The sequence below is a fragment of the Nicotiana sylvestris genome, chromosome 2 (assembly GCF_000393655.2).
Source record: "Nicotiana sylvestris chromosome 2, ASM39365v2, whole genome shotgun sequence".
NCBI lineage: Eukaryota > Viridiplantae > Streptophyta > Magnoliopsida > Solanales > Solanaceae > Nicotiana > Nicotiana sylvestris.
Window position 1 is genome coordinate 43447821 of NC_091058.1, and position 72089 is coordinate 43519909.

The 72089-nt window shown below is 38.7% G+C and overlaps 4 protein-coding genes across 7 annotated transcripts; 1 reads left to right on the forward strand and 3 right to left on the reverse strand.

Annotated features, from left to right (window-relative positions):
* Positions 1-3437: 3437 nt before the first annotated feature.
* On the reverse strand, positions 3438-3956 carry LOC138884648 (probable LRR receptor-like serine/threonine-protein kinase At3g47570). The gene has a single exon (XM_070165660.1). The coding sequence runs from the start codon at positions 3954-3956 to the stop codon at positions 3438-3440; it is 519 nt and encodes a 172-aa protein (XP_070021761.1).
* Positions 3957-7824: 3868 nt separating this feature from the next.
* LOC104218225 (probable LRR receptor-like serine/threonine-protein kinase At3g47570) lies at positions 7825-9174 on the reverse strand. Its single transcript, XM_070165666.1, has 3 exons — positions 8448-9174; positions 8106-8396; positions 7825-8018 (listed from the first exon to the last, which is right to left on the reverse strand). The coding sequence occupies exons 1-3, from the start codon at positions 9172-9174 to the stop codon at positions 7825-7827; spliced, it is 1212 nt and encodes a 403-aa protein (XP_070021767.1).
* A 5724-nt stretch (positions 9175-14898) lies between these two features.
* LOC104218223 (uncharacterized) lies at positions 14899-22125 on the forward strand. 4 transcript variants are annotated; one of them, XM_070167864.1, is made up of 4 exons: positions 14899-15515; positions 17880-18031; positions 18314-18774; positions 21990-22125. In XM_070167864.1, exons 1-3 carry the CDS (start codon positions 15454-15456, stop codon positions 18748-18750), a joined length of 651 nt encoding a protein of 216 aa, XP_070023965.1. In that variant the 5' UTR covers positions 14899-15453; the 3' UTR covers positions 18751-18774; positions 21990-22125. The 4 variants fall into 4 exon arrangements, 3 of the variants coding, with proteins under 3 accessions (XP_070023965.1, XP_009766967.2, XP_070023966.1); XM_009768665.2 differs by lacking the exon at positions 21990-22125 and adding an exon at positions 20172-20976; XM_070167865.1 differs by lacking the exon at positions 21990-22125 and adding an exon at positions 20172-20976 and having other exon boundaries at positions 18314-18520.
* LOC104218224 (probable LRR receptor-like serine/threonine-protein kinase At3g47570) lies at positions 21525-37120 on the reverse strand. The gene is made up of 5 exons (XM_070165668.1): positions 36214-37120; positions 25485-25628; positions 23405-25378; positions 21924-22288; positions 21525-21626 (listed from the first exon to the last, which is right to left on the reverse strand). Exons 1-4 carry the CDS (start codon positions 37118-37120, stop codon positions 21945-21947), a joined length of 3369 nt encoding a protein of 1122 aa, XP_070021769.1. The 3' UTR covers positions 21525-21626; positions 21924-21944.
* Positions 37121-72089: the final 34969 nt, after the last annotated feature.

The following is a 72089-nucleotide window of genomic DNA, read 5'->3' on the forward strand; positions in this document are numbered from 1 at the left end:
AGCTAGTTCAGAAGTCAAACCACGCTTTTGCTGCTCCAGGAGATTTCTACTTTCTTGCAATTCCTCTATGGTCCCCTGAGCATTCTCAAACTGTTCTTTCCAATTAGCTGTTTCAAGCTGGGCTCCCCTGGCTATTTCCTCGGCATCATGGATGGATTTTTCAGACTCACGGGTTTTTCTTTCCAAAAGGGAAATTCTTCCCATCAATTCGGTACCAATGAGGTTAGCCTACAGAGACAACTCATAGAAATGAGGATTTGTAGATTAAAAACAAAAAAACTTGTTGGTAAAGGAAAAATACCTTCAAAGTAGAATGAACTATGTCATTCATCAGAGTCAGGCAGTTGTGGCTCTCCATCTTCTTCTTCTCAATATCACCGATTAGAGGCTCGAGCCAAACATCAGCTCTACCAGTCTTTCTCAAAAGGCTATGGTTGGCAGGAATCTCAAGTGTAACACTTCTCATAGCCATGGTTCTACTGCTAGAACCCGCCTCTGTATGTTGAACGAAGGGAGGAGGAGCCATGGAAGGAGGAGTAGTAGAAAAGGTAAACACAGCAGCGGGAGCCATAGGAGTCAAAGAAGGGATGGAAGGAGAAGATAAAGAAGCCAACACAGGAACGGAAACAGGTGCAGTTGAAACCGGCAAAGGAATGGAGGAAATAGGAACGAATGAGGAGAGAGGAGCTTCATCAAAAATAGGGCCGAGCTCGCCACTCTAAAAACCACTATCAAAAAGACGCTGAGTTAATTCATTAGTATCTTTTGGCACGGTGTCCTCGTCAGAATGAATCAAAACAGGCTCGGTGGATGAAGTTTGAGCAGGGGTATCTTCAATTTCATCATTATTAATGACTCGTCTCCTAACTCTTGGTCTGGTAATTAAAGAGGTATCTTCCTCTTCCTCATTCTCAGAACTTTCTCCTATAGCTTTCCTTTTGGGAAGCGAAGCTCGAGCTTTGTTCAAATCAAGTGCAGCATTAGCAGACATGCAAATGGCCATAGCTGCTTCAGCTGTCATTCCTCTAACACCAAATCCTGATCAAAAGAAGGATACATAATCAACATTGAAAAAAAGGTGCTTGGCATGTAAAAAAAACGTGTAAAAAGGGACATACCATGTGTTTTCACCTTCCAGCCATGTAAAGAAGAAATTGATTTCCAAGTTCTTTGATCCTTAGGAGCAATCTTCAAAATTGAATCTACCCAACCACGGAAGTTAGGAATAAGTTCCACATCTCCCATAGTTGCTACAAAAAACCAAAAAGAGACGAAGTGAGAAAAAGAATCAGAATTCTCAAAAATAGGTACGGTAAATAAAAGGAAACTTACGTGCAAAATTCCACTTCTCAGGGAAGGGAATATTTGTTTCACCAAGCAAGTCCACCATACGTACAACAACGTAACGGGTGTACCATCCACGATTCCTGTCATCTTCAGGGTTTACCAAAACCTTTTTGCTTCTTGCAGTTAAGGTAAAAAACCCATGGCGCATTAAATTGGGATGGTATAAATGAATAAGGTGAGAAAGGGTAAAGTCGACATTGGCTTTGGCAGATAAGTATCTCAGACAAGCCACTGCTCTCCACACTAGGGGACCGACTTGGGCCAAACAGATTTTAAAGAAATGGCAAAAATTAATAATGACTGGGTCAACCGGAGGATTAAAACCCAAAGTAAATGGGTAAGTATAAATAAAAGAGTAACCATTTCTAAAGGAAGAAATTCTCTGATTTGGGGAAGGAATTGAAATTCGTAGACTATTGCTCCAATTATAATCCCTTGTGATGGTAGGGATTGTAAGCTCGGTTACTAATGAAGGATAAGTGTCAGCTTTTTCTAAATTTGCAATTTGCCTTTGAAGAGACGTTCTATCACTCCCAAAAGACAAATCACTAGGAACAATTTCATCGACTAAAGGTTCTTGAGAAGAATCAAGGATTTCTTTGCCTTTAGAAGAAGGGGTCTTCGGAATAGAACTCCCGATATTAAGAGAAGAAGAAGCAGGACCAGATAAATCATCACGAGTGGACCCTAGGCCCAAGCTTCGAAGCCTACCTCCTCTGCCTCTCCTATGTCTTGTAGGGGCATTGGGGAAGTGATCAAGAATTGAAAATTTTCTAGGGTTAGGGTTTGGAGATGACATTGTTGAAGAAAGATGTACTAAAAGGGAGAGAAAATACAAGTAAGTAAGAAATTGCTTGTTGAAGATCTATGAAGAAGAAGGTAAACGAAAGAGGGTTAAAAATGCTTATAATGACAACCGTCAAACTTAGAAGTGCAATGAAGGAAAGCCTATAATAAAGGCAACTATCATTTCGTGAATAGTGTGAATGAAGAAGTCTCGAAAAAGGGGGTAGAATTGCAGAATCAATCAGAAGGTGACACGTATGTAAAGCATTAAATGGAAGGGACAATTGAAGCTTCAGTATTTGTCGTAATATTAATTACGACAAAAATTCCTTTTTTATGAAAATCCACTTCCCAATTATTTACTTGATAAATAAATGGAAAGTGGGGGGACTATCTGTATTAGGAAAAGACTGAATTTACATTGTAGGTGATGTGGCATGACACGTAGACTGGTCAAACGGTCAAAATCCAATAAATAGCCAAGAGGCACGGGTGACAACAGATAAGGGAAAAAGAAAGCAACATTGGTGCGGACCGTTACTAAAATAGGTACGAGTTTCGTACCTATCCAAGTCATCTAAAGACCGAAGATCGGAAGAAGTTGAAGATACGAATCTGATGACGTAAAAGAGTTTAAATATAGCAATAAATATTAAATACGTTAGAATATTTGTATTAAAAAGAAATGATTGTGTAACATTTCTTTTAATGTCATTTATTGCTCATAATTGCCTCATTAAGACAAAGGCATTACCTCTTCTCCTAGGATTATCTATAAAAGGAGAAGAACTCACCATCTGTAAGGATACGAAATATTATTGGGATCTTACTGAAATACAAAACTATTTACTGCTTTACCATCATTCTCAAAAGTATTTTGTTTTCGTCTCCTGATTATCAGTAACCCGAATTTCTTTTTAGGTTTGACCAAAGACTCAAATTTTTGGTTAAACACTAACCAAATGATCTCGGGATTGGACCTTTAAGTCAGTTATCAGCTAACCAACCATAACGTAAGTTGGTTTCTTGAAAGATCTAATTTATTTTTTGATGACCCTCTAACTTCCAACTCTAATGTACCAGCACGAGCATTTGAAGACATGGAGTACAATTCTAAAAGAAGTTTTCAACTTATCACTTTAATCAGCAACCGTCTTTTCATCTAACAAGACATTGCTAGGCTTCATATCATAATGAACTACAGGTTCAGAGCAACCATGGTGTAGATATTCCAATGCACATGCCACATCTATCATTATGCTTAGTCTTTGCATGAGGTCTAAGAGGTGGTTATGTGAATACAATCACTTATCAAGGGTCCCATTAGGCATGTACTCGAGCACCAATGCCTTGAAGTCAAGGTTGGAGCAACTACTAATCACTTTGGTGAGATTCCTATGGCGAAGGTTAGGGAGAACTTCACATTTTGTTTCGAAACTCTTGAATGCACCTTCTAGTTGTAGGTTGAACACTTTAACTGCAATTATAGTGCCATTTCTGAGAATACCTTTATAAATAGAACCAAAACTCCCAGAACCAATAAAATTACTCTCACTAAACTCATCAGTGGCTTGTACTAGTTCATAGTATAAAATTCTTCCCCTTGTAGCCAACAAATCAGCTTGGACTGGAATTGGAACCTTTCCTTCTCTTCTGTACCTCATACGTAGAAATACCAATGTTACAAAAACAATTATCATAGCAGCTCGCAGAAGAGGAAAAACTATCAGAAGTAACTTCTTCCTCTTCGATCCATTGTTTGACGAAATGGGGCATCGGGGGACACGAAATCTTGGAGCACCATACAATGCTTCATTGAACATGAATAACTGGCTAGAAAGATTTTTGAAAGGACCACCAGAGGGAATTTCATCATGCAAGTTGTTAAAAAAATATTGAAATAGTTGAGATATTGAAGTTTCTCCAAGGACATGGGTATTGATCCAGATAGATTGTTATGGGATGGGTCTAGATATTCCAAGCTCAGCATGCTACCAATTGAGTCAGGTATAGATCCTTGCAGCTTGTTTTGTGCCAAAGAAAGGTGCATCAGATTTTGCATGTATTTCTCTAGGAATAACATTTGAAAATTGATTCTGAGAAAGATCTATACGTATCACACCCCTTAGATTTCCAGTTTCTGCAGGTAAAAAGCCGCTCATGTTGTTATACGATAAACCGAGCTCCAGAAGATCTTTGAGGTTACCTAAGCTTGATGGTATAGTGGAACTCAGTCTGTTGGAATTGAGTTTTATCTCGCTAAGGGAAGTAACATTCCCTAAACATTTAGGAACAAGCCCTGAAAGTTGATTTTCACCCAAATATATGCTACCCAAGTTCTGCAATTTACATAGGCTATCTCCAATCAGTGGCAGAGCCACATTGAACCAAGGGGTGTCAAGCGACACCCCTTCGTCGGAAAATTACACTATATTGCTAGATAGTTTTTTTTATTTTATGTATATTTACTATACGTTGACTCCCTAATTATTTATATTTTGACACCCCTTGATGAAATTCTGGCTCCGCCACTGTCTCCAATGGATCATGTTAGATTATTGCTGGCCAGAGACAGTTGTTGTAGCCTGATTAAGTTGCCAAGTGTTATGGGTATTGATCCGGTCAAGCTGTTCCCATAGAGAAACAAAAATATTAGGCAAAATACATAAATAGCTCCTTCAAGTTGTCCACAACGATCATTTGAACATTTAAACTAACCTATAGCCATTTAGATACTTTTATTTGATAGAAGTGTGTGCCTTTTAAACACCTTGTGCTGACATGGCAAATTAATTGTGCCTCACTAAGCATTGAGCGCGTGAGGACTCTAAATAATGTTGTTTTCTTTTATTTTCAGCTCAAGTTATTTTTATGTGTGGCCCACACCACATTTTCCTTTTTTTCCTCCAAAAAATGTTCACCGTCTCCCCCAAAAATTCATCTCCACCAACCAATCTTCCTCCAACATAACACCAACAGCTCATACTCATTTTAGGGCTACCGTCTGCCATAAATCCACCACAGGATTAAGGAAACAAGCCAACAATCTCATGTGAGCTCCGCCTTAACAAAAAAGCAAAGAAAGAAAAATTAGGCAAAAGTATTGTTTTTCTATAATTACACAATCTATAAATAATAGCAAACCCATAATACCAAATCCAAAGTGTACAGAAAATTTTACCTTAAAAAGTAGAAATTCACGAAGAAGCATGCACTGCAATCATCTAAGTTAAAGAATGAGAAAAGAATCAAATTGAATTCGCGGCAAAAGTAAATGACAAAAAAAAATCTGGAAGAAGAAGAGGAAATAGAACAAAAACGGCAAAAAAATTTTCTTTTTCCGGTGACGTTTGATTTTTCCAGAAAATACCTTGTTATGGCTTATCATAATTCCATTCCATGAAGTTGACTTTTCCGAAAAACAAGCATTACTTTAACTTAGGCTAAATTGATTTGAGTAGAAAAGATTAAATTTGGTATGGAGATTAAAAAAAGGGTGTTTGTGATGAAGGAGAGAGGAGGCCGTGAAGAAGAAGATGAGGGGGAGGGGAAATTCTGTGTTTGGAAGAATTGAAAAATTATGTTTTAGTCTTTTTTAGTATTTCTTAATTACATGTGAAATTATTTTTATTTAAAATTACATGTGTTCTTATTTAATTTGCGCATTTGCCATGTCAGCAACAAGTGTATGTCACGCATGAGGTCTGCTTGACTTAAGTGTCCAATAAATACACTTTTGTCAAATAAAAGTGTCTAAATAGTCATTAGGTTAGTTTAAATGTTCAAATGATCATTGAGGACAACTTGAAGGGGCTATTTATGTATTTCGCCAAAATATTAAGCTGCTTAATTTTCCAATTTCATTTGGAATTCTACCTTTTTCTAATATTATTATTTCTTCTGTTGAGCCGAAGGTCTCCCGGAAATAGCCCCTCTACCCTTCCGGGGTAGGGGTAAGGTCTGCGTACATCTTATTCTCCACAGACCCCACTAGTGAGATTTTACTAGGTATGTTGTTGTTGTTATTGTTGTTGTAGAAGTTGAAAGGTTCCCAACTGAGGCTGGAAGCATACCATTTAGAGGGTTAAAGGAAAGACTAAGAGGGTGCTTGACTAAGTTTATAAGCTGACCAAACTAGCTTATAAGCACTTTTCTGCTTATCTACGCGTTTGGTAAAGTTAAAAGTGCTTGTAAACCACGTGCTTATATGTCAAAAATAAGCCAAAAGCCATAATCTAGTCACTCTCAGCTTATGAATTTTCAGCTTATAAGCACTTTAAATTTGACCAAGATTTTTACTATTTTATCCTTAAAATATTCTTTTTTAGAAAAAAAAACTCTTACATCAATACTCAATGCCTCAAGTATTGTTTCAACCTAAACCCTCGCCTCTTCAAGTCTTGAATTCTCATTGACTATTTAAGATGAGTAAATTCTCTATTCCTTTGTTTATTTGTATCTATGTGGTTGTGTATTAATCTTTGAACTGTATATAATAAATGAGGACATATCAGAATTTTTGTTGTATTACTTTCTAAGTGTTGTTGTGATAAAGACAGTGTTTGTTTCTCTTCAAATATCTTGTCCTATTTAGGTTTATTTTTGACTGAAATTTTTTTGTCAATTCATTAATTATTATAACTTATAATTATATGCTTATCATAAAATAAATTATATTTATCATAATTTTTTTTATCTAAGCACAATTATATCTAAAATAAAATAACAAATAGAATATTTTGTATTTGAATTGATCTGGAATCTAAAATATTCAAAAAATTACGCCCTTATAAGTGTAAACAGTTATAAGGTTATGTAAGTCATTTTAACAGAAAAAAGCTCATCAGCACTTTTTTATCAAATACTGCAACAACTTATTATCAATTTCAGTACTTGTATCCAAACACGTAACTGCTTATTTATTAAATCAGTTTTAGCACTTAAAAGTGTTTTTTCATCGCCTAATGCTTATCAGCTACTTCAAATCAGCTAATCAAAACAGGCTCTAAGTTCTTTTAGATTTCTACAATTCATTAAGGAAGTTAACAAACTGAGTTCCTGAGAAGACTGGTCACTGCTCAAATTGTTCTCCATCAAGTTTAGAGTCTCTAGGAGTGTCAAATCTCCAAGCTATGTTGCTCGGACTCTCTAAAAGTGATCCCATACCCTTGTCGGATCCTCCAAAAATGCACTAAATTTGAAGGATCTGACACGAACCCAACAACATTTTTGAAGAGTCCGAGTAACATAATCTCCAAGAGAGTTGGGAATCGAGCCGTACAGTTTGTTCAGAGAAAAATCTAGAATAGTAAGTTTTGAGCAATTTGAGAGTGAATGAGGTATAGTACCAACTAAGTTAGTTAGGCCACCTAGATAAAGAAGTTCAATGTTGGAAAGCATAGAACCTATATTCAATGGGATGGTTCCCAATATATTATTATCTGTAAGATTAATCAATCTCAGTCCTGAGATGTTGAAAATCCCCACTGGAAATGAACCACTCAATCTGTTCTCCCCAAATCAAAGTCCTCTAACTCGATGAGATTGCTTACTTCTTTTGGTATTTCACCTGCCAAATTTATATAGAACTAATGATCTTCAGGAAGGTAGTTCAACATAACAAACATTTTAACTTCTGTGGTTGTATACCTGTTAGCATGTTTCTACCAAGATATAGACGTTGAAGCATAGTTAATTTCCAATTTCCCTTGGTAATGATCCAGTTAGATTGTTGTCCTGCAGTGACAGAAGTTGTAGTGAGGAAATATTGAATATGGACATGGGTATAGGGCCTGTAAGCTGGTTTTTCTCCATAGATATCATTATCAAATTAACAAGATCCCCAATTTCCTGTGGTATTTCCCCTGCAATCATGTGACAACATCCTGTATAAGTAGCTAAAAAAAAGGAAAAAGAAAATGAAAGACCTCATAACTTATTAGAATTAAAAAAAGAAATACCTTGTGTCATACCCGTGAAACGGTTAAATCCAAGATATAATGTCTGCAAGTTACTTAACGTCCCAATTTCACTATGTATTGGTCCATCAAATTCATTATTTGATAGAGAAAATAACTGAAGTTTATAACATCTTGACAAGCTTGGTGGCATATGACCTCGTAGCTTATTAAAGGAAAGATAAAGCCCTTTGAGTATCGGAAGACGATCACATAAATCATTAGGGAGACTACCAGATAAACTATTTTTGGAAACTCCAACAGTCTCAAGTGTGGAAATGTTGAAAATTGAGAATGATATAGAACCTGAAAGCTAATTAGTTTCTATAGTCAACCAGTTGAGGTTATGAAAATCACCAATCCCATTTAGGATGTTTCCATGAAGGAAATTCTTAGAAAGAATCAAAGTTTCTAGCTTTGAGGCATTTGAGAAGGATGGAGGAATAGAACCTGTAAGAATGTTGCTTTCAAAGCTTAAACCCCTCAAATTTTTAAGGTTTCCAATGTCTTTTGGGATCTGTCCCTCTGAAGCATTGAAGGCTAAATCCAAAGTCGCAAGATTGAAAATGTTAGAAATAGAATAAGGGACTAAACTAGTAAAACTGTTATTCCTTAGAGTAAGAACATGAAGTTGAGCAAAGAAACCAAACCAAGAAGGAATTTCACCGCTAAAATTGTTATAACTCAATCTAACAAACTTTAGTCGATGCAAATGAGCCATTTCTTGAGGTAGAGTGCCATAGAAACTGTTGCTTCTCAAGTCAAGAGAAACAAGAAATGTGAGGTTTCCAAAATATTGAGGAATGGTTCCTATTAGATCCATGTTGGAGATGTTCAAGGAAGTCACTCTATGGTGCAGAGAGCTACAAGTGACTCCAATCCAATTGCAAACAGAAGTATCCTGAGACCAGCTTTTGGCCAAGAGCTCAAAAAGATCAGAAATGATCTGAGATTTCAAGGAAAGAAGAGCTAATTGATCAGTTGTAATGTTGATTTCGGTCTTGATGGCTGAACTAGTCATTACATATTGAAGCAACAAGACTGCTAGTTGAGAATAGAACAAGAATTTCTCCATGAGTGTCATTGGTTTGAAAATAGAACTAGGTTCCGAGAAGTAGTAGTGAGAATTTGGGACATATGCTATAAATGTTTCTAAGTTCTCCTTTTATTTCTTCTTACACACTTTAATTAGTTATCTTTGTATGTTATCTCATTCTTCATAGAAGATTAATTCTGATGATAAATGATACTAATATAATAAATGGTCGAAAATGGTTTCCATTTTCAAACATATCTGGATGGAGTTGATGTTATCAAAGATATTTTCCATTGGTTTGTGGGGTATATATACATCTTGGATCAATTATTTGAGGGGAAAAAACAAACCTATAAGAAGACTTCCATTCTTGAAGTCAATCAAGTTGTTTTAGCTATGACATTTAAATGCTGCAGAATAGTCAATTTGAATCATTAAATTTGATGACGAAAACCAGCCTTAGTCCTTTCAATAGAAGATGGTAAAGGACTACTTACTACAATTTTGTTATGTGTAATGTTACGTGGCGCCTTCCTGATGTTCCTTGGAAGGGCAACGTAAGGCTAAGCAACCGACGTCAGTGCAGTTGTTGTCTGCCAATGAGGTCCCCTCCGCACGCTAGACTAGATTGTCAGTGCCGTGCAGGAAAACCAATGTTATGAGTAATTGCGAAAGTTGAGAGAGAATTGAGTTTTGAATTATGATGATAATTTTATTGATGAATGAAAGCTGATTACAAAAGATGCGGTGTCGAGGGGGAGATACATCAGTACAGAGAAATGATTGCTTGATCCCCTCTAATAATGCTTAAAAAAAATAAACCAAAGTTACATGACTTGACTTAATAAAGCGGTAAAAGCATACTGAATAAAAATGATGTAAAACTAGCCTATTATTACAATGAAAAGGACTTAGTTTATTACAAAGTAAAAACAAGTCTGATGGCAACATCTTTGTCTGGCGGGTCAGGGTCTGCGCGCGCGGTGCTGTGGGAGCACGCACGACACTTGTTGTATTTGCCTGCAGCTGGGCGCTGATGCTTAGCATCAGGGTCAGTGTGCAAGGCGCTGATGGAATGGGCTTGCAGCTGGGCACTGGCGAGGCATCAGGATCTGCGCGCGGGGCATTGTCAAGGCGCGCGACACTGTTGTCATTGGCCAACCACTAGGTGCTGGCGAGAGTTATCGGTGGGGCGACAGAGGCGCTTGTTCGCTTGTCACTTGGTGCTGCCGAGACCACGGGGCCGCATGGCGCTAGGCATTGTGAGGCTTGCTAGGCTACCATGGGGCGCGACCAAGGGGTCATGGGTGGTGTATGGAAAGCGGCCCATGACATTCTCCCCCACCTACGTTGGTGCCATCCTCGGAGCCTTATGATGCTGATGATGATGATGATTGATCTGATGGCTATTGGTTGGGAGGTCTGTGCCCCTCTGCGCTCTGTGCTTGCTTTGGAAGCGATGAAATGATTGCATGCGGCTGACATGGAAGACATGATGGATCTTCCACCAGGATAGAGTTTTCACCTAGTATGTGGACTTCCCAATGCGTCTTTCAATGGATAGGGGCCCGATGTATTTTTGCTACAGGCGAGGGTCATGGGTCCTCTCTGCAAACAAGTACCGCTTTGGAATGCTCAACATTACTTTGTCTCCTGCCTAATGTTGGGCAAAGCAAAGATTTTGTTCGGTGAACCTTTTTGCCGCTCTTGGGCTTTGACGAGATAGCTCTGCACTATCCCTTTGTTGCGCTCCCACTCACTCGAGAAGTTGGCAGCTCGAGGAGATTTTAGCATGGTTGATGCATTCACCATCAGCGGGAGAAGCGTTTGCTGTCCAGTAACAATTTTAAAAGGGCTTTTGTTTGTATGATGGCACTTTTCAGAGTTGAAACACAGTTGAGCAGCATCCAGAAACTTCACCCAATGCTTCTGTGATCCGATTGCAAAGTGGCGGAGATATTCATCCAGCATGTCATCAAACCGGTCTGTTTGGCCATCCGATGGTGGATGTGTGCTTGAATTGTGACTCAAGGTTGACCCAAAGCAATTGAAGAGATGGGTCCAAAAGTTGCTAGTGAAGCGTGAGTCGCGCCCACTAATGATGTCTTTGGGCAGGCCCCAATGTTTGACAATGTGCGATAAGAAGAGTAGAGCTGTGTCTTCCGCTGAGATGTTTTGCGGGGATGCTATGAGGGTTTCACAGTTTGAAAACCGATCTATGACAACCAATATAGATGCAAGATTCCTAACTTGGGGCAATCCTGTGATGTATCTGAGGGAAACACTTTCCCATGGTCTCTGTGGGACACGTAATGGCTGCAAGGGTCCTGTTTGTGATGAGGGATCCGACTTGTCTTTGTGGCATGGCTAACAAGTCTTCACCTGCTGAGGGGCATCACCAGTCTTTTAAGGCCGATGACATGATGGTTGATTGTTGTTGCGGGGGATAGTCGGAACCAGGGGTTTATGTCTGTTGACTACCTTCTCCAACTGCATGACCAAGATGTTTCCAGCGGCCATCTTTATGGAAATGCATGGTATGGTGTAGGGCTTGGCCCCGTTTTCTCCCATCATCAGGAGCATGTTGGCATTTGGTACCGGTATGGTATTGGTTTGCCTCATGAATGCTAAACCCACTATCATGTCGAAGTCATCTATAATTGCGATACGCCAGTCGATGCTTCCTTTGTATGGGCCAAGTTTCACATGGACATCTGTAGCTATTCCACCCAATGTTTGGGGTGGCGAGTTGATGGCTTTCACGCAGCCTTTGTTCTTTTGCACAACTATACCAAGGCGCTCTACTTGAGTTGAAGCCAAGTAGTTGTGGGTAGCACCTGTATCTATCAGTGCCTTGATGGGTTTGCCGTTGAGTTTTAGCTCGACGAACATTAGAGTCCTCGCATGTTTAGGAGGCCTCCCGTCCATCTTTTCCTTCTCTTTTTTTGTGGTTGGGCTTGAGATTTTCTTAGGAGAACATGTACTGGTCCCCGCTAAGGCATCTTGGATAGAGCCAACAATTGCATTGAAGGCGCCTACCAGTTCTTCGTCAGATGAGTCTGATGCATCTGGTTCATCCTCGACAGTCTGATGAGCGTTGATCTTTATGTTTGGGCATTAATTGTTCCAATGTGCCCCACCACAATGATGGCATTCTGAAGGAGGCTTTCTCCCCTGATCATTGCTGATGGATGCAGCGCTGTCGCTGCTTGAGGAAGGAGTCTTAGTCTTGGATGCACTCCGATCTCCCCCACTTTTGCCTGGTCCACCATTGCTGGGATGGTTACCGTTGTATCCCTCTCGGACAGGCGGCTAGGGCCTGTCATTCTGAGTTCCCAAATGATAATCGCCAAGGCATTCTACAGCTTGAATGGCCTTGGGCAGGGTGTCTACCCGTTGTCTTTGTAGTTCCATGCGGGCATGAGGTTTCAAACCTTTTATGAATGCGAAGAGTTTGTCTTTGTCCCCCATTTCGCGTATGTTTAACATGAGTGCGGAGAATTCGCACACGTACTACCGCACTGACCTGGTGTGCTGGAGCTCCCGTATCTTCCTCCTTGCATTGTATTCCACATTTTCGGGGAAGAACTGCAGGCATATGACTGCCTTCAATTTGTCCCATGTCTGGAGAGTATCTTCACCGGCCCTGATGGCTTCGTATTTGACCCGCCACCAAAGTTTGGCATCGCCCTGAAGATACATGGAAGTAGTTGCTACTTTCTTGGATTCTTCCAAATGGCCCACGGCATCGAAGTATTGTTCGATGTCGAAGATGAAGTTTTCCACTTCTTTAGCATCCTGGGATCCGTCGTATGACTTTGGCTATGATATCTTAAGTTTCTGTGGAACGGGGGTGAGATTTGTTGCACCCCTGATGTGGTTGTCGCCTCCTCAAAGCAGGATCTGTAGAGCAGCATTGACAAGGTTGAGCTGGCCCATCAAGTTGTCTATGGTTTGCTACATGGCAGTTAGTCTGTCTGCCTCCTATTTCCGATGGGTAATCGTCGGCACGCTCCTGTTGGAGGTCCTCAAATTTGCCATGAATATTGGCAATTTCAATGGTTGTCGTTTACCAGTCATCCTCAGAGTTGCGACTGATGTTTGCAATGTCATTTTTCGCCTTCCGCATTCTGCGGTCCAGGTCGTCCAACCTTTGCACTAGGTTGTTGCTTAGATCAGGCACCTTATCCACAATGGGTCGTAGTCGGTCAACCGTCTCTTCTAGGGATACTAGGCGCTCCATGTGATTCACCATGGTCAGAAATGGTGATGATGGCAAATGTGTTCCCTCGTCCGATGTTGAGCCTGGATCTGATACCAACTGTTACGCGACGCCTTTCTGATGTTCCTTGGAAGGGCAGCGTAAGGTTAAGCAACTGATGTCAGTGCGATTGTTGTCCGCCAATGAGGTCCCCTCCGCACGCTAGACTAGATTGTCAATGCCGTGCGAAAAAACCAATGTCACGAGCAATTGCGGAAGAGAATTGAGTTTTGAATGATAATGATGATTTTATTGATGAATGAAAGATGATTACAAAAGATGTGGTGTCGAGGGGGAGAGACACCAGTACAGAGAAATGATTGCTAGAAAATGTTTGATTGCTTGATCCCCCCCTAATAATGCTTAAAAAAAAACCAAAGTTACATGACTTGACCTAATAAAGCGGTAAAAGCACGCTGAATGAAAATGATGTAAAACTAGTCTATAATTACAATAAAAGGACTTAGTTTATTACAAAGTAGAAACAAGTCCGATGACAGCATCTTTGTCTAGCGGGTCAGGGTCTGCGCGCGCGCGCGACACTTGTTGTATTTGCCTGCGGCTGGTGCTTGGCATCAGAGTCTGTGCATAAGGCGCTGATGGAATGGGCCTGCAGCTGGGCGCTGGCGAGACATCAAGATTTGCGCGCGTGGCATTGTCAGGGCGCGCGGTGCTGTTGTCATTCGCCAACCACTGAGCGCTAGCGAGAGTTATTGGTGGGGCGACAGAGGCGCTTGCGTGCTTGTCACTTGGCGCTGCCGAGACCACGGGGCCGACCATGGCGCTAGGTATTGTGAGGCTTGCTAGGCCACCATGGGGCGCGGCCAAGGGGTCATGGGTGGTGTATGGAAAGCGGCCCATGACAGTAATTGTATCCAATATTTCCAGATTTAGTGAGATTTCGAATCTCCTATGGCACTTCACCTGAAAATGAGAAATTTTCATCTTCTGCAGTAGCGCAATTAAGAAGCACATACATGACTCGATAAATAATTTCATCTATGCACAAAGAAGAAAAAAAAAACAAATATCTATAACTCATCATCGCGACCAAGATATATAGAAGACATCATTGTCAAGTACCCAATCTGTTAAGGAATCAATCCGCTGAACTTACTAAATAATGTCACTGAAAAAAGCTTTGAAGCTTTGAGCATTTGAAACTTACTGAATTGACAAATGCCCATTATCACTAAATGCTTAAAAACAACAACACAATATAATGTCATAAGTGGAGTTTGAAGAGGATAGTGTGTTACCTTACCCCTATTATTCTCTTGGAAAGACTCGAACTCAGCAATCCAAATAATGAACTGATTATATCCTTGGAAAGACAAAGAAATGGTAATTGAGGGAGTAATATAACAAATAGAAACCGGAAGAAGGAGAAGATTATAACCGGGTTGATTTTTGGGAAAAGACAAAAAACTCCTCTAGCTAATTTGTTACTAGTAGTGTCTTGTGGGGGGCCATTTAAGGAAAAGAAAAGATAGGAATATATACAATAGGCTTTTTTTAATTACCTCTGTTCTGAGGACATGAATCTAAAATTCCTTTCAATTGATTAGAGGGTTGGGTTTCAACTTCTTATGCCTCTAGTGTTCACTCATTTAATTGCAGAGAAGATATCAAAATGGGACATTCTCTGGCTTTAACATCTACAACCCATATCCAACATGGCATTATGAATCCAACAACTGGGGCTTTACCTAGGGTAAGTAATACATCTTTTCGAAGGTCATCTAGATTATTCAGAATTCAGGCTGTGCAAGATAATGGCGGAGGGCCTCGGCGGCTAGTTGATATTATCCGTGTCGTGCCAGAGATTTCCAGAAATTATTTTAAAAGCCCATCACGGAGGGCACTATTTGGAGGTATATCATTGCTGGGTGGATTTTATGTGGCTCAGACAATTTCCCTATCTTTTGGTGCTTTAGGAGTCAATGATGTCATTGCTGCTGTAGTCTGCGTCTTAATTACCGAGTATGTGACGCGCTTCTATTACAGTCGGCCTAAAGTGACTTTTCCTATTGCTCTTTTGAACAACTTCAAGATGGGTTTTACTTATGGTCTCTTCATTGATGCTTTCAAACTTGCCAGCTGAGCTAATTGTCTCAGTTTTGCAGCAGTAAGTAAATTTTCCTCCTATTGTTGTATATCTCTTATAAAAGATCAACTCTCTTACTGATGGAAATTAAAGCATTATGTAATGTCGCCGTTTTTAAGCGATACCCTGATCGGGGGCGGATCCAAGATTTAAACTTTATGGGTTTGCAGTGTCACAAAACCCACTGACTATCTGAGTTACATGGTCTAGTAGATTTGCCGAAGCAGTTTTGCGGAACCCGTACCTTCTATAGTGCATGGCTAATTGTGCTCCAATTACTGCAAAATAGTTCTACAACAACATCCCTTTCTTTTTGCTAATCAGCATCCGTTAAGAAAAAGATTTTAGGGAAAAAAGTGACAGAGCCGGGTCTTGAACTTTGATGTCTAAGTATCAATTGAGTAAAGTCAAGTCTGCTGGTCAGTAGATAGGGTCCGACAAGATTTTGCTGAACTTGTGATCTTTCTCAGAGTGTACTGCATTGTTTGAGAAGCTGGAAGAACCTGCTTTCGATGTCCATTAGTTGTGCTAGTCTCACCCTCTGGAATTTTGCTTCGTAGGGAATATAAGACATGTCCAAAACCTCAAGGCTCGACAATTTGGAAAAGAGAGCCATTGAAACCTCTATTTCTTAGAGTCAAAACTTGAATCCTGTTCAAGAAACCAACTACGATGGTAGTTGCCCATTGAAGTTGTTCTAATCTAGTTTGATGCTTCCTAGTTGCCCATTGAAGTCGTTAATTAACCAGATCCTTTGGCAGATCTCCCATGGAAATAGTTCCACTCATATCATGAGAAACAAGAAAAGAGAGATTTCCTAATTCTTTAGGACCTCTAAGACCCATCACCCATGTTCGAAACATCTATTTCACTTACTCTCTTGTGGAAAGCGCTGCAAGTGATTCCAAACCAGTAGCAAACTAGAATAGTAGTAGACCAATTGTTTCCCAAGACACCTTGAGGGTCTTAAGTGATTTGAGCCTTCAAGCCTTCAAGGCAAGAAGGGCGAATTGATCAGTGGTGATAGTGGTTGCTGCCATGGCTTAGCAAACCAGTTGCCCAAAGACCAACAGTTCAAGAAAGAAGAGGTGCATGCTTCTCACTGAGCATATCTCTGGTTTTTGAGTTATGGGATTAATGAAGATACCACTAACATAGTAACATACTGAACCACAAAGAGAGTGAAGCTTTTGTATGTGATTATAGGAGCTGTCATGCTGTCTTTGTCAGTGAGAAGACAAATTTGTGCTGCAAGTGACAGAAACTATTGAAAATTGAAATGAAGAAACTTTCTGATATGTTGAGAGTCAATATTGGAGGATTAACAAATGTACGAAACCTAAGCCAAATGATGTACTAGAAACGAACCCAAAGTTTTTTCTAATTTTTTATGTTTGTTACTAACTGCTACTTGGTCCAGTTAATGTTGGATTTTTACTGGAAATTGCTTTCTTCTTGGAGTCACTGGATTTTAGTTTCCAAGTGTTAGTGATTGGGCGGGTGATCTAAGTACTTGGGAAAGGAGTTTTCAGTCTTTTAGTTTTTTTTTTCACCAATTAGGACCCACCTTAAATATTTAGGTTTTAAGTCTCAATTTCAATTGTGACTTGTGAGCCAGTGAAAAATCTGGACTGTATTTGTGCTTTCAATCTGCAGTCAAGCTGTTAAGCATTTAACTTGGTAACCAAAAGAGCCTATACTTGTAGTTCAACATTTTACACTGCTCTTCATCGACTCTTGAAGCTGATTCTACATAATGATCATCAATATTATACAAGGCATTCTTCCATGCCAACTTCAGTACACACTTATATGTTAAAGGACACACACACACAAAAACTTTAAACACGCACAAAAGAAAAGCACAATAAACAAGAAAAGTCCAAATCTCGGACCAAGTATTGGTTGTCATCTCAATTGGTGTCACCCAGAGGAAAAGGCGGCACTACCTGTTCAAAATTAAAGGGGATCAAACTTGAGTTGGCTCATTCATTATGGATACGAATGCAAAAATATACTAGTTGTAACTGTGACTTGAGTTATTTTTATAATTTTCCTTCGATAAATGAAACTCTTAATTTCTTGAACTTTAAATTTCTTTCTTAGTTTCATTGGACCTTTGTTTTCCTTTTATTTTGCCTTCTTAAATTAAGACTCTTTAAAAAGATGTCCTTCAATTCAGTTATTTTTTTTACTACAAGGGAGATGTTTGTATGAAAGAAAATGCTCATTTTCTACATTTATATATGGTATAGACAAGAAAATAATCATTTTCATGCGGAAGACATGAGAATATCGATGAAAAAGCTGGATACTTACCATCATATAAACCTTGCTACATCATTTGCGAAGAAATTCCAGCTTGATCTTCTTGATATTTGCCAGGACATCTTTCATGTTCAGCCTCTCATTAGGAGATTCAGCTGTGCAATTCAATGCAATCTCCAAAATAGAGGACACACAATGCAACTTTTTCTTGAAATCAATCTCTTCTGGTTCCAATAAGGTGGCATCAATAATATCCTCTGGTGTTGCAGGTATTGAATTACAGAACCAACTCCTCATGCTCAAATTTTCTTGAAACATTTCATCATATGGCTTTTTTCTTGTGAATGTTTCCATGAGCATTATGCCGTAGCTGTACACATCACATCTTCTAGAAACTAATCCTACTGATCCAATGTTACTAGAGTAAATTAGTTTCTTAACAAACTAAATAAATGAACGAAAGTAATATCTTTGTATTTGGAAGATATTAAAAAAAGTTAAAACTATCTTGAGTAGATAAATGGTACATTCTCTGGCTTTCACATCTCCAGCAACCTTTATCAGATATGGCATTATTAGTCCAAAAATTGGGGCTTTAACTAGGGCAAATGAGGCATCTATTCCGAGACCATTATTCAGAGTTCGGGCTGTGCAAGATAATGGCGGAGGGCCTTGGCGGCTAGTTGATATTATCCGTGTCGTGCCAGAGATTTCAAGAAATTATTTTAAAAGCCCATCAAGGAGGGCACTATTTGGAGGTATGTCATTGCTGGGTGGATTTTATGTGGCTCAGACAATTTCTCTATCTTTTGGTGCTTTAGGAGTCAATGATGTCATTGCTGCTGTAGTCTGGGTCTTAATTACCGAGTATGTGATGTGGTTCTATTACAGTCGGCCTAAAGTGACTTTTCCTATTGCTCTTTTGAACAACTTCAAGATGGGTTTTACTTATGGTCTGTTCATTGATGCTTTCAAACTTGCCAGCTGAACTAATTGTCTCAGTTTTGCAGCAGTAAGTAAATTTTTACCGTGTAGTTTCCCCCTTTTGTTGTATATCTTACTATAAAAGATCAACTCTCTTACTGCTGGAAATTAAAGCATTATGTAATGTAAAGCATTTTAAAGCAATGCCTTGACAATGGGGCGGTGCGGGTGCGGGGCCGTACAGTTTTAAGCATATGCGGGGCAGGGCGGGTTTAGACATATGCGGGTGCGTGGAGGAGCAGGGCGGGTCAAAATAATTTTTTTTAAAATTCTTTGCGGGTGCTGGTTTTAACTTTTTGCAAAATTATAACCTTTCAGCTATTGCTAATATTATTACAACCTGGAAATATTTACCTTTTCAGTTTTGAACTTGTGGTTCTTTTCTCCTATGCATTAATTATTTTAGCCTCAAACTAATTTAGTTTTTACGAGGAATATATTTCATATTGGACATTTATTTAGTTGACTGTAAATACATACTTTTCTGGTATTTGCATCTCTGGGAAGAAAATATTATATTATATATTTTTAGTGTTTTAAAGTCCCACTTTAACTGTCTAGTTACTTTATTTTAGTCAAGTAGATAATTAGTAGAAATGACATCTGATCTCATTACCTTCTACGATACATCTGAATCACTAGAAATGACATACTAATGTATCAAACTAAATTCAAATATTGATGCATGTAAAATCAAAAATTAGTATATTAAAAAACTTTAAAACCGAACACTGTTAATAGTTAAAACTGACAGCATTCGGTAGGATTTGTAGTTATGGGCTTATGGCTATTCAAAATTGGACTTCTTTGGTTTGCAACTTGAAGTCCAACGATAACTTTTAGATTGGCAGTGCATATATAAATATAATTGAAAATAAAATTAAATAAGATAAAAATATTACTAATAATTTTGAAGAGCGGTGCGGTGCGGGTGGACGCGGGTGTTAATGCGGGTGAAAATGCTATGTGGGGGCGGGGTGAGCGGGTGGAATTTTGCGGGTTAAGGCAAAACCCGCCCTGCACCCGTGCCGCCCCATTGCCATCTCTAATGCTTTGATCAGCGGCGGATCCAAGATTTAAATTTTAGGAGTTTGCAATGTCAGCAAACCCATTGACTGTTTGAGTTACAGGGTCTAGTAGATTTCATAATACATATACAGGGTATATGCCAAAGCAGTTTTGCCGAACCCGTAACTTCTATAGTGCATCCATCCCAGCCCTAATGGCTAATAGTTCTACAACACCATCCTTTTTTTTTTTTTTTTTTTTTTGCCAATCAGCATCTGGTATGAAAAAGATTTTAAGAAAAAAGTAACAGAGTCGGGTCTTGAACTTTGATGTCTATGTATCAATTAAGTAAAGTTAAATCTACTGGTCAGTAGATAAGGTCCAACAAGATTTTGCTGAACTTGTGATCTTTTTCAGAGTGTACTGCATTGTTTGAGAAGCTGAAAGAACCTGCTTTCGATGGATGTGTTAGTCTCACCCTCTGGAATTTCGCTTCGTTGGGAATATAAGATAGGTCCAAAACCTCAAGGCTTGACAGTTTGGAAAAGAGGGCCATTGAAACCTATATTTATTTCTTAGAGTCAAAACTTGAATCCTATTCAAGAAACCAACCACTATGGTAGTTGCCCATTGAAGTTGTTCTAATCTAGTTTGATGCTTCCTTGTCGTCATTAGTTAACCAGATCTTCTGGCAGATATCCCATGGAAATAGTTGCCACTCATATCATGAGAAACAAGAAAAGAGAGATTTCCTAATTCTTACCTCTAAGACCCATCACCCATGTTCGAAACATCTATTTCACTCACTCTCTTGTGGCAAGCGCTGCAAGTGTTTCCAAACCAGTGGCAAACTGGAATAAAAGTAGACCAATTGTTTGCCAAGACACCTTGAGGGTCTGAAGTGATTTGAGCCTTCAGGGTAAGAGGGGCGAATTGATCAGTGGTGATAGTGGTTGCTGCCATGGCTAAGCGAACCAGTTGGCCAAGGACCAACGGTTCAAGAAGAAAGAGGTGCATGGTTCTCAGTGAGCATATCCTGGTTTTTGAGTTTTGGGATTAATGAAGATACCAATAACATACTGAACCACAAAGAGAGTGAAGCTTTTGTATGTGGAAAGTGTGATTATAGGAGCTGTCATACTGTCTGTCAGTTAGAAAACAAATTTGTGCTGCAAGTGACAGAAACTATTGAAAATTGAAATAAACTTACTTTCTATCTGTTGATGAGTCAATATTGGAGGATAAACAAACAAAGGTATGAAAGCTAAGCCAAAGTAATGTAGAAATGAATCCAAAGTTGTTTCTAAATTCTTATCCTTATTATTAACTGCTACTTGGTCCAGTCAATGTTGATTTTTTACTGGAAATTGCTTTCTTATTGGAGTCACTGGATTTTAGTTGCCAAGTGATTGGGCGGGTGATCTAAGTACTTGTGAAAGGAGTTTTCAGTCTTTTAGTTTTTTTCACCAATTTCAATTATTTGGGTTTTTAAGTCTCAATTTCAATTGTGACTTGTGAGCGAGTGAAAAATCTGGACCGTATTTGTGCTTTCAATCTGCAGTCAAGCTGTTAAGTGTAACAACTCCATTTAACTGGTAACCAAAAGAGCCTATAGCTTGTAGGTCAACATTTTAAACTGCTCTTCATTGACTCTTGAAGTTGATTCTACATAATAATGAAAATCAATATTATACAAGGTATTCTTCCATGCCAACTTCAGTACACACTTATATTTTAAAGGAAACACCCCCCCCCCCCCTTAAACACGCACAAGAAAAGCACAATAAACAAGAATAGTCCAAATCTCAAACCAAATGTTGGTTGTCATCTCAATTGGTGTCAGTGTCACCCCGTGGGAAAAGGCAGCACTACCTGTTCAAAATTTTAAAGGAGATCAAACTTGAGTTGGCTCATTCATTATGGATACGAATGCAAAAATATACTAATTGTAACTGAGACTTGAGTTATTTTCATAATTTTCCTTTGATAAATGAAACTCTTAATTTCTTGAACTTTAAATTTCTTTATTAGTTTCATTGGACCTTTATTTTCTTTTTGTTTTGCCGCCTTAAATTAAGACATCTTATTTCTACATTTACAAATGGTATAGACAAGAACATAATCATTTCTATCTACATGAGAAAATTGATGAAAAAGCTGGATACTTACCATCACATAAATCTTGCTACATCATTTGCGAAGAAATTCCAGCTTGATCTTCTTGATATTTACCAGGACATCTTTCGTGTTCAACCTCTCATTAGGAGATTCAGTTGTGCAATTCAAAGCCAACTCCAAAATAGAGGACGCACAATGCAACTTTTTCTTGAAATCAATCTCTTCTGGATCCAATAAGGCGGCATCAATAATATCCTCTGGTGTTGCGGGTATTGAATTATAGACCCAACTCCTCATGCTCAAATTTTCTTGAAACAATTCATCATATGGCTTTTTTCTTGTGAATGTTTCCATGAGCATTATGCCATAGCTGTACACATCACATCTTCTAGAAACTAATCCTATTGATCCATACTCTGATCCAATGTTACTAGAGTGAATTAGTTTCTTAACAAACTAAATAAATAGCGAAAGTAATATCTTTGTATTTGGAAGATATAAAAAAAAAGCTAAATCTATCTTGAGTAGATAATTTTTTTTTTTTTTTAAAAAACTGAAGGTAGAATGGGAATGAACCAAGAGTAAGACAATCAAATGAAACGAAAAATTGCAAGTTTTTTTTAATTGTCGTAGATGCATGAATATAGAGTTTGACATTGTCATATTTCCACGCTCTCAATACCCCTTTTTCGTGCAAAATATGTGATATGTTACATTAAAACTAGCAAATAAGATATTTGTGTTTGGCAAGCCAAAAAAACTGTTTAAAAGTCTTGTACTTAAGCAAAAAATAAGCCAAAAGCGATAAGTTGGGCATATGTTAATTAGTACTATGTTATTTCAATAAATAACTTATATTCATTTAAGATAATTTTATCTATTCAATTTATAACTTAAACCTGAATTGAAAGATATAATAATTTGTATTGGAAATGAAAAGTCTTGCAATAATCTATTGTTTGATATTAACATCTTTAATGGCATTTTGGTCATTTTGGTAGAAAAAAAAAATGTTGATAATCACCACTCTAATTGCAAAATGAGCTGTAAATTAAGCTATCAATTATAATTCATCTTCTATGCAAATATATATATATATGTTAAAGAATAATGAGCAGCACAAGTTTCATCCTGTCAAACTCTATAACCTGTCAGCATTACAAAAACAACGGCAGAGCAAAGCAACAAACCGGTGACTGTCTTTCCTTCTTTTGAATGACTTCGCCACCCTTTATTACAGCAAAATTGGTGATTTACAACACTTTAGTCATTTTCTATAGTAGGACCGGCACTACAAGCACTATCTATCATCCTCCACCCGATCACAACACTGAATGAAAAATTGAGGTTAATCAATTCAAAATAATAGCTAGACAGACCAAAGAGATATTGGCTCTATATTTCGATGTTTTCAATACCATTTTTTCATGAATCTGTGATATATTACATAAAACTAGAAAACAAAAGATTACGTACTATTTGATACATTAGCACTTTATATTCGATAATAAAAGACCATAAAAGAAAGTTACCTGGTGCAATATAGCCCATCGTTGCAAGTGTGTTAGTATGAGCAATAGATTCCCCTTCTCCTAATAACTTGGTCAGGCCAAAGTCACTCACATGTCCAACCAGCCTTTCATCTAGCAAGACGTTACTAGGCTTCAAGTCGCCATGTACAACGACTGTTGCGTAGTCATGATGGAGATATTCCAAAGCTGATGCAACATCGATCATTATGTCTAATCTTTGGATCATATTCAAGTAGTAATCATCAGAATGTAACCATTGCTCTAGGCTTCCATTGGGCATGTACTCTAGAAGTAATGCTTTAAAATCCATGTTAGTACAACTGCTGATAACTTTGGTAAGATTTCTATGGCGAAGGTTGCGTAAAACTTCACATTCAGTATCAAAACTCTTGAATGCACCTTCAATCTGTAAATTAAACACTTTGATTGCCAAAACCATCCCATTCGCAAAGATGCCCTTGTAAACAGAACCGAAACCTCCATAGCCTAGCAAGTTGCATTGGTCGAACCCTTGAGTTGCCCTTTCGATTTCAATGTATGAAATCCTGGCTAGTATCGTTGTTGCAGGTAAGGATTCGACTTGGGTTGGAACATTTCTACGTCTCCTGAACATGAACACAACAATTGAGCCAAGTCCCATTACTGAAACCACCAATGGGACAAGTACAATCAGAAGAAATCTGCTTCTCCGTGAGTGAAGACCAGACCTAGCCTTACAAGGTCGGAAAAGGAAACCACCACATAACTCTTCATTTCCCATAAAAGATTGAGAGGGGAAATTGAGAAAAGGTCCTTTACTTGGGATTTCACCTTCTAATCTATTGAATGATACATTGAAATCCTTGAGATACCGAAGTGCCTCTAATGATTTTGGAATCATACCTGAAAGAATGTTATTGGATAGATTCATCGATTCCAAACTTATCATTTTTCCCAGTGACTCAGGAATAGATCCTTGCAATTCATTGAAAGCCAAAGAAAGATAAATTAGTTTCAGCAAGTCTCCGACTGTGGTTGGAATACTTCCTGAAAGGTGATTCCTCGACAAATCTACTAATATTATGGCATCCAAATTTCCGAATTCTGGAGGTAAAGAACCAACCAAAGAATTATTGGACAAATCAAGCTCTACAAGATCTTCGAGGCTCCATAGACTCATGGGTATGTTAGTGAGCCTATTTGAATGCAGGTAAATATTTCTCAAAGAGGTAGTATTGCCAATGCAATATGGTATTGGACTCGATATTTGATTATACGACAAACTAACCACGCCCAACTCCGGCAATTTGCAAAGGCACTCTGGCAAGAGTCCACTTAGCCAATTTTGTTTAAGCGCTAAAACTTGAAGATTCTGTAAATCACATAATGTTCTCGGCACTGATCCAGTCAAGTCATTGCCGTATAGGGACAAAATGTTTAAGTTACTTAAATTCCCAATTCCTAATGGTATCTGTCCCCTAATTTCGGAACGATATAAATAAAATCGTTCAAGAGAACTGGAGAGATTGCCAATGGAATCTGGAAGAACACCATTAAGAGGATTATCCGATATCACTATCTCTTTCAAAGATCTGCAGTTCGCCAAAGAAGTTAAGATACTTAGGTGCGGAGATGATAAGTTGTTTTCGAACAACTTCAAAAGTTTAAGCTGTCTCAAATCCCCCAAAGAGTTAGGAATCGGGCCACTGAACTTGTTGTTGTTAAGAATTAATCCCTTTAGATCTGAAGAATTGGAGATTGAGCTGGGTATAACTCCATCTATGATGTTACCACCAAGATGCAGTAAATGTAGATTTGTTTGCCAGTAGCTTGAAGCAGAGGGAAGACTGCCCGAAAGGTTATTAAATCCAAGTGACATCTCTCTTAGCGTAGAGATATTGAAGAGCTCTTCCGGTATGGAACCACTTAATTCATTAAATTGCAAATAAAGTGTCTCCAACTTGTGAAGGTTCCCAATCTCTTCGGGTATAACACCTGCAAAAAGATTTAGATTAATGTTATTTTTAATTTCGATTCCATGAAACCATTCAGAAAGAGTATATCTGGATTGCCAAACAACAACACATTGCTCGAAACTTACCTGTTAAATTGTTGGTGTTGAAATTAAGTATCCTTAGCGATATCATGTTTCGTATGCTGCGCGGTATTGAACCCACGATGCCGTTGTTCTCCAGTCCCCATAGCTGCAAATTTCGTAAATTACCAATCTTTGCTGGAATTATGCCTGCAAATTATTTTTACACAGAGCAACCAACTTGAAGTATTTAGCTTTTTGTCTACGTATGTTGTTGCTCAAATGTTAATTCTCAGATGAAAACTTTGAAACATGCCCATACTAGAAGGCTTTTGAATACGTATAAGCTTTACTTTGCCTTGCTAACCTTAGATTTTGCCTATTTACACTTTTTGTCGAGTGTAGTTTTCTTTTTCATAATTTCTTGCAAATCAAGGACTCTTCTCTCATACACATATAATAAGATTTGTTTATGTGTTGCATTATTCTTAGTTATTCTTAAATACCACATCTAAAGTTCAGCCTTAAACAAATGTGACTATCCATTCTTGTTTTTAAAAAAAAAAATTGAAATAGCTGAGTATGGGTTTATAATTAGATGATTACATGCGTTCAAGGTTTAATTCGGAAATAAAGCCAAAGAGAGCATATTCTAAACTCTAAAGGATAGACTTAGTTCAAGTCCATAGAATCTAAAAAAGAAAGCTATTGGAAAAGTTGTTCCACGTGAGATAACGCATTAACATAGTTAATGATGATACATAGAACTAGGGGTGGCAAATGGAGCTAGGGGTGTTAAATGGGCTGTTTGGGTTAAAGTTGAGCCTGTCAAGATGAGCTGAGTAAATAAATAGGTTAATGCCCAAAGATCATTTGGGTCAAAATAACCTAAATAAGAGATTTTTACATACTTATACACTATTCAAACTTTATTACCCTCTCTACTCAACTTTCAATTTAATTACTGTTGAATTTGGCAATTTTTTTGTTCCACATCGGTGGGAAAAGAAGGGTTGGGGGTTTTCCCCCTATAAAAGAAGGCTTAATGTTTAGGATTTAAAAACACCTCTCATTTGCCTTCTCATCTGTTTAAGGCATTTGTATCTTCTCTCTTTAGTATTATTTCACTTGTATTTTTGGAGTGGAATAAAATATTGGTTGTGTCCGAGGAGTAGGCAAAATTAGCCGAACCTCGTAAATTCTGGTGTTTCCTTTATTGTTGTTTTATTGTCTTATTTATTATTTGGTGGCTGTCATAATTTTTGGTATAGTAGTTGTGACTTATTCACACTATATACATTTGGCTTCCGCAACAATTGGTATCAGAGCCAAGGTACTATCTAAGTATGCTCTGTGGTTGCAGCATAGTCTGATCTTCCACATCAGAAAAGATTTATCTTGGTAACTGAGTCAAGGTTCTGTCTGAGTATGCTCTGTGGTTGCAAGCTTAGTCTGATCTTCTACATCAGAAAGGAAATAATCTTGATTTGTGTCGTCAGCTATTAAATAATATTTGTGTCAAATATGGGAGACAATAAACAAGAAGAATCTACATCAAGTGTCAACAACACGTCATCATTGGCATCTTCGCTTATGACAAGAATTGTGTCAAATGCGAAATTTGCGGTAGAAATATTTGACGGGTCCGGACATTTTGGGATGTGGCAAGGCGAGGTTCTAGATGTCCTTTTTCAACAAGGGCTAGATCTGGCCATTGAAGAAAAGAAACCAGATGTTATTGGAGAAGAAGATTGGAGAATTATCAACCGTGTTGCTTGCGGTACCATTCGATCCTACCTTGCTAGAGAGCAGAAATATCCATACACAAAGGAAACTTCTGCAAGTAAATTATGGAAAGCACTGGAGGATAAATTTTTGAAGAAAAACAGTCAAAATAAATTGTACATGAAGAAGAGACTGTTTCACTTCACCTATGTTCCTGGTACCACGATGAATGAACATATCACCAGTTTCAATAAGTTGGTCACAGATTTGCAAAATATGGATACAACTTATGATGATGGTGACTTGGCCTTAATGTTGTTGGCGTCACTTCCTGATGAGTACGAGCACCTTGAAACTACTCTACTCCATGGAAATGACGAAATTTCTCTCAGAGAAGTTTGTTCGGCTTTGTACAGCTATGAACAAAGAAAGCGAGAAAAACAGAAGGGCAGAGAAGGAGAAGCACTATTTGTGAGGGGTCGTCCTCAAAATCAAACGAGGACAAAAGAAGGGAAGATCCAAGTCAAGATCCAGACCCAACAAAGATGAATGTGCCTTTTGTCGAGAAAAGGGGCACTGGAAGAAAGACTGTCCGAAGCTGAAGAATAAGGCCAAACATAACAATGGAAAGGCCATTATGGATTCAAATGTAGCTGATTGTGATGATTCAGACTTCTCATTAGTTACAACAGAGTCATTAACATCATCAGACATATGGTTGATGGACTCGGCTTGTAGCCATCATATGTGTCCCAACAGGGACTGGTTTGTGGAATTTCAAGAAGGAGAATATGGAGTCATCCACACAGCGGATAACAACCCTCTTACCTCATATGGCATTGGTTCAATACGATTAAGGAACCATGATGGAATGATCAGAACATTAACAGATGTTCGATTTGTACCGGATTTGAAGAAGAATCTCATCTCTGTAGGAGCCCTAGAATCAAAAGGGTTCAAAATCATTGCAGAAAATGGAGTGATGAGAGTATGCTCCGGTGCACTAGTGGTAATGAAGGCTAATCGGAAGAATAATAATATGTACCGCTATCGTGGCAGTACAGTTATTGGGACAGCGACAGTGACATCCAGTGACGACAAAGAGGCAGAAGCAACCAAGCTATGGCACATGCGCTTGGGACATGCTGGAGGAAAATCCTTGAAAACTCTATCAGATCAAGGATTGTTAAAAGGAGTAAAGGCTTGCAACTTGGAGTTTTGTGAGCATTGTGTCAAAGGGAAACAGACAAGGGTTAAATTTGGTACAGCGATCCATAATACTAAAGGCATTTTGGATTATGTACACTCTGATGTTTGGGGTCCTTCCAAAACACCTTCATTGGGTGGGAAGCACTATTTTGTAACCTTTGTTGATGATTTTTCCCGAAGAGTATGGGTGTATACAATGAAGAGCAAAGATGAAGTGTTGGGAATTTTTCTCAAATGGAAGACGATGGTGGAGAATCAAACAGGCAAGAGGATCAAGTGTATTCGCACAGACAATGGAGGTGAATACAAAAATGATCATTTCAATAAGGTCTGTGAAAATGATGGCATCGTCCGACACTTCACTGTTAGACATACACCACAACAGAATGGAGTGGCAGAACGTATGAACCGGACCTTGCTGGAGAAGGTACGGTGTATGTTGTCCAATGCTGGCTTGGGCAAAGAATTTTGGGCTGAGGCAATTACATATGCATGCCACCTCATTAATCGTCTACCATCTGCTGCTATTGATGGCAAGACACCATTTGAAAAATGGTATGGAAAGCCTGCTGTAGATTATGACTCTTTGCACGTGTTTGGCTCAACTGCATATTATCATGTGACAGAGTCAAAATTGGATCCAAGGGCAAAGAAAGCTATTTTTATGGGAATTACTTCTGGAGTCAAAGGATATCGCTTATGGTGTCCTATGACAAAGAAAGTAATATTCAGTAGGGATGTTACCTTTGATGAATCTGCTATGGTAAATAAGGTAACAGAAGATACCAAACAAAATGAAGGTGCTTCTAAGCAGGTGGAGTTTGAGGGAAAATTTATTTTTCCTACACAAGAAGCAGAGGAGGAAACAAATGAAGATTACCCTCTGGAAGGAGAGCCAGTAGAGGAGATTCCAACTCAGGAACCTCAACAACAACTTGAATCAATAGCAACCAGCAGGCCAAAAAGAACAATAACGAAACCTGTTCGTCTCATAGAGACAGTTGCTTGTGCAACCTCAATTGTAGCTGATGATGTTCCTACCACTTATAAAGATGCTGTCCAAAGTTCAGAAGAAGATAAGTGGAGGATTGCCATGAATGATGAAATACAGTCCCTTCATCAGAATCATACATGGAGATTGGCCAATCTCCCGAAGGGAAAGAAAGCAATTGGGTGCAAATGGGTATTTGCAAAGAAGGAAGGATTTCCTAACCAAGTAGATGTTCGCTACAAAGCAAGATTGGTGGCCAAAGGATATGCTCAAAAGGAGGGAATTGATTACAATGAAGTGTTTTCTCCAGTTGTAAAACATTCCTCCATTAGAATTATGTTGGCTTTGGTAGCACAATTGGATTTGGAACTAGTTCAGATGGATGTAAAAACTGCGTTTTTACATGGAAACTTGGAGGAGGAAATCTACATGACTCAGCCAGAAGGATTCAAAGTTGCTGGAAAAGAAAATATGGTGTGCAAACTTGAAAAATCGTTGTACGGATTGAAACAATCTTCTAGACAATGGTACAAGCGATTTGACGAGTTTATGTTGCGGCAAGGGTACAAGAGAAGCAAATACGATCATTGTGTGTATTTGCACAAGCTTAAAGATGGTTCCTTTGTATATCTTCTCCTATATGTTGATGATATGTTGATAGCTTCCAAGAATTCGGAAGAAATTGATAAGTTGAAGATTCAACTGAAGAAGGAGTTCGAGATGAAGGATTTGGGTGAGGCAAAGAAAATTCTTGGCATGGAGATAATTAGAGATAGACGTTCAAAGAAACTCTGTTTATCTCAAAAGGAATATTTGAAGAGAGTACTTCAACGTTTTGGCATAGATGACAAGACTAAGCCAGTTAGTACTCCACTTGCTTCCCATTTTAAGCTAAGTACTACTATGTCGCCAATGGATGAAGCTGAACGAGAGTATATGTCAAAGGTACCATACGCAAATGTTGTTGGTAGCTTGATGTATGCAATGGTTTGCACAAGGCCTGACATTTCACAAGCTGTTGGAGTTATTAGCAGATATATGCACAATCCAGGGAAGGAGCATTGGCAAGCTGTGAAGTGGATTCTACGGTATATTCATAATACTGTAGATGTCGGGTTAGTTTTTGAGCAGGAAGACAATCAGTCTGTAGTTGGATATTGTGACTCAGATTTTGCGGGTGATCTGGACAAACGAAGATCAACTACTGGTTATGTGTTTACTTTTGCAAAGGCACCAGTTAGTTGGAAGTCTACTTTGCAGTCAACAGTTGCTTTGTCTACAACAGAGGCAGAGTACATGGCTATTACAGAGGCTGTGAATGAGGCAATTTGGCTTCAAGGATTGCTAAAGGAGCTTGGTGTTGAACAAAAAGGTATCACAATTTTTTGTGATAGTCAAAGTGCTATTCAATTAGCGAAGAACCAAGTTTATCATGCAAGGACGAAGCATATTGATGTTCGGTATCATTTCGTACGAGAAATCATAGAAGAAGGAGGAGTCACAGTGAAGAAAATTCATACTACGGAGAATCCTGCTGATATGCTAACTAAGGTGGTGACTGCGATCAAGTTTCAACATTGTTTGGATTTGATCAACATTGTTGAACACTGAAGATTGAAGATGAAGACACAACCAAAATTTGTTATTGAGAGAAAATTGAAGATGTGGAATTTTGCCAAGGTGGAGATTTGTTGAAATTGGCAAAATGTTTGTCCCACATCGGTGGGAAAACAAAAGTTGGGGGGATTTTCCCCCTATAAAAGAAGGCTTAATGTTTAGGATTTAAACACACCTCTCATTTGCCTTCTCATCTGTTTAAGGCATTTGTATCTTCTCTCTTTAGTATTATTTCACTTGTATTTTTGGAGTGGAATAAAATATTGGTTGTGTCCGAGGAGTAGGCAAAATTAGCCGAACCTCGTAAATTCTGGTGTTTCCTTTATTGTTGTTTTATTGTCTTATTTATTATTTGGTGGCTGTCATAATTTTTGGTATAGTAGTTGTGACTTATTCACACTATATACATTTGGCTTCCGCAACAATTACCTCCTATATATAAATTTATCAATTATATACAGTTTAAGAATTAAATGAGTATCCCTTTATATTAGGAATCAATTATTTCCTATCCTTATTCTCTCTCTCTCTCTCTCTCTCTCTCTCTCTCTATTTATCTCTCAATCCCTAATTTCAGTAATGTAGAGCAAAGAAAAAGAGAGCAACAATTACGTCATTGACATCCATTAAAAAACTTTGAAGCTTTGAATTCGAATTGGGTTTTCAAAAAACATTATTTGTTTGAATTGGATGTTGTTGCAAACAATTGAGAATTCTATCTACGTCTCTCTCTATCTCTCAATCCCTAATTACAGTAATGTAAAGCAAAGGAAATGAGAGAAGCAATTCCACCATTGACAGTCATTAAAAAGCTTTGAAGGTTTGAATTCGAATTTGGGTGTTCAAAAAATATTATTTGTTTGGATTGAGTGTTGTTGCAAACAATTGAGAATATGGTTTGGAGTTTATATCTCAATTTTAAAGGTGTTTTAGTGAAGATTAGACTTGATTTTGGCTGAATTTCAGATTGAAACTCGAAGAAGAAGAAGAAGAAGACATGACATACATTATACTTACGAAATTGTAGAAAAATTGTATTATATTGTTTATATATATATTTTTTTAAAAGTTGAACAATATTGTATAAAAATTGCATTTAAGTTGTATGATATTGTAGTTGTATATAACTAGGTAGAAATAATATATGATATTATAGATAAGTTGTATAATAGTATATAATTAGTTGTATATATATGTGGATTGTATATATTTGTAACTAAAATGTATTTGGGTCGGGTAAATACCAAAATATGGACATTTTTCGTAATAAGGTTTCAAATAGTGTATATGTATGTAAAAATCCCCCTAAATAAATAATGGGTCTAACCCAACCCGTCCAACTTGACCCAAATCCTTACAATATTTTCAATTTTTAAACAAATCTTTACAATATTCTCACCATAATTAAGGTGATGAAAGCCTACAAATGTCACTGTAAATAATGATGTGGAAGAATCCCAGAGTAAATAGTAATGAACAAAAAGAATTACAATGTCAAAACATTATCATTAACAGGTATTATCGAAAATAATTAATGATGAAAATCTGATAGAGAAGTGTGAATTTCACAACTTAATTTATCGGTCAAGGTTGATCAACTGTATCCTTACTTATTAGCATTTGTTTAACTGTTGGGCTACTGACGTTTGTTTCAAAAGATAGGTGAAAAAAATGAAAAAATAAATAAAAATTAACCAAATTTCATTTAGAGAAATTTTGCGAAAATTGAAAAATTATTGCAGAAGTGCTTTTTATTTTTTGCAGAAACTGAATAATTGCACTAAGACGAAGTTTCTGCATAGAATGTTACCTATGAACCATATATCTAAACAACCATTTTTTTTTTTTGGGTAATAATATGTCCGGACAATTGGTATTCAAGATGTGCAGATTTTTCTTTTCTTTTAGAAACAACCACGTACGTATCTCTATGTCTATATATATATATATATATATATATATATATATATATATATATATATATATATATATATATATATATATATATGAACAAGCTAAATGATTATAACATGTGTCCAAGGGGCGGAGTCAAGTTTATGGGTTCGAGATTTTAATTATTGTAAGTTACTGAGTTCTATATTAATAATTTATACATATGCAATTGATTTGTTAAGACAAATACATTGTTTGAACCAAAACTATTGGATTCGGCCGAACCCGCACTAGGCTCTCTAGCTCCGCCCCTACATGTGTCTGATAGGACCAAACCTATTGTTGTATGTGAAAGTAGACAAAACAAAAGAAAGAAAAATCAAAAAGAGATGAAAATATGATGTAAGCACTTACATCGACATTCTTGTGATGTAAGCGCTTACCTCAGCATTCTTATGATGTAAGCGCTTACATCGACATTCTTATGATGTAAGCGCTTACCTCGACAGGGCATTCAAATGCTTATAAATAGGGGTCTACATTTTCATTTGTAGATCATCCCAAAACTTCTTCTTTCTCTCTTCAATTAATAAAGAACTATTCTTTGTGTGGCCGTGGAGTAGGCAAAAATTGCCGAACCACGTAAATCTGTCTTGTCTTGTCTTGTGCAATTTATTGTTTCTCTCCTAAATATCCTTTTCCTACATTGAGGAGATCTAAAAGAGTCACGAATGCTCCAGATAGGTTAACTCTCTCTCTTCACTATTTACTTCTTACTGATGCTGGAGAACCAGAGCATTTTGTTGAAGCAATGCAGGTGATAGACTCTGATAAGTGGAAGCTAGCCATGAAAGAAGAGATGAATTCTCTTCAAAAGAATAAAACATGGATACTTACGGAGTTACCAAAAGGAAAGAAGGCATTGCAGAACAAGTGGGTGTACAGAGTCAAGGAAGAGCATGATGGTAAGAAGAGATACAAAGCACGATTAGTAGTAAAAGGCTTTCAGCAGAAGGAAGGAATTGACTACACCAAGATATTCTCTCCTGTAGTCAAATTAACTACTATCAGGTTGGTGCTAAGTATCGTAGCTGCAGAAAATTTGCATTTGGAGCAGCTAGATGTTAAAACTGCTTTCTTGCATGGTGACCTTGAAGAAGACATCTACATGAAGCAACCTGAAGGTTTTCAAGTTTCTGGTAAAGAAAACCTTGTGTGTAAGTTGAAGAAGAGTTTGTATGGTTTGAAACAAGCTCCCCGACAATGGTACAAGAAATTTGATGGATTCATGCATAAAAATGGTTTCACACGATGTGAGATGGACCATTGCTGTTATATCAAAAATCTTGATGAATCCTATATCATTTTATTGTTGTACGTTGATGATATGCTAATTGCAGGATCTAGCATAAATGAGATCAACTTGGTTAAGCAACAACTGGCGGAGGATTTTGAAATGAAAGATTTAGGACCAGCTAATCAAATACTTGGGATGAGGATTAGTAGAAATAGGTCGGAAGGAACCTTAAAGTTGTCTCAAGAAAAGTACATACAGAAGGTACTAAGCAGGTTCAGTCTTCATGATGCAAAGACCAGAAGCACTCCACTTGGAAGCCATCTAAATCTGTCAAAGGACCAATCACCTAAGACAGATGAAGAAAGGAAGTACATGTCCAAAGTTCCGTATGCTTCAGCAGTAGGAAGTTTGATGTATGCTATGGTTTGCACTAGACCTGACATAGACCATGCAGTTGGAGTTGTCAGTAGATACATGTCAGATCCAGGAAAGGAGCATTGGGAAGGTGTAAAATAGATATTGCGATATCTCAAAGGCACTTCAGGTATGACACTTTGTTTTAAAAAGAGCAATATTATCTTACAAGGTTTTGCTGATGCAAATTTAGGTGGCGATCTGGATAGTCGAAAAAGTACCACGGGCTACGTGTTCACCTTGGGTGGTACTGCTGTTAGTTGGATGTTCAGACTTCAGAAAAGTGTTGCTCCATCTACCACTGAAGCAGAGTACATGGCAATCTCAGAAGCTGGAAAAGAGATGATTTGGCTTAAGAATTTTCTTAAAGAGCTAGGTAAAGAACATGACAATTGTGAGCTTTTCAACGATAGCCAGAGTGCAATTCATCTTGCCAAGAATCCAGTGTTTCATGCAAGATCGAAGCATATCCAGTTGAGGTATCATCATATCCGAGAGTTGATAAATGAAGGAATTCTTTCCCTACAGAAGATACCAGGATCAAAGAACCCGTCAGAAATGTTGACCAAAGTTGTCGGTGTTGACAAACTGAGGCTGTGCACTGCCTCAGTTAGCCTTCAAGACTGATAGAGTGAAGGTGCCACTAGAGAATAGCAAATCTTTCTTTATTTTCTTTCTTGATGTAACATAGGTTTGAGGGGGAGATTGATAGGACCAAACCTATTGTTGTATGTGAAAGTAGACAAAACAAAAGAAAGAAAAATCAAAAAGAGATGAAAATATGATGTAAGCGCTTACATCGACATTCTTGTGATGTAAGCGCTTACCTCAGCATTCTTATGATGTAAGCGCTTACATCGGCATTCTTATGATGTAAGCGCTTACCTTGGCAAGACATTCAAATGCTTATAAATAGGGGTCTACATTTTCATTTGTAGATCATCCCAAAACTTCTTCTTTCTCTCTTCAATTAATAAAGAACTATTCTTTGTGTGGCCGTGGAGTAGGCAAAAATTGCCGAACCACGTAAATCTTGTCTTGTCTTGTCTTGTGCAATTTATTGTTTCTCTCCTAAATATCCTTTTCCTTCTATTATCTTGACACGCTTCCTCAACAGTGTCTAGGTATAACTCTAAGATAGGACATTTTCATAAGTCAAGGTTGGACATCATCATGAGTCCATTTGGGCTGATGATTTGAGATGAGTTAACTTGGGCTAGCCCAAACCATACCATCTTCAAAACTATTCTAACCCAAACCCATAAAAACTTGGGGGGGGGGGGGTTGGAGGGCTCAAATGAGTTTGGGTTAGTTTTGACACCCCTACGTGTGGCCGACCCAACTATTTTGGGACTGAAATAGTGGTTATTTTGAAAAAGGTGTTCCCATAGTGGTTATTTTGAAAATAATTCTATTTTTCTCCGAAGTTATTTTTAAAGGTTGAAGGTTCATCCAACCAGACATCATGTACGTCCAATCACCTACCTAGGATTGTAAATAGAGCAGGGCTGGGGCTATTATTATGAGGGCAGAGCAACACGACTTGTTGAATTAAAATGCAATGTTACTCCTATATATTAACGTCACAATTTTCTATAAATAACGTATTTATGAATGCTAAAAAAGTACTACTCCTATCAAATGTGTACCTTGCAAGTGATTTCCCCCAAGGTTTAAGATCTCAAGCCTCTCCAAGTTTACAATTTCTGGTGGAATGATCCCATTGAAGTTATTGTATGACAATGACAAGTCATGCAGTTCTGTGCAGTTAGACAAACTAGCTGGAATGTGACCACTCAAATGGTTGGAAATTATTGAAATGCTCTTTATTTTTTGCAGACTGCGGCATATATCTACAGGAAGACTCCCTGATAATTGATTATATGTGAGAACTAAAGCCTCCAACGAGGAGATGTTGAAAATGGAGTATGGAATAGCGCCAGTAAGTTGGTTACTGACTAAAACCAGCTCCTTTAAACTCTGAAGATTGCCAATATCTTTGGGAAAACTGCCTTGAAGATGATTATTAATGACACTGAGAGTTTCTAACTTGGACAGGTTAGAAATAGAAGCAGGAGGTATAGCAGTGAAACCATTGTTATCAAGAATTAACATTTGAAGCTCAGAAAAGAAACCGAACCACATTGGAATCTCTCCACTGAAATTATTGTATCCCAGATCAATCACCTTCAATCGACGTAAACGAGACAAATCTTGAGGGATGTCTCCAAGAAAATTATTTTTGCTCATATCGAGAGAAACGAGAAACGAGAGGTTTCCCAACTGTGGCGGAATGGTTCCAACAATGTCCATGTTTGATATATTGAGTGCTCTCACCCTATGATGGCGAGAGCCGCAAGTGACTCCAATCCAGTCACAAACTGAAGATTGAGAAGACCAATTTTGGGTTAAGGGATGAGAAGAGTTTAGAGTAACTCTGGATTTTAAGGCAAGAAGAGCTGATTGATCTGTGCTTATGTTTGTGGCTATGCATGCCACTAACAAGTAGAGTAAATGCAAGACAACAGAAAGAATAAAAGAGTTGGCTTTCTCCATGGATACAACTGAATGTTTGTAGTATATAATAAAAATTGTAGATAAAATAAGGAATGAAGTATTCAGCAATAAATAGGGATAAAAAATTGCTAAGACTGTCGGGAGGAGGGCAATTGGGGCAAAGCAGTGCGCGAATAAGGGGCTATAGATTTTCCAGAGGCAGGCGACTTGACTTTATTAAGTCTTCTCAAAGTTTGCCCCAAAAAGGCGTTAGATTTCCTGGAGTCTAAAACACAAAAAAAATGTTGTATAATGTGCGACTTGAGTGTCCATCTTTTTTAATGTCCATTTTATAAGTGACATAATCTTGAAGCTCAGTCCCCTCATGTGATCCAATAGCATACTCATCTTGGTCCACAAAATATCACTTTGTTTATTAAATTTATTAACAGAAGAAACACAGTGACTTAAAAAATCAAGATGAAGAATATTAATAATCAAGTTTGATCAAGAAGAGCACACGGTGAGTTACTATGTATGATATATATTGCAGCAACAATTTTTTACAGGTGCACACTCACTCTGGTGAATGGTGATACTTTACCTTATGAAGTTAGTGGAGATAAAGTTTCCATTTTTCTTCATTATTAGTTCAAGAAGTGCGCGGTATATTAGTAAATTTTAAAATGATATTTTAATAACATAAGTTTAGATAGAAAGAGATAAATTTTTTCTTTGCTTGGAGCCATGACTTCATTCCCCTACTAACACATCGTACAAAAAAGGGAATAGAATTATAAAATAAGTTGATACCATAGATTTTTTTTTTCTGGCCATAGAAATTGATTTAAAGGAAAAGAACAGTGTTTTTTTTTGGGATTGAATGTCACCCCTTTCAAGGAGGAAGAAGTGTGTTCAATCCAATTTTAATATTGACTAGTCTTGGTGTACGCGCTTTGCGCGTGTACCCATATCAATGAATAAATAGTTTTCATGAGTCACATATATATTATAAAACAATATATTTAAGTTATAAAATAAATTAAACATACAGACGTCTCCGTACCGATCCCTCAGACTCTACTAAGCTTGTCCGTGAATTGTGAGACCCATGTAACCTAGAGCTCTGATACCAACTTGTAACGACCCGAATTTCCCACCCTCGGGAGTCGTGATGACGCCTACTCGTGAAAGCTAGGCAAGCCGTGTATTGTAGAATCACTAACTCTTTTATTTACCCCTTTTTAAAAATTTAAATTAACATGCGATCAACGGTGAAATATTAACGATAAATAAATATATGCGGAAGACTTAATCTGATAACTTAGCCAAAACTAGTACGACAATACCAACATACATCTCTACCCGGAATCCGGTGTCACAATATCACGGACTGTCTACGAATACTACATACAAATGTCTGAAAAGAAAAGTACAATCTGTCTCGGAAGTAAATGAAAACAGAATACATATAAAGATAGAAGAGAACGCCGGGCCTGCAGACGCCTGCAGGACTACCTCGGGATCTCTAGCTGGACTGAAGGCAGCCACCCAATGCTACGGTCCAAAAGCTGTCGCTCCGGGATCTACACATAGTGCAGAGTGTAGTATCAGCACAACCGACCTTATGTGCTGGTAAGTGCCTGGCTTAACCCCGGCGAAGTAGTGACGAGGCTAGGACCAGACTACCAAATAAACTTGTACAGTTATATAATATGCAGCGGAAAATAAAACAGGAATAAATAAGTAAAGATGGGAGGGGTACATGCTGCGGGAAAATATCAATACCAACAGTAACTTAAGAGAAAGGCATAAGGACAATTTAGAATTTACAGCAAAACAATAAGGAACTCGCAACCAATCTACAAACACTTCGTATTATCTATTGTTGCGGCGCGCAACCCGATCCAAAATATAATACCACTGTTGCGGTATGAAACCCGATCCATATCATTTATCACTATTGTGGCGTGCAACCTGATCTAATTATATTATTGTTGCGGCGTGCAACTCAATCCAATTTTATTTTTGTTGCGGCGTGCAACCCGATCCAATTATATCATTATTGCGGCGTGCAACCCGATCCACATATACAGTCCAATACCAAATCACAAATAGATTCTCGGCAAGGGATCAACAAAGAAACAACACTATCCCGACAAGGGAATCGACAATATAAGTAAATACATCCCGGCAAGAGAAAATCAGCTATAACCAAACTTGTTCCAACATCTAACTACCTTAACTAGCACCAATACTCAATCATAAGTAATTTCTACGGGAATAATCATAATCCTTGTTCAACACGGAGAATCAACAACTTAGGCATTCGTAGTAATTATTAAGAACACAACAATTTCAATTTAAGACTCACGGTCATGCTCGACACCAATGTATAGATATTCGTCACCATGCCTATATGTGGTACTCAACAAGTAACACGTAGCAAATAAGACACAACTCCTAATCCCTCAAGCTAAGGTTAGACCAAACACTTACCTCGAACTTCCACGACCAACTCAAGCCTCAAACACTGCTTTTCCTTTTGAATTTGGCTCCAAATCAATTGTATCTAGACATAATCGACTTAATAACATCAATAAACGCTAAACAATCCAATTCCAATGCTTAATTATAGATTTCCTATCCTTCTTCCCAAAAAGTCAAAAATCGACCCCGAACCCGCTTGGTCAAAACATGAGGTTTAGACCAAAATCCGATCACCCAGTCACCCACGAGCCCGAATATATAATTAGTTCCAAAATTGACCCCAAAACGAGGTCTAAATCCCAATTATACAAAAACCCTAACTCTACCCAAATCCCTAATTTTCTACCCTTAAGAACATGATTTAAGCCTAGAAATCTAATGGGTGTTAATGGAAATTGAAGAAAATGAGTCTAAGATTACATACCTATGGATTTGTGGTGAAGTTCCCTTTCAAAAATCGCCAAATTTGGAGTTTGGAAGAAGAAGTTATGAAATTTTTGTTAAATCCTGTTTTTGCTTCTGTTTTAAAATAACTGGACAGACCTTCATCGCATTCGCGATGGGTCTGTCGCGTTCGCAATGGGTCAGACCAATTAACCATTGCATTCGCGATCACAGGCTCGCGTTCGCGGAGCTTTGACTTCTCAAGCCTTTGTGTTCGCGGGCCAGTGGCCGCGTTCGCGTAGAACAAAATGTGAATCCCTCCCCCCAGGCCATTAGCCTACGCGTTCGCGAGTGCCTGGACGCGTTCGTGAAGGGTACTCCCCCCACAGCCTCGCGTTCGCGTCCCATGCTACGCATTCACGAAGAACAAATTGGCACTTGAGGAAATTGCCTTACGCGTTCGCGAGTGGGACTCGCGAACGCGAAGCACAAAACCTCTATGCACTGAGACAACAAAAACCTGCAACTTTTTTCAAGTTCAAAACCTTCCGAAAATCACCCGAGCCCTCGGGGCTCCAAACCAAACATGCACACTAACTCAGAAACATCATATGAATTTACCCGTGCGATCAAATCGCCAAAATAACCTCTTTAACAATGAATTTAGCATAGAAATTTAAGAAAAATCTCAAAACTTTTAAAGTATGAATTTTCACAACTACGAATCCGAATCACCTCAAACGACTTCCATTTCTTACCACATTTCACAGACTTATCTTAAATCACATATAAGACATGTACCGGGCTCCGGAACTAAAATACGAACCCGATACCATCGAGTTTTAAACACATTTCATTTCCAAAACTCAGAAATAATTTCAGAAAATAATTTTCTTTAAAAATTCATTCCTCGGGCTTGGGACCTCGGAATTCGATTCCGGGCATACGCCCAAGTCCCATTTTTTCCTACGGACCCTCCGGGACCATCAAATCACGGGTCCAAGTCCGTTTACTCAAAATATTGACTGGAGTCAACTTAAATCCATTTTAAAGTCAAAATTCATAATTTTCACAGATTTTCACAAAAATAGTTTTGCGGCTACGTGCCCGGACTGCGCACGCAAATCGAGGTGATACTGAAAGAGGTTTTTAAGACCTCAAAAAGCAGTATTTACTTTTAAAACAAGTGATGAAGGAAAAGTCTTTGATCTCAACTGACCAACGTGCCGGTCTAGAATTGCTACCGACTCCTCCTCATAAGACAAGTCCTTGTCCAACTGGACAATGCTGAAATCTAACACGTGGGATGGATCGCCGTGATATTTCCAAAGTATAGACACATAAAATACTGGATGCACAATTGATAAATTCGGCGGCAACGCAAGTTTGTAAGCCACATCTCTCACTCGATCAAGAATCTCAAACGGGCCAATGAACCTAGGGCTAAGCTTGCCCTTCTTCCCAAATCACATCACGCCCTTCATAGGCAACACTCGAAGCAATACCTGCTCACCGACCATGAATGCCAAATCACGAACCTTACGACCGGCATAACTCTTTTGCCTGGACTGAGTTGTACGAAGCCTATCCTGAATAATCCTGACCTTATCCAAGGCATCCTGAACCAGATCTGTACCCAACAACCGAGCCTCCCCCGGCTCAAACCATCCAACCGGCGACCGACACTGCCTACCATACAAAGCCTCATAAGGAGCCATCTGGATACTCGACTAGTAGCTGTTATTGTAGGCAAACTCTACTAAAGGCAAAAATTGATCCCACGAGCCTCCAAAGTCAATGACACAAGCTCAGAGCATATCCTCCAAAATCTGAATAGTCCGCTCGGACTGCCCGTTCGTCTGAGGACGAAACGTTGTGCTCAACTCAACCTGTGTGCCCAACTCGCACGGAACTGCTCTACAGAAATGTGAGGTAAAGTGCGTACCTCGATCTGAAATGATAGACACGGGCACACCATGAAGACGAACAATCTCCCGGATATAGATCGCAACTAACCTCTCGGAAGAATATGAGACTGCCACAGGAATGAAATGTGCTGACTTGGTCAGCCTATCAACAATAACCCACACTGCATCAAACTTCCTCTGAGTCCGTGGGAGTCCAACAACGAAGTCCATAGTAATATGCTCCCACTTCCACTCAGGAATCTCAATCTTCTAGAACAAACTACCAAGTCGCTGATGCTCGTACTTAACTTGCTGACAATTCAAACACCGAGCCACATATGCAACAATATCCTTATTCATTCTCCTCCACCAATAATGCTACCGCAAATCCTAATACATCTTTGCGGCACCTGGATGAATAGAGTATCGGGAGCTATGGGTCTCCTCTAAAATCAACTCTCAAAGTCCATCCACATTAGGCACACAAACTCAACCCTGCAATCTCAAAATTCCATTATCACCTAAGGTAACCTGCTTGGCAATTCCATGATGCACCGTGTCTCTAAGGACACACAAATGGGGATCATCATACTGCCGATCACGGATACGCTCCAATAAAGAAGAACGAGCGACCGTGCAAGCTAACACACGACTGGGCTCAAAAACATCCAACCTCACGAACTGATTGGCCAAAGCCTGAACATCCAAGGCAAGCGGTCTCTCACCGACCGGAATATAAGCAAGACTGCCCATACTGGCTGATTTCCTACTCAAATCATCGGCCACCAAATTGGTCTTTCCCGGATGATATAAAATGGTGATATCATATTCCTTTAACAACTCCAACCACCTCATCTGCCTCAAATTCAACTACTTCTGCTTGAACAAGTACTGCAGACTCTTGTGATCCGTGAACACCTCACATGCCTCGCCATACAGATAATGCCTCCAAATCTTTAACGCGTGGACAATGGCTGCTAATTCCAAATCATGAACCGGATAGTTCTTCTCATGAATCTTCAACTGCCGCAAAGCATAAGCAATGACCTTGCCATCCTACATCAACACCGCACCAAGCCCAATACGAGATGCATCACAATAAACTGTATATGGCCCTGAACCTGTGGGCAAAAATAACACCGGTGCCGTAGTCAAAGCTATCTTGAGCTTTTGAAAGCTTGCCTCACACTAGTCCGACCACCTGAACTGGCCACCCTTCTGGGTCAACCTGGTCATCGGGGCTGCGATAGATGAAAACCCCTCCACAAACCGATGATAGTAGCTTGCCAATCCCAAGAAACTCCGGATCTCTGTAGCTGATGATGGTCTAGGCCAATTCTTGACTGGCTCAATCTTCTTCGGATCAATCTGAATACCTTCAGGTGATACAACATGACCCAAGAATGCAACTGAACTCAACCAGAACTCACACTTCAAAAACTTAGCATATAACTAACTATCCCTCAGAGTCTGAAGAACCATTCTAAGATGCTGCTCGTGCTTTTCTCGGCTGCGGGAATAGATCAAAATATCATCAATGAAGACTATCACGAACGAATCCAAGTAAGGTCTGAACACTCGGTTCATCAAATCCATAAAAGCTGTTGGGGCATTTGTTAACCCGAATTACATCACCAAGAACTCATAATGCTCGTACCGAGTGCGGAAAGATGTTTTAGGGACATTAGATCCCCTAATCCTCAACTGATAGTAGCCAGATCTCAACTCAATCTTCGAAAATACCTTGGCACCCTGAAGCTGATCAAACAAATCATCAATTATCGGCAATGGATACTTATTCTTGATTGTAACCTTGTTCAACTGCCGGTAATCAATACACATTCTCATCGACCCGTCCTTCTTCTTAACAAACAACACCGGCGCACCCCAAGACGAAACACTAGGTCTGATGAAACCTTTTTCAAGCAAGTCTTGTAACTTCTCCTTCAACTCTTTCAACTCAGGCGGGGCCATACGATACGGTGGGATAGAAATGGGCTGAGTGCCCGGAGACAAATTAATGCAGAAGTCAATATCCCTGTCGGGTGGCATACCCGGCAGGTTTGAAAGAAATACCTCAGGGAACTCAGGAACAACATGCACAAAATCAATAGAAGGAACCTCGGCACTAGAATCACGAACATATGCCAAATAGGCCAAACACCCCTTCTCGACCATACGCCGAGCCTTCACATAAGAGATAACACTACGGGTAGAATGACCAGGAGTCCCTCTCCACTCTAGACGAGGTAAACCCGGCAAGGCTAAGGTCACAGTCTTGGCATGACAATCCAAGATAGCGTGGTAAGGTGATAACCAGTCCATCCCCAGTATGACATCGAAATCAACTATGTCTAGAAGCAATAAATCTACACGAGTCTCAAGACCCCCAATCACAACTATACAAGAGCGATGGACTCGATCTACCAAAATAGAATCACCCACCGATATGGACACATATACATGGGCACTCAAGGAATCACTAGGCATGACCAAATACGGTGCAAAATAAGATGACACATAGGAGTAGGTAGACCCTGGATCAAATAAAACTGAAGCATCTCTGCCACAAACCAGAACAGTACTTGTGATAACTGTATCGGAAACCTCAACCTCAGGCCTGGCTGGTAGAGCATAATATTGGGGCTAGGCCCCACCACCCTGAACGACATCTCTGGGATGGCCTGCTGCAGGCTGGCCTCCACCTCTAGCTGCCTGACCTCCACCTCTAATACCTCCACCTCCACTTCTAGCACCTCTACTCCCACCCCTAGCTGGCGGAGCGGGCGGCGGAACACCTGGTGCCTGAACCATAGCACGGGAACCCTACTGCTGCGACTGAGCACCCACCAATCTCGGACAAGCCCTCCGGATATGACCATACTCACCACACTCAAAGTATCCACCTGAGTGCTGCAACTGTGGAAAATAAGACTGACCCTGGCGACCTAAATGACCACACCGAAAACTCGGGAGCAGCGGTGCACTGATAGGAGCTGGTGGTGCACTGTAGGGCTGTTGATCAGAATACTGCATATAAGAACCACAACCACCTGAAGCACCGTGAGAAACCTTAAGTGCTGACTGGAAGGTCCTAGGAGGATGACCTCTACCATACGAATCCCTGCCTCCAGACGAGGCACCATTGAATCTTCCTAAATGATGAGGCCTCTTGTCCGACCCATGACCACCTCCCTGCGATCGAACCATCTCCACTCTCCTATCCACATTGGCTGCCTCTTGGAATGAAATCTCACTCCCTATCTCCCTAGCTATCTAAAGTCGAGGCTGAATAAGCCTATTAATGAACCTCCTCACCCTCTCTCTCTCGGTGGGAAGTATGATAAGAGCATGACGAGCCAAGTCGATGAATCTGGTCTCATACTGAGTAACAGTCATAGAACCCTGCTGGAGACGCTCAAACTGCCTCCGATAGGCCTCTCTCTGAGCGATGGGGAGAAACTTCTCCAGAAATAGCTGAGTAAACTACTCCCGAGTCAAAGCTGGTGATCCGGATGGTCTAGCCAAACAATAGTCTCTCTACCAAGTCTTGGCGGATCCCGATAAGCGAAAAGTAGCAAAATTGACCCTATTGGTCTCCACTATCCCCATGTTCCTGAGAAACTCATGACAGCTGTCTAGATAATCCTGGGGATCCTCAGAAGATGCGCCGCTGAAAGTAGTAGTGAAGAGCTTGGTGAACCTATCCAACCTTCACAAAGCATCGGCAGACATAGCTGCCCCATCTCCGGTCTGAGCTATCACACCCGGCTGAACTACTCCAACTGGCTGAACTGCTAGAGTTTGAAACTAGGGAGCCATCTTTTCCGGAGTTCGAGTAGTAGGAGTCTGGGCTCCTCCTCTAGCCTGAGAGACGGCTGGTGTTACAAGAAGAAAGCCTGCCCGGGTGACACTCTCCATAAGGAAAAATAGACGGACCAGAGAATCTTGGAGTACTGGGGTAGCAATAAACCCCTCTAGGACCTGATTTGGGCCCACCAGAACTCTCTGAGCTGGAATCTCATCATCAAAGTCAACCTGAGGCTCCGCTGCTGGTGTTGCTGCTCTTGGCTGAGCTCTACCCCTGCCTCGGCCTCTAGCACAGCCTCGGCCTCGCCCTTTGCCCCTCATGGGAGTTGCTTCTAGGGCTCGGGCTGCTGATCGATGGAGGAGAAAGCACGTGTTCTCGCCATCTGCGAAAGAACAGAGTAGAAAGTCAATTAGCATTGAGAAACCAAACCGCACGACAAGAAAGAATAAATGTGAAGTTTTTCCTAACTCTATAGCCTCTGGGGGATAAATACAAACGTCTCCGTACCAATCTCTCAGACTCTATTAAGCATGTCCGTGAATTGTGAGACCTATGTAACCTAGAGCTCTGATACCATCTTGTCACGACCCGAATTTCCCACCCTCGGTTGTCGTGATGGTGTCTACTCGTGAAAGCTAGGCAAGCCATGTATTGTAGAATCACTAACTCTTTTATTTACCCCTTTTTAACAATTTAAATTAACATGCGATCAACGGTGAAATATTAACGATAAATAAATACATGTGGAAGACTTAATCTGATAACTTAGCCAAAACCAGTATGGCAATACCAACATACATCTCTACCCGAAATTCGGTGTCACAATATCACGAGCTGTATACGAATACTATATACAAATGTCTGAAAAGAGAGTACAATCTGTCTCGGAAGTAAATGAAAACAGAATACATATAAATATAGAAGAGAATGCCGGGCTTGCGGACGCCTGCAGGACTACCTCGAGATCTCTAGCTGGACTGAAGGCAGCCACCCAATGCTACAGTTCAAAAGTTTCCGCTCCGGGATCTGCACATAGTGCAGAGTGTAGTATCAGCACAACCGACCCCATGTGCTGGTAAGTTCCTGGCCTAACCCCGACGAAGTAGTGACGAGGCTAGGACCAGACTACCAAATAAACCTGTGCAGTTATATAATATGCAGCAGAAAATAAAACACGAATAAACAAGTAAAGATGGGAGGGGTACATCCTGCAGGGAAATATCAATACCAACAGTAACTTAAGAGAAAGGTACAAGGACAATTTAGAATTTACATCAAAACAATAAGGAACTCGCAACCAATCTATAAACACTTCGTATTATCTATTGTTGTGGTGCGCAACCCGATCCAAAACATAATAACACTGTTGCGGCGTGCAACCTGATCCATATCATTTATCACTGTTGCGGCGTGCAACCCGATCCAATTATATTATTGTTGCGGCGTGCAACCCGATCCAATTATATCTTTGTTGCGGCGTACAACCCGATCCAATTATATCATTGTTGCGGCGTGCAATCCGATCCACATATACAGTCCAATATCATATCACAAATAGAGTCTCGGCAAGGGATCAATAAAGAAACAACACTATCCCGGCAAAGAAATCGACAGTATAAGTAAATACATCCCGGCAAGAGAAAATCAGCTATAACCAAACTTATTCCAACATCTAACTACCTCAACTAGCACCAATACTCAATCATAAGTAATTTTCACGGGAATAATCATAATCCTTGTTCAACACGGAGAATCAACAACTTAAGCATTCGTAGTAGTTATTAAGAACACAACAATTTCAATTTAAGACTCACGGTCATGCTCGACACTAATGTATAGATATTCGTCACCATTCCTATATGTGGTACTCAACAAGTAACATGTAGCAAATAGGACACAACTCCTAACCCCTCAAGCTAAGGTTAGACCAAACACTTACCTCGAACTTCCATAGCCAACTTAAGCCTCAAACACCGCTTTTCCTTTTGAATTTGGCTCCAAATCAATTGTATCTAGACATAAACGACTTAATAACATCAATAAATGCTAAACAATCCAATCTCAATGCTTAATTATAGATTTCCTATCATTCTTCCCAAAAAGTCAAAAATCGACCCTGAGCCCGCTTGGTCAAAACACGAGGTTCGGACCAAAATCCGATCACCCAGTCACCCACGAGCCCGAATATATAATTAGTTCCAAAATTTGACCCCAAAACGAGGTCTAAATCCCAATTATACAAAAAGTCCTAACTCTACCCAAATCCCTAATTTTTTACCCTTAAGAACATGATTTAAGCCTAGAAATCTAATAGGTGTTAATGGAAATTGAAGAAAATGAGTCTAAGATTACATACCTATGGATTTGTGGTGAAGTTCCCTTTCCAAAATCGCCCAATTTGGAGTTTGGAAGAAGAAGTTATGAAATTTTGGTTAAATCCCGTTTTTGCTTTTGTTTTAAAATCACTGGACAGACCTTTATCGCGTTCGCGATGGGTCTGTCGCGTTCGCGATGGGTCTGTCGCGTTCGCGATGGGTCGGGCCAATTAACCATCACGTTCACGATCACAGGCTCGCGTTCGCGGATCTTTGATTCCTCGAGCCTTCACATTCGTGGGCCAGTGGCCACGTTCGCGTAGAACAAAATGTGAATCCCTCCCCCCAGGCCATTAGCATACGCGTTCGCGAGTGCCTGGACGCGTTCGCGAAGGGTACTCCCCCCACAGCCTTACGTTCGCGTCCCAAGCTACACATTCACGAAGAACAAACTGGCATTTGAGGAAATTGCTTTGCGTGTTCGCGAGTGGGACCACGCGAGCGAGAAGCACAAAACCTCTGTGCACTGAGACAACAAAAACCTGCAACTTTTTCCAAGTTCAAAACCTTCCGAAACCCATCTGAAACTCACCCGAGCCCTCGGGGCTCCAAACCAAAGATTCATACTAACTCAAAAACATCATATGAACTTACCCGTATGATCAAATCGCCAAAATAACCTCTTAAACAACGAATTTAGCATAGAAATCTAAGAAAAATCTCAAAACTTTCAAAGTATGAATTTTCACAACTACGGGTCCGAATCACCTCAAACGACTTCCGTTTCTTACCAAAATTTACAAACTTATCTTAAATCACATATAAGACATGTAACGGGCTTCGGAACTAAAATACGGGCCCGATACCATCGAGTTTTAAACACATTTTATTTCCAAAACTCAGAAATAATTTCAGAAAATAACTTTCTTTAAAAATTCATTTCTCGGGCTTGGGATCTCGGAATTCGATTCCGCGCATACTCCCAAGTCCTATATTTTTCTACGGACCCTCCCGGACTGTCAAATTATGGGGCCGGGTCTGTTTACCTAAAATGTTGACCGGAGTCAACTTAAATCCATTTTAAAGTCAAAATTCATCATTTTTCATAGATTTTCACAAAAATGGCTTTCCGGCTACGCACCCGGACATCGCACACAAATCGAGGTAATGTTTAAAGAGGTTTTTTAGACCTCAGAACGCATTATTTACTTTTAAAACAAGTGATGATAATTGACAGGACATTATGAAGTCTTTCTACGAAGTCTTCGTGGTCGTTTAACCAAAGAACTATGGTGCCATTTTCTTCACGTATCACTGACTTGTTTCTATTCACCCCTACTTTGGGGCAGAATGATGTCTTTCTAAATTTAAAAAATAATTTAACTTAAATTTTTGACTCTATCCTTAATGAGAAACTTTTATATGCTTGTTTTTTTAGGCTGTCCAATATTTTTTATACATTGCAAATAACCAGTAATTAAAAGACATATTTTAAAATGTTAGGATCCACTTCCTAGTTTCCTAGAATTTGTATAAGTAAGAAAAGTTAACCACCATGTTGAAAGTTTAATTTTCTAAGCTAACAGATCAATAAATATTTCCACAAGAGCAAACTTCTAAGTTTCTTTAAACAAATTAAAGGATGAGTGTGATGGCACTCTAGATGAAGTTATGAGAGGGAAAACTGCACCTTGGATTATTCATCGACTTTGCTACTTTAAGTATATTGTGTTTAGTTTTTCCCCTTAATTAACATATTCGTTTGTGTAATATAGTGCCTAATTAAAGGATATGACAAATTATCCTCTAAGTATCATGTTATTCTTTTTCTTGGAACAATTGTCTGATTTATACAGTTTATCATTTGTACCTATACTATTTCCTTTCAATAAATTAATTAGCTACAGTTTAAGTTAGGTTAAATTTCATAAAAAGAATAACATGATGAGCGTGTTTGGTATAACGGAAAATGTTTTCTTGGAAACAAGTAATAATTTTATTCATTTTCTGATGTTTGGTATGCAAATTAAGGAAAATGACTTCTCAAGAGTATGCATAAATAATTTAGATATAATAAACATGAAATCATAAACTTTCAAACCAACAACCTTCCGAACCCACAAATTTCATAAACTTTCGAACCGCTAAACTTTCAAAACCGCGAAATTTCGAACTCTAAACTTTATAATTTCTAAACACATAAACCTCCGAACTCATAATTAAAGCAGAAAAATATAGTTTAAAAAAAAATCGGGGAGGGGGGGGGGGAATGGGGCAGGGCAGGGGGACAGTAAACCGAAAAAAAACAGAAATTTAAATTACAATAATTTTTTTTTGCGGGTGGGGGTAGTGCAGAAGGTGAGGGGGAGGGGGTTGGGGTGGGTGTGCAGGAAAACGAAAAAATAAAAATTTGAAATTGCAAAAAAAAAAAATTAAGGTAAAAAAAATATTTTTTTTCCGATGGGGGGTGGGGGTGGGATGGGGTGGAAGGGTAGTAGGGTGGGTGGTAACGGAAAAACTGAAATTTCAAAAAAAAAAAAAGAAGCCTTTTTTGGAGAAGGGGTGAGGTGGGTTGGTGAGGGTGGGGAGGGTTGAGAAAATGTTTTGAAAAATATTTTCCTATCTTTTGATAAGGAAAACATTTTCCTCCAATTGGAGAAAAATGAACTCGTAAGGAAAATATTTTCCAAAACATTTAAGACAACCAAATATGAAAAAATTGAAAAACGTTTTTCGAAAAATATTTTCCTTCGTACCAAACATACCGAATATCGCCAAGCTCGAAAGGTTGGTAGAATTAAATAAGATTTAACTTATTCCAAAAATCACCACTTGTAAGTAAGTAAAATCTTTGTTGAACTTTCTGTGTTTTTAATTTTTTATTTTCTACCTCTTTTCGTTTCTTGGCTTAAAATTTGTTAAGTATTTATGACAGAAGTCATTTTCGATTGAAAATCGGTTGTTGAGTAAACAATTTTTTCAGAAGAAATATATCTTAAAAATTAGTAACAATTTTAGCAAATTGAAAAGTGTTTTAATAAATGTTTTGCATATTAAATATTAACTAGTCTTATGTTACTAGCGTTGCTCGTGTATTCCGTGCCGATGCGTAAAATATCGTAAAAATTATGTCAATACAATTTTAACTGATTTAAAATCCTAAATACTAAGATTTCTAGCAAAGTTCAATAAAAAATATAATAGATAAATTTTATTTGAGTTCGAAGTCGTAAATAATAAGAAAAATAATTGAATAACAGTAATTTGAAATCTATTATAGGATATAATTTAATTAATTTTATTTTGTCCAACGTGTGTACCCCTATAAGTGACTATAATTGTTTTAAGATTTACATAATATTAAATAATGTATTAGGATATGCACGATGTGTATGAACCCATATCATTGAGTATTAAATTTTAAAAATTATATAAATATTATTAAATAACATATTTAAGTTATAAAACTAAAATATAAAATATAAGCTCTTGAAAATACGAATGTTAAACATATTTCATCAATAACAGATGATCTAGCAAAGTATGAAAATAACCTAAATTTTTTTAAAACTCAGTGATCTATCTTGTATCTCCTTCATCTATGTTTACTTTTATTTGAAAATAATTATCTAGGTACTATATATGCTAGACATGTCAACTACGAAAAAAAGAAATTAGTGATAGATAAATTATATAGCTGACAATAAAATTTATCGCTAATCTTATTTAGCAATAGATTAGTGACAGATTATTAAAAAAAATTCATTAGCTATGAGACGATTTTCGTAGCTAATTCCTACTATTTTTTAGTCAAATTATGTAATAAACTTTTGTAATAATAATATTAGTTTGCTTTCTACAAAAAATAAAACAAAAGTCATTTTCGATCTAGTTAAGGAAATTATGCATTACAATAATTTAAGCATTCCTAGGAAAAAAATGTATTCTAATACAATATTTGTTGAATAATATGTTCTTTTCTTACTGTATTCTTAACATGATGAATTAATTCCAATTAATTTCTTTCTAAAATAAAATAAAATTTTAATTGTCTAAGGCTAAAAATTCTTGGAAACCCAAAGTAAAATTTAAGATTTTAAATATTAGTTTATCTAAAATTTAAATTAATATTTTTTGGCTGATTTCATTATCTTATGTATTACTCATCCTTAGTACGTATCATTTGCTAAATATAAAGTAAGATAGTGTTACGACCCGAATTTTTCCACCGTGGGATGGTAATGGCGCCTAACATTGCACTCTCTCTGCAAGCCAACGTTACAGAATATTTCACCTTTTTCCTTTATCTTTTAACAATTTACAAGTTAACATAAGTAAATCAGCGGAATAAATGCGGAAGAACAGAATTTAACAGATTATCTTAATACAAACAACGAAACCGTAATAAACTCCACCCAGAACTGGTGTCACAACTCACAAATAGTCTACAAATACTACAAACAATGGTCTGAATAAAGAAATATACATCTGTCTCGAAAGTAGATAAAATATGAAAGAGATAGGATAGAAGGGGACGCCAGGGCCTGCAGACGCCTGCAGGACTACCTTGGGTCTCCAATGGACTGAAGGCAGCCACCCAAACTCTACTCACGAGGGCCGTCACCTAAATCTACACAGAAAGTGCAGAGTGCAGTATTGTCACACCTCCTTTTTGCCGCCCCGTGAGGGCGCGTAGGGAGTTTTCTCCAATTGAAGGACAGTCGAAACGTGATTTGTTTATTTGTTTCAGAGTCGCCACCTGGGAATTTTAAGGCGTCCCAAGTCACCAGTTTTAATCCCTGAATCGAGGAGAATATGACTCTGTTTGTTATTCTGCGAACCAGAAATCCTGAGTAAGGAATTCTGTTAATCCGGAAGAAGGTGTTAGGCATTTCCGAATTCCGTGGTTCTAGCACGGTCGCTTAACTGTTCTTATTCTTAGCTTAATTATCTTGATTTACTAAATACCCTTTTTCTTGTTACCTGATTTTATTACCGCTTTCGTTTAGATTGTTTACAAATTAAAGATTTTCTTGAAACGAATCACGCGTACGTATATTCGCCTTGTCCATTTTTATAAACTTAAAGAATCGTGTCACGCATACGTGTACACAATAAGATTGACAATATATTTTTTTTTATTAAAATATCATACGTTCGAAATTTAAAATAAAATTAAGAACATCGTCACCCTTATATTTAAACAGTGAACTGCACATCTCGGGTTATATGAAATTATTTTAACATCCTCGGAGAAATTCCTTTTATTAAATATTCGCTCGAAGTTGCGCGAACGCATAATCCGAATTGCTTTTAGAAATATAATCAGGTTACGCGAACGTATCCCTAATCACAAATATATTCTTGATGGTAATATAAATTTGTTTACAAATTATTTATTACATCCATATTATTTTTATGTGAAAAATCATGAGAAATCCCTATTTGAGATGCCCTTAAATTCTTTGAAAAGAATTCACAATTATTGAGTGTTGACCGCAAATTATATTTTTTCGCGTATAAATTATATTCCTCCAAGCCATTCGAATTTAAGGAGTAAAAATGAACAACGTGATTAATACTACCATTTATAGTGAATACAATATTTGCCTACTCAAATAAACAACATGTGAATTACGTATAAACATTGGGAAAGAATTGATGTAAGAAAGGAAATGATATTTTCCAAGAATTTTCATTATTCTATTTGAGGTGAATACTATTTTTTATATATTTTTTTAAAAAAATTGTTATAATCTACAAACCTAATTACCTTCTATATTACTTGTTTTTAATCCAAAGTTGTAATCATTTGGTTAATTTGTTTACGATGGTAGATAGGCATCAAGTTGGTAAAAAAAAATTATTATTCGAATCGATTCAATAAAATTGCATTACATGCAACATAGTTGTACGCCTGAACCATTCATAATATTCTAACATCGTAACGAGCTATATCGACTCACCTTACTCATATGATTATATATATACCCGTCATCATGCCATATATGAACATATAACTTATATCAATCTAAACAAAATCATATTTTTTACAAGATATAATAATAATGTAATTTCTTGATACTTCCATTCTACTTTACATTTAGCTAAAAATATTACGGGATGTAATTAATGGCCCATTTTTATGCCATATTCCCTATTTTGACAATTCAAATATAAATATACTAATGAGATTCCGAAATGGATAACATTATTACAAAACTTTTATACGAATTTCAAAATAAGACAATTAACTTATAGCCATCGTGTCGAACTCACTACTAGTTAACCAACATGAAACAAAGCTGAAATTTAAACTAACGAACTTAAATGAATAAAAGACAGAATTACAATTCGAGCTTCTTTTATTTTTCATGTTGAAAGCTTTGCATGACATGAGTTTACAGATATGTACCTGGAAATGAAGGTAGAAGAAGTAGATTTCAGCAGTAGCAGCAATAACAAAATCAGCAGAATACCAGTATTTCCACAGATTGAGCAATAATACAGAACCCGAGAACCCAGACACAACGTAGAATGACTCTTTAAGAAATTTCAGACTTTAAACTCAACAATGAGATTTGAACAAATCCAGACAGATAAAACACAATATTTCTGATTTTTCAAGACTTAAGAGAAGGCAAACTGACAATTTCAATCTCAGAAATTCAACCTTAACACTAGCCTCTATTGTAGAAATCTGTTTTTTCCTGCTTCTGATTTTTTTTATTTCTGTTTTCTTTCTTTTCTTGAATCAGATTTCTGTTTTCTGCTTCTGTGTGTGTTTTCCTCTCTTAAAAATCAGATCTGTTTTTTTTTTCTTCTTTAATAATCTTATCCTCAGTTCTTTTCTATCTTAAAATCAGATCTCCTTTAAAATCTCAATGTAAAAAAATCTGGTTCCTCCCTCTTAAAAGCAGATATCAGTTTTCTTTCTTTTGAAATCTCTCTCTAAAATCTGATCTCCTTTAAAATCTGAGTCCCTGTATTTATACAGGTCTGCCCCTTTCCTTTTAGTGCTGCTTGGACCCCCTTCTTTTTTTAAAAATCAGAAATTCCTATTAAAAACTGCTTTTACTACTTTAAATCCCATTAAGTGATCTTTTCCTGATTTTCAGCATTCCCATTACCCTTTGTTTCCCATTATCTCATTAAGTAATAGCCATTATCATTCCACTATCGGCACACTACTATTATCACATTACCCTACTGTTTCTTTCCCAAAACAACTCTGAAATCCTACTGTTATTACTGCCCTTAATACAAAAATTAGAATCTGATACAAAACAGATTTTATAATCTGTCTAGGCTTAATTATCTTTCTGATTTAAACAGCTAGAGCCAATCCTAATCAACTTCTTAACATAGTTGTATCTAACCAACCCCTGTAAACTTGAATTCAAACCCAACATCACGACAACATTATACTGAATTCAACATAACAAGTTAAACTGAATTTCAGCATTGAACTAAGATCCAAACAAATACAGGAGCATTGTCAATATACTGATAATGCCCTGAAACTTATGCTCAGAAATCAACACATACACAACATCCTTTTGATGAACTTATTGAATTATAAACAAGGATGATTTAATTGACGAGTATTAATTAAACTGATTATCTATAACAATTGTCCACAAACAATAGGTAAACAGATTGTTTCAATCAGTATTATCATAAACGGGAATTCATAATGTAACTAATCGACGAACTTAATCGAGTCAATTACACACATTGTAAACCAACAGAAACAATTTACACTTTGATCAAGTAAGCGGGTATGAGACAGAATAACAGAATTAAACAAACAAAAATATGAAAAATTAACATACAACTAAAATAGGCAACAACATATGTAGGAAACAAAAGAAATAGGAAAATACCTCTGAATCTTCAATTTCATACGGACTCAAACTCAACTTGGATTCGGACCCTTTTTGAGGCTGGACAGACTTTATTCGAAGTATTCTCAATTAAGAATACCTCGATTAAAGTCTCTTAGACCTCAATCCTTCACTCGAATTGGAAAAATTCCAAGATTGGAAATTTTTTAGGGTTTCAGATTCTTTGATTTTAAATTCGAACACTTCTGGGCAGATTTGAAAGAAACCAAAGATGACACAAGGGTGAGGGATGCCTAGGGGTCATTTGGTGTTAGCTTGGAACGAATCTGAGTGAGTTCATGTTTGGCTCGAACCTTCAAAAGAAGATTCGAAGAACTCTGAGGTGATTCGAGCCAAACCAACACCAGATCCATAGCTAGGGTAGTTAGGGGAAGCTACGGTGTTAATTTGGAAGTTATCGGAAAGGGTCAAGTTTGGCTCGAATCTTCAAATGAAGATTCGAGAACCTTCAGGAGGATTCGAGGGAAACTAACCCCGGATCTGTGAAGAGGGGGTTGTGAGGAGTCGAGGGTGTTAAGGTGGTGACCGGCGGCGTTGTTGCCGCCGGGTTTCAAGCAATGGAGAATGAGGGCGGCTAGGGTTAGGGGTGTGTTTTTCCGGAGATGAAGATGAACAGTGGAGAGGGGGGTGTTTAGTTAGGGGGCCGGGGTAGGGATTTGGATTTATATAGGGATATGGTAGATTGATCTCATCCGTTGGATCAATTAAGATGCACGGTTGAGATCAATTCATTTAACCAAACGATGTCGTTTGGTTAAATGTTGGGGTCAGGCTGGGTCGGGGCAGTGGATCGGGTAGGGGGTTACGGGTAAGGGTTGTGAGATCTCAGCCGTTGGATGGATTTGATCCAACGGCCCTTAATGAAATACGACCAAACGTCGTCGTTTGGTATTAGCCTTGAATTGGACCGGACCTCGGGTTGTTTGGACTGGGCTGTGTGTGTGTGTGGGGGGGGATTAATTGATTTGGGCCTGGATTTTAATCCAGGTCCAATCTTTTACTAGTATGTTTTCTTTATTTTATTTTTTAATTAATTCATTTTCTAATTTAAAAATTATAAAACCATTTTAACTTCACAAAAATATATTAATTACTCTATAACAATTATTTAACACATAGGCAAAAACATCAATTACATAGTGAAACATTTAAAATAGAACCAATGCGTATTTTTTGCGATTTTATTTAAATTATCTCTTAAATGCATCCTATATGCATGCAATATGTATTTTACTTTATTTTTTGATTTATTTTGACAAAAATAAACATTTACGGACATAACACAAACATTTAACACCACGCCAAATTCAAAAATTACACAGTAAAAGAAATTTATTTTATTTTTTGATTTATTTTGGAGTAGTTTTTCGTAAGGCAAAAATTACGTGCTCACAGCTGCCCCTCTTTGTGCGGAAACTTGAAGAGTTTTCGTACAAAGATAAAGTGAGCGGACACGAGCGATTTTTGCCCGTTCGAATACTCCGTGGGAAGCATTTTTTGAAAGATTTGACCGAACCTCTGCTTCAAAGGTTTCCTACATATCCTTGGCTATAAAGGAATCAGGTCAATGTAGTTCGGGAAGTTTTGGGTAGCTGGGACTACCGTGGGACTGTGATATTACTACTGTATTGTGCTGCCTTTACTGCTTGCTGACCTCCTTATTACACCTTGCTTCAAAGGTAAAACAAAAGCTAAACTAGACTATGGTATATGAATTACAGATCTTATCTAGATCATGCCCTTGCGTTTCTTGTTGTCTTGATGTCTTGGTGACTTTTGGGCATCTTTTGCTTCTGACTTGTTCTGCATTTCCTTTCATTGTGTCTCGTATTTCCTTTATTTGTTTGGGACTCTTGTTGTTTCTTGCTGGGGATTTGGTTGAACTCCTCTGCTTTATTGACTTTACGTGTGCTCCTTTCTCACATGGGCGGGCTTTTGATTTCATCTGTAATGTCAAACTATATTGCCATTCTGTTCTTCAGGTGGGCGCCTGACTGCTGATCCTTCAATTGTATTCCCTTATTATCCAGGTGGACGCCTGATTGCCTTTTCGATTCTTCATCCTCATTCTCCAGGTGGACGCCTGATTTCTTCTTAAATTTTTCATCCTCATTCTCCAGGTGGACGCCTGATTTCTTCTTCAATTCTTCATCCTCATTCTCCAGGTGGACGCCTGACTTCTTCTTAATATTTTCATCCTCATTCTCCAGGTGGACGCCTGATTTCTTCTTCATTCTTTCATCCTCATTCTCCAGGTGGACGCCTGATTTCTTCTTAAATTCTTCATCCTCATTCTCCAGGTGGACGCCTGATTTCTTCTTAAATTCTTCATCCTCATTCTCCAGGTGGACGCCTGACTTCTTCTTCAATTCTTCATCCTCATTCTCCAGGTGGACGCCTGACTTCTTCTTAAATCTTTTCGTCCTCATTCTCCAGGTGGACGCCTGATTTCTTCTTCAATTTTTCATCCTCATTCTCCAGGTGGCCGCCTGACTTCTTCTTAAATTCTTCATCCTCATTCTCCAGGTGGACGCCTGATTTCTTTTTCAATTCTTCATCCTTATTCTCCAGGTGGACGCCTGACTTTTTTTTAATTCTTCATCCTCATTCTCCAGGTGGACGCCTGACTTCTTCTTTAATTTTTCATCCTCATTCTCCAGGTGGACGCCTGACTTCTTCTTAAATTCTTCATCCTCATTCTCCAGGTGGACGCCTGATTTCTTCTTTAATTTTTCATCCTCATTCTCCAGGTGGACGCCTGACTTCTTCTTAAATTCTTTCTCCGGGTGTTTCCTGACACAAATGTTGTTTTTGCCCCTGTTTTAAATCAAAGAAAACTTTGTTAGTTTTAAAGTAGGATGGTTAACTGGGGCATTCTCGCCGACAATGGGGCTTCTCTTCGTCTTTGTTTTATTGCCTTGGAATGGTTGAAAGGACTGTCTTTCCTTGTAATTGATCCTTAACTATAGGATCCCAACTGTATGTTTTCCTTCAAACCCTTTTAACCGTAATCATATGTTCTCCTGACCTTGCTGATCCGCTTTTGATTCCACTTTTCTTACACCCATATCTTATTATTTTTTTATTACCTCCTTCCCATCATGGCCGTATTTGTGTCCTATGCAACCTTGAATCTTGGTAGTATACCTTGACATTCTTTCTTATTTGTTTGGAACAAAACTCATCTCAAAAGCTTTAGAAGAGTAAGATTATTAGTGACGAAAACATGATGATTTCGACAATCTAGAATGAAAAGAAAAATCCAAATTTGGATGACTGTTGGAGAAGGAATAAAGGACTTATCTGATTAGAGTCACTGGCACCAATGATCATGGTATGCATTTTGGATTAATCAACCCGGTCTTTTAATCAATCTCCTTTCAATTGTCTCATTTTGTTTTCCCAAAATTTCCATAAACCAACTTCATTTTTTCATTTTACAGACCTGTTTGACTTGCAATATCTTAAAGAGTTTTCACCGACAAACCTTCCTCATTTGTTCATTTCTTAATTCCTTTTCGCCTTATGGTACCTGCGAAGGTTTTCACCAATACGACTCTCTCATTTTACTTTCTCTCAACTTCCGTCGTCTTATGGTGCCCGTGTGGGTGTTCACCTATAAGACTCTCTCATTTTCTCTTTCTTTTCTTGTTTGTACCCGAGTGTTATGAACCATCTTTATTTGCTTGACTCAACATTTTTCTAAGATTGATCGAAAGGTCTTTTTGGTATGTGGTTGGAAATGGAAAGGTATCAAAAATGTTAAACAGCTTTGATATGGGTTTAAAATTACAACTCTTGGAATCTTTTTCTTATTTCCAATACAATTCCTGCACCAGTTTCTTGATTGGGGTCTCTTGATGTTTCTTTTTGTGCACATTATGCATATTGTGCACCCTATGACCGAGCCGTGAGGCGTCTACGTATCCTTCTTTGAGGAATCAGGTCAAATGTAGTTCACTACAATAATAGTGATTTTCTTTCCTTTTTTTTTAATTTCATATTTGATTTTCATTGATTCCAAGAGAGGGTAGGAAAGAAACAAATGTGGCTCAAAGGGGAAGCAAAGGGTATAGTGTTTGGATAGCAGAATAAATTGCCTTTGTCATTCCAATCTTCGAAATAATGCCAAATACAAACATTCAAAAAGTTATGCATAATATCTCTTTACCGCGTCAGAATTGATAGCCATGTCTATGCATTTGCCTTCAATATCTGCTAAACATAATGCACCATTGGATAATACTCTGGTCACGATGAATGGTCCTTGCCAATTCGGGGCAAATTTGCCTTTTGCCTCAACCTGATGTGGAAGAATACGTTTCAGCACATGCTGACCTACTTCAAACTTCCGAGGACGCACCTTTTTGTTGTATGCTCTTTCTATTCTTCTTTGATATAATTGACCATGGCATACTGCGGTCAATCGTTTTTCATCAATCAAGTTTAACTGTTCCAGACGGGTTTTGACCCATTCATCATCATCAATCTTTGCTTCGGCGATGATCCGAAGGGAAGGAATTTCAACTTCTGCAGGAATTACTGCTTCAGTGCCATATACCAACAAATAAGGAGTTGCTCCTACTGAAGTGCGAACAGTAGTGCGATATCCCAATAACGCAAATGGTAGTTTTTCATGCCATTGTCTTGAACCTTCTACCATTTTTCGAAGTATCTTCTTTATGTTTTTGTTGGCTGCCTCGACTGCTCCATTCGCCTTGGGCCGATATGGGGTAGAGTTGCGATGTGTAATTTTAAACTGTTGACATACTTCCTTCATTAAGTTACTGTTAAGATTAGCACCGTTATCTGTGATGATCACCTTTGGGATTCCGAATCGACATATGATATTTGAGTGGACAAAATCGACCACAGCTTTCTTGGTCACTGATTTGAATGTTTTGGCCTCAACCCATTTGGTAAAATAATCAATGGCTACCAGAATGAACCTGTGCCCATTGGATGCTGCCGGCTCAATTGGTCCAATCACATCCATGCCCCAGGCGACGAAGGGCCATGGTGCCGACATTGTGTGCAACTCGGATGGTGGAGAATGAATTAAATCCCCGTGTATCTGGCATTGATGACACTTGCGCACAAAACTGATACAATCTCGCTCCATGGTAAGCCAATAGTAACCAGCTCGGAGAATTTTCTTTGCCAATACATATCCACTCATGTGGGGTCCGCAAACTCCCGCATGCACTTCAGACATGACGGCCGTAGCTTGTCTGGCATCTATGCATCTTAACAATCCAAGGTCTGGTGTTCTTTTATACAAAACTCCTCCGCTCAAGAAGAATCCATTTGCCAATCGCCTAATGGTTCTCTTTTGATCCCCTGTGGCTTGTGCTGGATATATCCCCATTCTGATATATTCCTTGATGTCGTGGAACCATGGTTCACCGTCAAATTCCTTTTCAACCATATTGCAGTAAACGTGCTGATCGTGGACTTGAATATGTAGTGATCCACATAAGCTTTGTCCGAATGGTGCAACATTGATGCCAGGGTAGCCAATGCATCGTCAACCTCATTATGGATCCTTGGAATATGCCGAAAATCCACTGATTGAAAATGCTGACAAAGATCATGTAGACATTGTCGGTATGGTATGAGATTCAAGTCTCGGGTTTCCCATTCTCCTTGAATTTGATGTACCAGAAGATCCGAATCTCCCATGACTAAGATTTCCTGGATACCCATGTCTGCGGCTAGCCTTAACCCTAAAATACAAGCTTCATATTCAGCCATATTATTGGTGCAATAAAATCGTAGTTGAGCCGTAACAGGATAGTGGTGCCCTGTTTCAGAAATGATTACAGCTCCTATGCCGACTCCTTTCATGTTAGCGGCCCCATCAAAGAAGAGTTTCCAGCCAGGTTTTTCAATTTGCTCCATCTCATCGATATGCATTATTTCTTCATCGGGAAAATAGGTTTTCAATGGCTCGTACTCCTCATCGACTGGGTTTTCAGCTAAATGATCGGCCAGTACTTGGGCTTTCATTGCAGTTCAAGTCATATAGATGATGTCGAATTCTGTGAGAAATATCTGCCACTTTGCAAGTCTTCCCATTGGCATAGGCTTTTGAAAAATATATTTCAACGGATCCAAACGCGAAATGAGGTAAGTAGTGTAGGACGACAAATAGTGTTTCAACTTTTGAGCTACCCACGTTAGGGCGCAACATGTCTTTTCCAGATGAGTATACTTAACCTTATAAGCTGTAAATTTCTTGCTAAGGTAGTAGATGGCCTGTTCTTTTCTGCCGGTGAGGTCATGTTGCCCCAATACACAACCAAATGAATTTTCCAAGACCGTCAAGTAAAGAATCAGAGGTCTTCCTGGCTCCGGCGGGACCAGCACGGGTGGGTTCGACAGGTATCCTTTTATCTTATCAAACGCCTCCTGACACTCATTGGTCCATTTGATCGCAGCATCCTTTTTCAACAATTTGAAAATAGGCTCACAGGTTGTCGTAAGCTGAGCAATAAATCTGCTGATGTAATTCAACCTTCCCAACAAACTCATTACTTCAGTTTTGTTCCTTGGAGGTGGCAATTCTTGGATGGCTTTGATTTTTGACGGGTCTAGCTCGATGCCTCGCCGACTGACTATGAATCCCAGCAACTTTCCAGATGGAACTCCAAATGCGCATTTGGCAGGGTTAAGCTTGAGGTTGTACCTGCGAAGTCTTAAGAAGAATTTCCTCAAATCCCCAACGTGGTCGGCCTGATGCTTTGATTTTATGATCACATCGTCCACGTATACCTCAATCTCCTTGTGTATCATATCATGAAACACCGTGGTCATTGCTCTCATGTAGGTTGCTCCGGCGTTCTTCAAACCGAATGGCATTACCCGGTAGCAATAAGTTCCCCATGGTGTGATGAATGCCGTCTTTTCTGCATCTTCTTCATCCATTAGAATTTGATGATACCCGGCATAACAATCCACGAAAGATCCTATATCATGCTTGGCACAATTATCGATCAAAATATGGATATTGGGTAATGGGAAATTATCCTTCGGACTTGCTTTGTTGAGATTGCGGTAGTCGACGCATACTCTAATTTTGCCGTCTTTCTTTGGTACAGGAACGATATTAGCTAACCAAACAGGATATCGAGTGACTCGAATGACCTTTGCTTCCAACTGTTTGGTGATTTCTTCCTTAATTCTCACACTCATATCAGGCTTGAATTTTCTCAGCCTCTGCTTGACAGGAGGCACCATTGGATCGGTGGGCAATTTGTGAACCACTAAATCAGTGCTCAAGCCCGGCATGTCGTCATATGACCATGCAAAAACATCTTTGAATTCTATGAGTGCTTTAATTAACTCTTCTCGGATCCTTGGTTCGAGATGGACACTTATTTTAGTTTCCCGGATATTATTCGTGTCCCCTATATTGATGTCCTCGGTATCACTCAGGTTAGGTTTGGTTTTTTCCTCAAAGTGAATTAACTCTTTACTAATCTCTTCAAAAGCCTCATCTTCATCATATTCCGATTCATAATCACAATATATTTTTTGAATTATTATTTCGGAACCAGATTGATTTTTAAGACTGGGCTGAGGATTCCTCATGCATGCCATATCACTAAAGCCAGCGTAAAAAGAACTGTAAAAAAAAGAAAAGGAAAAGAAAACTATCAGGAATGATAATGAAAAAGGAAACTGTATTTTATTGGATGATGAAAGATAACAAGGTTTGCACACTTCAAACAAACTGTAAGATAAGCATTGAGATTACAACCCTGAGGTAACCCAAACAAACTGAAGGAAAATCAAAATAAACTACCAAGACTCCTTTCGAATGGGGAGAGGAGTGGCTTTCCAATTATTAAGCTTTGTTTCTGGCCCAACGAATTGAACTTCTGCGTTGCTACAACCTTCCCCGCTTTCCACCATATTCACATCGTCAAACAATTTCTCGAATCTTTCAATTAATTCCTCCTCAGGATTGACCAGGGATTTAGGAATTGTTGTTATCGGGTGATTTTTAGCACCGGTCTTGACAAAAGACTTTGATAAGATGTGGGACTGGTTTTGGAAGAACCCATGCCTTTTGTTTCAGCTTTCTGGCCTTTCTCACGTCGGTGACAGTGGGTATGAATCCCAAACCAAATGTTCCCCAGTTCTCGGGGAGAGATACTGGTTGTATAATTCCTTGCAAAGATGAGCCCAGACCTTTGCCGGGTATAAAACCATTTTTTAACATTTCATAGGCTACCATGACTGATGCAGAGGTTATCTTTGGATTCGGAAGGTACTTCCCCTCTGGAATTTTCTCTACCGACACTGTATCGGACACTTGGTATACCCATGGTCCCTGGTCATTTTCTATTCCCTCGACCGGTACAATGGCACTGCTGTGAGCATTTAAACTTTCTTCCCCATGCACAACTATTTCTTGATGATCCCATTCAAACTTGACCGCCTGATGTAGTGTTGACGGGACTGCTTTAGCAACATGGATCCATGGTCGACCCAACAACAAGTTATAAGAAACAGTTATGTCCAGTACTTGAAACTCCATCGTGAATTCGACTGGCCCTATTGTCAGTTCCAACACTATGTCGCCAAATGAATCTCTGCTTCCACCGTAGAACCCCCGTACGCAAATACTATTCTTCTGGATTCTATCCTCTTTGATTTTCAATTTGCTTAAAGTGGAGAGAGGGCAGATGTTTGCACTTGACCCGTTGTCAACCAATACCCGGGTTACTACGGAGTTTTCACATTTCACGGTGAGGTAAAGAGCTCTGTTGTGCTCAGTACCTTCCACAGGCAATTCATCATCAGAAAATGTAATTCTGTTTGCCTCAAAGATTCTGTTGGCTATTCTTCCCAAATGATTTACAGAGATTTTTTCAGGAACATGAGCCTCATTCAGGATTTTCATCAAAGCCAGACGGTGCTCCTCTGAATGGATCAGTAATGACAACAATGAAATTTGAGCGGGCGTCTTCTTCAATTGATCCACAACAGAATAATCATGGAGTTTCATTTTTCTTAAAAACTCTTCCGCCTCTTCTTCCGTCACAGCTCTCTTTATTGGTGTTGGATTATTTTTAGTTTTTCTTAACTCTTCGGGCGTAAAACATCTTCCCGAACGAGTCAAGCCTTGCACCTCACACACTTCTTCCTTGACTTCTTTTCCCTTGTACATTACAGTCACCCGTTCATAGTTCCATGGGATGGCTTTGTTGTTGATGACTGGCAGCTGGGTTACAGGTGTGATAATAACCCGATCTGTACGGGCTCCTTCCACGAATACAATGGGTTTGTTAGCAACCCCTGGTACTATCACTTTCGGCCTTTCTTGTTTTGTGGCAACTTTGCTCGATGATCCCTTCTCGACTACCACAGATGGTTCATCACCATTTCTGTTCTACTTAGGTACCGGCTTCTCCTCTGTTAACTGTTTATCTGGCTTGGCTTCATGAGACCTGATCATTATGACAGTTTGTGACGGCTTCTTTGTCTCCCCATCAGCTTGTACGATTTCTATCATATTGGCCTCCTGATGGGCCGGCATTGGATTTTTGTTGATATTGGGAGATTCGGGGGTTTGAACCTCGATTTTATTAGTATCAATCAACTCTTGTATTGCATTTTTTAAATGCCAGCATTTTTCCGTATCGTGGTCTGGTGTACCAGAACAATACTCACAGCTAATGGTGTAGTCCAGATTCTTTGGAGGAGGATTGGGTAGCTTGGATTGTATTGGTCTTAGCATGTCCAACTGTCTCAACCTGTGGAACATACTAGTGTAAGACTCTCCCAATGGAGTGTAGGTCTTCTTTTTCTGTTCCCTTTCTCCCCTGAATGCTGGCCTAGGCCTGAAACCTGGTCCGGGATAGGCTCGTGGGTAAGTACCTGGTATGGCAGGAGCACGCCAATTAGCGTGAACAAGTGGCTGATTGTATGCTTGTGCATGGTTAATGGAAAAATGAGGCTCCGAAGGGTGATAGTAGTGTTGGGATGAATTGTGGTGGTAAGTTGATTGGCGAGGTCGTTGTTGATTATAGTAAAGCGATGAGCCTCTGGGTCCCGACCAAATTCCTGAATCAACTACTGTTGCTTCCTCTCTCTTCTTTCTTCCGATTCCTCCTACCCCGCCTTGAATAGCTTGAGTAGTTGCCTTAATTGCTGAATAGCTCATGATTTTATTTGTCTTGAGGCCTTATTCCACCATACCTCCCATCTTCACTACTTCGTTGAATGATTTCCTTACCGCTGAAACCAAATGGGCATAGTAAGTTGGTTCCAAGGCTTGGAGGAAGTAGTCTACCATTTCACTCTCCTTCATAGGAGGATCCACTCTTGTTGCATGTTCTCTCCACCGGAAGCCATACTCCCTGAAACTTTCATTGTGTTTTTTCTCAAATTTTGTCAAAGATAGTCGATCTGGGATGATTTCCAGATTGTATTGGAAATGGTATGCAAATGCCTGTGCCAGGTCATCCCAAGTGTACCATCTTCCATGGTCCTGGCGTGTATACCACTCCAAAGCTGATCCGCTTAAACTTTGACTGAAGTAAGCCATCAATAATTCGTCCTTTCCCCAGCTCCTCGCATCTTGCTGCAGAAACCCCTTAAGTGGGCTACTGGGTCTCCGTGCCCAGTGTATAGGTCAAATTTAGGCATCTTGAAGCCAACTGGTAATTGTACATTTGGGAACAAGCACAAATCCTTGTATGCTACACTGACTTGCCCACCTAATCCTTGCATGTCTCGGAATGATTGTTCTAGACTTTTGACCTTCCTGAACATCTCTTCTTGTTTAGCATTTTTGGCTGGCTTGTCAATTTCGGTTGGGAGGTCAAAACGAGGAGTAGTTGAATGGATTTCGGAGGCTTTGAGGGTGGGCTCCGAGGGGTAATATTGGTTGTCCTGGGCCTGGAATGTAGGCTCACTAGGAGATTTGTGGAGCGTAGCTGTGGGAGGTGCCACAAAGACGGGAGTTACAGGTGGAGGAAAGTATGGAACTGGTTTAGGAGGGGGAGACTGCAGTGTCTGAGAGGTGGTGCCTCGGTAGTGTTGGTGGATGGGGAGATTTGGGGATAATTTAGTGGTAAGATTATCCTGAGTTTGGGCCATTGATGGAGCAGGGTTAGTTGGGTAAGATGGGGGTAACTACCCTGTAGACCAGGCCTGGTACATCTCAGCCATTTGCTGCTTGAGTTTAAACATCTCTTCTTTCATTTTCCCGACATCCATCTCTTCTAGCTCAATACTTGTGTCAACATCTGGGATAAACATACTTTCAGGTATTGGTCCTTTTGATCTCATATGATAATGATAATATGCCAGTATACTCTTTAGAGAAACTAACTGCTTGAATTATGGAAATGAACAAACTTGTTAGTTTTGAGAGTTTAACACATATATAATTACACGTTGAGATGCAATGCTCCTAGACAAATATCCCCTTTTCTATTATGCATTTGCTCGACTGCTTGTGTCATCCCAGCTTTCTTGAAAATTTTATTGTTACTCACTCTTAATTTATTTTATATATTTTTATTGTGGTCGAATCTTATAGAGATTGCCTACGTATCATGCCCCCGCATGAATCAGACCTTGCGTAGTTCGGTCATAAGGCAAACACTTTTATTCATTATACAAAGATGGAACAGACATTACATTTGAAAACCTTTATAAGAAAATGGTTTGAAACACACACACTCAAATCAAAATAAAAGATACAACTCTTAACATCTCACAACATGCCCCACTTTCCACTTTTGTTGTCAATCATTGGATTATCTGCTCAATGTGGGGCTTGACCTGGATGACCTCCCAGCGTACGATACATCCTTTCCAACTCCATTGCTAGATGACGGGCAAAAATGGGTGCATGCTCTGTAAACCTTTCATAATCCATTCCTTGGCAGTTTACATAACTTTGAGAGGTGTAGACTGCCAGGTCGTGGATTTGTGCCCTGAAATCTTGGAGACGTTGGTCTTGGTTCTGCAATTGCTGCTGGCGAGTGGTGGCTATATCTCTGACACGGTCTTCACGATCTAGAGCTGACTCTAATAGAGCTTGGAGTCTGGCCTGCTCTAATCTTGCCTGCGCTCTTTCTCTGTCGATGTCCGCTTGTTGATGTTCTCTGTTGTATCTTCTTGCCTCTTCTAGTTGTGCACGAAGTTGGTCTTCTGATCGTATCCAATGGTCTTTTTCCTTCTTGAATTGTGCCCTGTCTTCTTCGGATTGCCTTACTTGGCGTTCCTTATTAGATCTGGCTTCTTCGTTTAATTGTTGGATTCTTTCTTTTGCTTTGCTCAACGCCCTTTCGTTTTTAGCAAGAATGGAATCATAATCTTGCATTCTTTCAAAAAGATTGGCGATGGTTTTTTGATCCTTCCAACTCCTCATTGGTGTTTCAGAAGCCTTTTTCATTTTTTGAAATCGAGCATGAAGATTTTCCTTCTCACAAGCTAGACTCTTCTTCTCGCCTTCGGCTTCTTGTGCTTGCAAATCTTTCTCCAGACTGAGGCTCCTCAGATTTTCCTTTAGGGCATGGATAGTTGCTTTGTACCCCTTTTCCTTTTCTCCCCAAATCAACCGCTCTTGGATTTTATCATTAAAGTTTTGAACATGGGGTCTTTTTGTTGGCCTACTTAGCTCGGGTTCTGGTACATCATCCACGTGAGACCGTTTCTCAAACCACCTTGCATACCCAGGATTTATTTCACCCCTTGTAGTGTCTGGGACTTGAGTATCACTTTTCAAGTATCGACATCCATTCCACATCTGCTGAATTAGAGCCTCGGGAATAGTGGCTTCAGGGTGTAATTCGATTACTTGCATACTCAAATCTTCATCATCAGGAACTACTTGGTATCTCCCTAGTTGTCTTAGGACTCTTAGTGGCGCATATGGCTGGATGCTTCTCAATCCCAATAGTAGCAAATAACTATTTGAGGTTGACATGTGTATCACTTCCCTCATCGGGAGCCATCCCAAAGTCCACTCAATTTGATTTGCCGTTAAAGCCCTTAGATGAGATACCCATGCTTCTATCCCTTCTGGGGACTTATAATCTTTTATTCTTTCCTCATAACTCTCGATGCAATTATCATTGCTTGGCCCATACTGTATGATCTTGGGCTGTTGTTGGAGATGTTCAATCACCCACATTTGCAACAAAATTTTGCATCCTTCGAAGACTTTTGCTCCTGATTTACATAAAGTCAACGCCCGATAAATGTCTGAGAGAATGATTGGGACAAGGGTGTGATTTTCCTTGGTGGTGAGGACCTGCACAACTTTCGCGGTGCGAATATCAATTGTTCGCTCTTTGTTTGGGAAGACCATGATTCCTAGAAAAGCCACTATGAAGGCGAAGCGACGGTGAATCTGCCAGGTGTCTTTGTTTTGCTTGTTAGTAAGGCCTTTCTCGTGAATTTCAAATCCATCTGGCTTTCCGAACCTTGAATACAAAAAGTTGAAAAAACAACATCCGTTGATGACATTTATTTTCCTGATTTAATTACTGATGTTCAGAAGACTGAAGAATCGATGTACCGAGGGAGCCTTTGTGAATATCAGGTTTTGATTTCTTAGACTTCCGTCAAAACCAGCATATCCAGCTATCTCCTCTAATGTAGGAGTAAGCTCGAAATCAGAGAAACGAAAGACATTGTGAACAGGGTCCCAAAAAGTTACTAACGCCGCAATCAGATCATCACGGGGTTTAACTTTCATAATATCCGTGAGATTTCCCAAATGCTTGACGACCCATTTTTGACCATCTTCGCCTAATTCATACCACCACATTTGAAGCTGAAATAGAAACTCGTCTGTATTCGTGGATGGGGGGTTTTGTGTGGTGCTCATTTTGTATCTGTAATTTAATTTTAATAAAGTCAAGACTCATTTTGAAAATATACACTAAAAAAAAATCATTTTCAATTTTTATCTATTAAACACTTTTTATTTCAAGATTTAAAACTATTTTTGGGAATTTCTTAAAACAACCCATTTTATTCCTCGGTCCTCACAATGATTTCGATTAAACTGGTCAACAAGCAAATCCGAGGCAAATGAATGCACAGGTAACAAGTAGGATGCATCAGGATGGTCTTTTCATTTCGGGTTCACCTGTCCTAGACAGACCCAACCCCTGTGTTGAGTCTCCAAGGCCAAATGTACATGATGCAAATAGACGTTCCTACTAGGGATCCGGTACATGGCTGAGTTATTCTAGGTGAAAAACCTGAGGCATATTGTTCTAAACCTGGCTCACCCAAACGGACAGTTTGAGCCGAAGTGGGGGCAATGTACCGGGAGCACGAAAGTCTACCCGGCCTAGTTACTTGTCCCAACTTCGTTTTATTTGGTATGACTTTAACAGAAAGGTGGGCCACGCGCACGTGTGCACCATAAATTTAGAAGGCTCAGAAAGAAGGGGTTTCGTAGCAGTTGTATATATTCACAATTCAAATAATATTAAAGCGGTAAAAGTGCCATTTAGCACATTTGACATATATCATGTAAAAAAATCAGATAATAAATAAAGCCAACTATAACAGTTATTTTAAGCTCGAATTCTTGAACCCTGAATCAGAGATTCTGGGTTACGGTTTTCACTTTGTTCCCCAGCAGAGTCGCCAGAGCTGTCACACCTCCTTTTTGCCGCCCCGTGAGGGCGCGTAGGGAGTTTTCTCCAATTGAAGGACAGTCGAAACGGGATTTGTTTATTTGTTTCAGAGTCGCCACCTAGGAATTTTAAGGCGTCCCAAGTCACCAGTTTTAATCCCTGAATCGAGGAGAATATGACTCTGTTTGTTATTCTGCGAACCAGAAATCCTGAGTAAGGAATTTTGTTAATCCGGAAGAAGGTGTTAGGCATTTCCGAATTCCGTGGTTCTAGCACGGTCGCTTAACTGTTCTTATTCTTGGCTTAATTATCTTGATTTACTAAATACCCTTTTTCTTGTTACCTGATTTTATTACCGCTTTCGTTTAGATTGTTTACAAATTAAAGATTTTCTTGAAACGAATCACGCGTACGTATATTCGCCTTGTCTATTTTTATAAACGTAAAGAATCGTGTCACGCATACGTGTACACAATAAGATTGACAATATATTTTTTTTTATTAAAATATCATACGTTCGAAATTTAAAATAAAATTAAGAACATCGTCACCCTTATATTTAAACAGTGAATTGCACATCTCGGGTTATATGAAATTATTTTAACATCCTCGGAGAAATCCCTTTTATTAAATATTCGCTCGAAGTTGCGCGAACGCATAATCCGAATTGCTTTTAGAAATATAATCAGGTTACGCGAACGTATCCCTAATCACAAATATATTCTTGATGGTAATATAAATTGTTTACAAATTATTTATTACATCCATATTATTTTTATGTGAAAAATCATGAGAAATCCCTATTTGAGATGCCCTTAAATTCTTTGAAAAGAATTCACAATTATTGAGTGTTGACCGCAAATTATATTTTTTCGCGTATAAATTATATTCCTCCAAGCCATTCGAATTTAAGGAGTAAAAATGAACAACGTGATTAATACTACCATTTATAGTGAATACAATATTTGCCTACTCAAATAAACAACATGTGAATTACGTATAAACATTGGGAAAGAATTGATGTAAGAAAGGAAATGATATTTTCCAAGAATTTTTATTATTCTATTTGAGGTGAATACTATTTTTTATATATTTTTTTTAAAAAATTGTTATAATCTACAAACCTAATTACCTTCTATATTACTTGTTTTTAATCCAAAGTTGTAATCATTTGGTTAATTTGTTTACGATGGTAGATAGGCATCAAGTTGGTAAAAAAAAATTATTATTCGAATCGATTCAATAAAATTGCATTACATGCAACATAGTTGTACGCCTGAACCATTCATAATATTCTAACATCGTAACGAGCTATATCGACTCACCTTACTCATATGATTATATATATACCCGTCATCATGCCATATATGAACATATAACTTATATCAATCTAAACAAAATCATATTTTTTACAAGATATAATAATAATGTAATTTCTTGATACTTCCATTCTACTTTACATTTAGCTAAAAATATTACGGGATGTAATTAATGGCCCATTTTTATGCCATATTCCCTATTTTGACAATTCAAATATAAATATACTAATGAGATTCCGAAATGGATAACATTATTACAAAACTTTTATACGAAT

What these genes read in the sequence shown, in the direction of transcription:
- LOC138884648 (XM_070165660.1), bottom strand. Translation starts at nt 3,956, where the DNA reads ATGTTCAATGAAGCATTGTATGGTGCTCCAAGATTTCGTGTCCCCCGA.
- LOC104218225 (XM_070165666.1), bottom strand. Translation starts at nt 9,174, where the DNA reads ATGACACTCATGGAGAAATTCTTGTTCTATTCTCAACTAGCAGTCTTG. An exon ending in AAACATCCTAAATGGGATTG is followed by an intron (nt 8,397 to 8,447) that starts GTGATTTTCATA and finishes ATTAGCTTTCAG; the next exon opens with GTTCTATATCATTCTCAATT. An exon ending in TGGATTTAACCGTTTCACGG is followed by an intron (nt 8,019 to 8,105) that starts GTATGACACAAG and finishes CTACTTATACAG; the next exon opens with GATGTTGTCACATGATTGCA.
- LOC104218223 (XM_070167864.1), top strand. Translation starts at nt 15,454, where the DNA reads ATGGTCTCTTCATTGATGCTTTCAAACTTGCCAGCTGAGCTAATTGTC. An exon ending in ATTGTCTCAGTTTTGCAGCA is followed by an intron (nt 15,516 to 17,879) that starts GTAAGTAAATTT and finishes GATATTTGCCAG; the next exon opens with GACATCTTTCATGTTCAGCC. An exon ending in AATATCCTCTGGTGTTGCAG is followed by an intron (nt 18,032 to 18,313) that starts GTATTGAATTAC and finishes TCACATCTCCAG; the next exon opens with CAACCTTTATCAGATATGGC.
- LOC104218224 (XM_070165668.1), bottom strand. Translation starts at nt 37,120, where the DNA reads ATGGAGAAAGCCAACTCTTTTATTCTTTCTGTTGTCTTGCATTTACTC. An exon ending in TGGGGGAAATCACTTGCAAG is followed by an intron (nt 25,629 to 36,213) that starts GTACACATTTGA and finishes AATAATTTGCAG; the next exon opens with GCATAATTCCAGCAAAGATT. An exon ending in CAACACCAACAATTTAACAG is followed by an intron (nt 25,379 to 25,484) that starts GTAAGTTTCGAG and finishes ATCTTTTTGCAG; the next exon opens with GTGTTATACCCGAAGAGATT.